General features: G+C 45.4%; 4 protein-coding genes across 6 annotated transcripts in view; 1 reads left to right on the forward strand and 3 right to left on the reverse strand.

The window, feature by feature from the left end:
- Positions 1-6,432: 6,432 nt before the first annotated feature.
- LOC109744326 (uncharacterized) lies at positions 6,433-7,680 on the reverse strand. Its single transcript, XM_020303434.1, has one exon. It carries the CDS (start codon positions 7,678-7,680, stop codon positions 6,433-6,435), a length of 1,248 nt encoding a protein of 415 aa, XP_020159023.1.
- A 6,558-nt stretch (positions 7,681-14,238) lies between these two features.
- Positions 14,239-19,655, forward strand: LOC109744323 (dihydrolipoyllysine-residue succinyltransferase component of 2-oxoglutarate dehydrogenase complex 1, mitochondrial). The gene is made up of 13 exons (XM_020303431.4): positions 14,239-14,487; positions 16,551-16,611; positions 16,706-16,733; positions 16,895-16,962; positions 17,050-17,124; positions 17,194-17,249; positions 17,359-17,403; positions 17,519-17,770; positions 17,854-17,948; positions 18,494-18,584; positions 18,664-18,774; positions 18,880-19,074; positions 19,166-19,655. The coding sequence occupies exons 1-13, from the start codon at positions 14,440-14,442 to the stop codon at positions 19,355-19,357; spliced, it is 1,317 nt and encodes a 438-aa protein (XP_020159020.1). The 5' UTR covers positions 14,239-14,439; the 3' UTR covers positions 19,358-19,655.
- A 15,255-nt stretch (positions 19,656-34,910) lies between these two features.
- On the reverse strand, positions 34,911-38,643 carry LOC109744331 (uncharacterized). Of its 2 annotated transcripts, none has more exons than XR_006662171.2 (11): positions 38,459-38,633; positions 37,695-37,780; positions 37,538-37,599; positions 37,354-37,423; positions 37,234-37,276; positions 36,504-36,584; positions 36,319-36,416; positions 36,157-36,229; positions 35,902-36,043; positions 35,442-35,708; positions 34,911-35,343 (listed from the first exon to the last, which is right to left on the reverse strand). XR_006662171.2 is itself a non-coding variant. In XM_020303439.4 (11 exons), exons 2-11 carry the CDS (start codon positions 37,761-37,763, stop codon positions 35,191-35,193), a joined length of 1,137 nt encoding a protein of 378 aa, XP_020159028.1. In that variant the 5' UTR covers positions 37,764-37,780; positions 38,459-38,643; the 3' UTR covers positions 34,911-35,190. The 2 variants fall into 2 exon arrangements, 1 of the variants encoding a protein (XP_020159028.1); XM_020303439.4 differs by having other exon boundaries at positions 35,823-36,043; positions 38,459-38,643.
- Positions 38,644-69,786: 31,143 nt separating this feature from the next.
- Positions 69,787-71,856, reverse strand: part of LOC109744328 (probable E3 ubiquitin-protein ligase ARI1) — a 5,843-nt gene continuing 3,773 nt past the window's right edge. For both annotated transcript variants that reach the window (XM_020303435.4, XM_073496206.1), the window contains 2 exons: positions 70,815-71,295; positions 69,787-70,742 (listed from right to left, as the gene is read on the reverse strand). In XM_020303435.4, coding sequence (XP_020159024.1) covers positions 70,070-70,742; positions 70,815-71,295 — 1,154 coding nt within the window. In that variant the 3' untranslated portion in view covers positions 69,787-70,069. The remainder of the gene's footprint in view (positions 70,743-70,814; positions 71,296-71,856) is intronic.

Raw genomic sequence — 71,856 nt, forward strand, 5'->3', positions numbered from 1 at the left:
TTTGACCACAAATTGCATATAAATGAAATACTAGCACATATATTTTCTACCAAATTACTAAACTCATAAATTAATCACTATACAAAGCATTGCAAGAGCTAATCTAGCAATGAGAGATGAAAGGACAAAGTTGCTAACCTTTGTGATCATTTGAATGGATGGGGGCCTTCAAATCTTGACAAATTTTGGGCAAAATGTGTGATGAGCTCGAGAGGAAGAGGGGAAGAACAGAGAGGAGAGGGGAAAGGGAAGAACAGAGCGAGCTCGGGTGGACGAAGGGTTTATGTAGGACGACCTTTAGCACCGGTTCGTGCCATGAACCGGTACTAAAGGTGCTGGAGGGGCCCCGGACTGACAACATCCTGCCACCACTCACTTTAGTACCGGTCCGTGGCACGAACCGGTGCTAAAGGTCGGCCACGAATCGGTACTAATGAAAGCGGCTGGCTAGCCGTTGGAACCGGCACTAATGCACACATTAGTGCCGGCTCAAAAGCAAACCAGCACTAATGTGCTTGACATTTTACCCTTTTTCTACTAGTGACACCATCCGCGTCGTCCTCGGCGACCAGGGCCTCCCCTTCGACACCGTCCTCTCTCGCGTTGTCCTTGTGGAGGAGTCGCAGGCACAGCGCACTGCGGAGGAAGGCGCCTCCGCGTTCGCCATGGCGGGCGGCAGCTCTTCAGGCGGTGGTTCCTCGGCCGTCTCCTTTGGCGGTCGCGGCCAAGGCGATCGCGCGGCCGACCGCTCCTATGATCGCGCCCCCGACGCCCCTCATCCGCCGTCCAACTCGTCTCGTCGCGGGCGTGGTGACCGCTCTGGCAACGGTGGTGACTGTGGCCGTGGGCGTGGGCGCGGGCGTGGCCGTGGTCACGGCGACCACTCTGGGCGCGGTCCGCAGGCACCTCAGTTCTCTCCCTTCACGAGGTATTTCGCCCCGTACGGGATGGCTCTCCCGACGCCCCGCCCTGGCTGGATCCCGCCCAACGCCGCCGGCGTTCTTGGGCCCCGACCCGGTGCCCACGCCCAGGCATACCCTGCCTTCACGCCCTCGCCGGTGCCGTCCACTCCGTACTACCAGCCGCCACCACACAGCCCTCATGGGACCACCTCGCCATGCTCAACGCCGCCTTCAGCAACGGCGGCTACGCCACGCCACCGGCTCCCGAGTGGTATCTCGACAATGGCGCGTCCTCGCACGTGACACGCACCCAAGGTAACCTGACCTCGTTGAGTTCTTCATTTTCGCATTTACCTTCTAGCATTGTTATCGGTAATGGGCATCATCTTCCTGTCACTGCCACGGGCTCTACCACACTCTCCCCTCATGATTTTCGTCTCACTGACATTCTTGTCTCCCCAAACGTAGTCACCAGCCTCATCTCTGTTCGTAAATTTACTAAAGATAATTCTTGCTCTATTGAATTTTACCCGTATGGTTTTCTTGTGAAGGATCTTCGCACTCGACGAGTTCTCATGATCTCCGTTAGCAATGGAGATCTCTACCCCTTTGTTGGCAATAAACCGGCGCCGGCGTCCGCTCTCCTCGCCGCCACACCCTCGGACTTGTGGCATCGTCGCCTTGGGCATCCCGGCGTCCACACCTTTTCTTCCCTGTCTAAGCATTTTTCGTTAGATTGTAATAAGGCTCCTCACTCTCCATGTAGCGCTTGCCAACTTGGCCGCCAGCCTCGTTTACCTTTTCCCTCTTCCTTTAGCAAAACTTATGCCCCTTTTGATTTAATACACTGTGATTTATGGACATCACCTGTTGTTAGCTTCTCTGGTTTCCAATACTATCTTGTGGTGCTTGATGATTTTACACATTACTCGTGGACCTTCCCCCTTCACAACAAATCCGAAACTTCCACAGTTCTCCAACGCTTTTTTACATTTATTTACACCCAATTCCACGTAATCATCAAAAGCATGCAGTGTGACAACGGTGGTGAATTTATCAACACATCTCTTCGCGCCTTCTTCTCCTCCAACGACATTGCCTATCACTTCTCTTGCCCCCATACTTCCCCCCAAAATGGCAAAGCGGAACGAATGATTCGCACAACTAATGATGTCATGCGCACCCTTCTTCTTCAAGCCACCCTCACACCACCCTTTTGGGTTGAAGCCCTACACACCGCCACATACCTCCTCAACCGGCGTCCCTCGCGTGTCATTGTGCCCCACACCCCTCATTATCTCCTCTATGGTGTTGCACCCACATATGACCACCTTCATGTCTTCGGATGCTTATGCTTCCCGAACCAATACGCCACCATGGATAACAAGCTCGCCCCCCGTTCGTCCCGCTGCGTTTTCCTTGGCTATGCCCTTGAACACAAGGGTTATCGGTGTTTCGACCTCGCCACCCGCCGCGTCATCGTCTCTCGCCACGTTATATTCGATGAAACAATTTTTTCCATACACTTGCAGCATGCCGGACCACACCACCGTCACGTCCACAAAGGATCCCCATGCAACCCGCCTGCCCAGCCCCGCCTTCCCTCCTGGATCCATCCCACCTACCCCGCCTGGGCCCCACCACCCACCAGCTTCCGCTCCCGGCCAACCGTTTCCTCCCACGCCGCCCGCTGTGCCCACTCCCTCGTCCCCCGCGTCCGGATCGTCCTCGGATCACGAGTCCACCAGCGAATCTTCCCAGCCCGGTCCTGCCGCATCCCCATCGGATCACGCGCCAACCACCCCACCTACCTCGCCTGGTCCCGCCGCATCCCTCTCGGATCACACGCCCACTCCCGCCCCTGGCTCGCTCGTTCCCAACGCCTCGCCACTGGCTACTGCTTCTGGTCCAACTCCTGTAGCCTCGCCCGGTCCCACCGGATCCTCCTCGAACCGCTCGCCACCCAGTACGCCTTCGCCACCTCTTCCACCCCGTGCCATTCCGATACAGCCACCCAACAATGCACACCGCATGACCACACGTGCCAAAACCGGTTACATAATGCCTAAATGGCTCTTTCTTGCCGACGCCTCCTCCACCATCTCCTCCATTCCTCCCACGTATAAATCCGCCCTCAAGGATCCCCATTGGCGTCAAGCAATGTTAGATGAGTTTAATGCATTAATGAACAACTTCACTTGGTCTTTGGTGCCTAAGCCTGCAGGTGCGAATGTGGTCACGGGCAAGTGGATTTTTCGGCACAAATTCAACACGGATGGGTCTTTGGCACGGTACAAGGCACGGTGGGTCATTCGTGGCTTCACACAACAAGAGGGTGTGGACTATGATGAAACTTTCAGTCCGGTGGTCAAGCCAGCAACTATTCGGGTGGTCTTGAGTCTTGCCACCTCTCATTCATGGCCCATCCATCAACTTGACGTCAAGAATGCATTTCTCCATGGTGAGCTCAATGAGACTGTGTATTGCTCGCAACTGGCTGGTTTTGTGGACTCCTCCAAGCCGGACCATGTGTGTCTTCTCCACAAGTCACTCTATGGTCTTAAGCAAGCTCCTCGGACGTGGTTCTTGCGCTTCCAAGCCTTTCTCTTATCTCTTGGGTTTCGGGCATCCAAGAGTGACACCTCCCTCTTCATCCTACACCATGGTAACTCCCTTGCATACCTCCTTGTATATGTGGATGACATCATCCTCACCGCGAGCTCTCCTCACACCCTCACCCACATTATCAACTCTCTCAAGCGGGAGTTTGCCATGACTGATCTTGGCACTTTGCACCATTTCCTCGGCATCAATGTTACTACCAACCAGTCCGGCCTCTTCCTATGCCAACAACAGTACACACTAGAGCTTCTTCAACGCGCCAACATGCTCAACTGTAAGCCCGTTTCCACACCGGTTGACACAAGCTCTAAACTTTCCTCCCATGAGGGCCATCTCCTCTCTAATCGGACCCACTATCGTAGCATCACCGGCGCCCTACAATATCTTACCCTCACACGCCCGGACATCACATATGCTGTCCAACAAGCTTGCTTATTCATGCATGCTCCTCGCGACATACACATGCAGCTTGTGAAGCGCATTCTACGATACTTACAGGGCACCTCCCATTATGTCCTTCAGCTTTTTCGGTCTCCTTCCAAGGACCACATTGCCTACACCGATGCTGATTGGGCCGGGTGTCCAGACACGCGCAAGTCCACCTCCGGTTTTTGTGTGTTCCTTGGAGCAAACCTCATCTCATGGTCATCCAAGAGACAGCCCACCATCTCACGATCCAGTGCCGAGGCTGAATATCGTGGTGTTGCAAATTGTGTGGCTGAATCTTGTTGGCTCCGGCACCTTCTTCATGAGCTCAAGGTTCCTCCCACACGTGCCACCGTGGTGTATTGTGACAACATCAGTGCTTCCTACCTCGCGAGCAATCCGGTTCAGCATCAACGGACCAAGCACATTGAGATTGATCTACACTTCGTTCGGGATCGAGTGGCTCTTGGCGAAGTGCGCGTCTTGCATGTGCCTTCCAGCTCCCAATATGCCGACATCTTCACCAAGGGCTTGCCCTCGCCATTGTTCACCGACTTTCGATCCAGCCTGAACATCCTTCCAAATGGAGTTCCGGCTTGGGGGGGGGGGGGTGTTAACTTGTGTATTTTTGTACCACTTGTAACGTTATATTGGCATGTTGTAACGATCCTAGATTGTAGGATCTGAGGGCCCGCGTGCCACATCTCTCGGGACTCTCTCTCCCTCTCTATGTATACCCTGATGTGTAACAGAATCAATCAAGGGAATTTTGCATAATCACTTTCCAACTTCTAGCTTCCTATGCATAACGATCTTTCATCCTTTCATCGAAAACACCACCATATAGAGAGATTTCAATTTGTAAGGCTAGGGTTTGTAAACTCTATTCGTACTAGATCCAGAGATTGAGATCGGTTTAATCTTTCATTTTATTGTGGCAAAAGACGATATTATTGAGACGGTTTCCTTTTGCATAATCTCTGTGTCTGGTTGTTACTCTTCTCGTATGCGCGAGCGTCTTGTTACTGGTATGCATCCACCACAGGATCCTTAATCTGAATTTGAGAAGAAATTAATGTCACATCTGCTCTTATGTTCTTCGCAACTCCCGAACTGAATCCTGATGGCAAGTATTTTTCGAATGAACGAATAGGGCAACTATGCCTTAGCATTTCTCATTAATCTTATTTTTAAACTACATCCTATTTAGTGCAACCTTTGCTATATCCAATTTGTCCACTTTTTTTTAAATGAGGGATTTGTCAACTTTTAGTGCATTTGTTTATGTGATATGTAAAGACGAGGGCATCCGGAGAACTTCTTCACATGTACTACCTTTTTCATGTTCGTTTTTGCCATCAGGTTCATATGTTTCCCCTCTATTTTTCTTATCTGTTTAATTGCTTACAATACATAATTAAATGACTAGGGATGGTACAAACAAAGGGGGATAAGAACGAATATTCGATTTTGCAACCAGGCTCAGATGCTCCCTAAATCAACACCATTCAAACACATGTGGATCTGTGCCAGCGACTGTATTTCACCAGCGTATATCACAAGTATTTAGGCAAGCGACAATGCGCAATAACTGCAACGGAGCGTTGACTAGTTTTCCCTCGCGGGAACGCCCTGCGCGCGACAAGTGTCACGCGCGGAGCGCTCGCGAACCGTTCGTTCATAACGCTCCGAAGGAGCGCTCGCCAACTAGTTGCTCTCGATGTCCCTCGGTCGCCGCATGCAAAAGCCATGACATGTTCTTTCAACTATGGTCCACTGGGGTATCCGGCCAGGCCTACCACGGTGCATTGTTTGACCTCTCCTGCAAAAGCCTACTCTGTGTCACACAGCCTATGACTGATCCTGTCGAATACTCTGAATTATCTGCTTAATTAAACCTGCCACCGCTAATGGCTTGCTGCTCCTGCGCCACTGCATGAACCTTAAAAAAGACGGACGCGCCAGATAAGAGGGTGCCGGGGCTCCCGGGTGCCATCGCACCATTTTGATGATTCATGTATCATGATGATGCAGAGATCGGGGTTACCCTTTTTCCAAAAAATAAATACCTACGATTAATGCAAATGTATATGATAAATCATGATCTACATGTTGAATTGATAGTATACATATAATTCATGCCAGGGCCATTTCCGCAACCCCTTAACAATCGCCACCTATTGTAACTAGGAAACATTCTCATCTTCTAGGTGTTTTGAGGGACACAAAAGGATATATCACCATGTGAGACTACAATTATCCACATCAACTCTGTTGATATCATCCGGACATTTTCTACAAACCTCCACACTATGATGCAGAATGTGCAATTCAGTAGTTTATGGCACGTCAGTTTGGATGCTAATCTTTCCCACAAAATTCATGAAAAAAATCACGCAGCAACGCGTGGGGAATCATCTAGTTTTCTCAAAATTACCAGCATGTGACGCTAGTTACGGTTACTGCTAAATACGGAATAGAACTAAACTTCAACCGGGAAAAACCATGCCGGAAACCTCAGGTTATCCCATGACCATCTCTTTGGCTTTACCCTCCGCGACGGTGGCATGAACGGCACGATCGTCCTGTGCACCACGCTGTACACGCCGGCGTGGCCAAGGGGATTGCCATGATCGAGCAGGAAGTAGACACAATCTCCTCGAGCTCCATCAACATCACTAGCACGGAAAGACTTGGAGCACGTGGCGCCCACAAAGAGCGCCCAGCCGTCGAGGCTGCGGGCCTTCTTCCACAGGCCAAGGCCGGGACCGTCCGTGAGGTCCGCCTCGAGCACCTCGAACCGGCAACTTAAATGTTGTTTGCGGCCAATTTGCGGGGGTGGGGCCCGGAAATATCTCCTCACCAGCAGCAGCTTGCTGTTGGATTCCACTAGATATTGCTGTACTTGCTCGTTCGGGCTATTGTCGTGGGAGAATTGTTTCAGATACATGTCCGGTTGGAGGTCAGGGGGCCATATCCATGATGTGAACGCTTTCACTTGAGGTTGGACGCCGGGCGGCGTCGGCGGCTTGTCGAGCCAGCCGTCGCTGAGTTCGACGGCGAGGAGCTCCTGGAATATCTTGACCTGCGCGTACATCTTCCCTTGGAAGAAGGCGACGTCGAGGATGGTGGATGTCTCCTGCGTCACAATGCACGAGTTGATCTCGCCGGCCGGTCGGCACGTGGAGATAAAGACTCTGGATTTGGAGCAGTTACTGGCTAGAACGGCCACGAGGCGTTGATGGTTCGGCGAGGCTGCCACGGATGACATCGCCACCTTCTTGATCCTCATATTCTCAGACCGCTTGGACTCGAACTTTTTCTCGTCGCATGGATTTACCATGTGAGACCGTAGGAGTTCGGCCAGCTCGGGGAGAGGCGTCGCGGCGCCGGAGAACCCGTTGACCACGGAGCACCGCCCGTCGTTGCCGTGGTGGAAGAACATGCTCTCGCCGGCGCTGTAGCAGGGGCCGTCGTCGTTTGGGATACGCAGACGGTACGCGCTGTTGTGGGCGAAGTCCAAGGCGGTGCCGTCCGGGAGGGCGAGCCAGGGGAGATGCGGAGGGGCCCGGCACGGCTGGAGCTTGACGCCCGTGCGCCATGGGCGGCAGATGGCGCGGAGGCGGACGCGGTCGGCGAGGGACGGGAGCCGGGAGCGGACGTCGCGCAGGACGTCTGGCGCTAGGCCCGGCCATGCGCGCTGGCGTGGACGTTTCGTCGACGCCGTCATTACGCAGCTTGATATGAGATTATATTAGGGTTTCGGCCCGTACAGGTACTACCGTATCATATCATGAACATCTGTCGCTGTACATGTACCAGATAATTAGGGTTTCTGCCTTTCTTTTACATCAACTTAGGGTTTCTGCCTTAAATCAAGGGTGCCGCTGTACCAGCCAGCACGTATATACTTTAAGAAAAAATCTTAAGGAACATCATGAAGATATGTCGCTGTACCAGATAATTAGGGTTTCTGCCTTAAATCAAGGGGTGCGCCGGACACATGTTGGGCCAGCCTAATAAGCACATCTGTCGCTGTACCAGCCAGCACATAAAAATATCTAGTTAAATAAAATGTTCACTTGCCTAAAAAAATGTTCACACCATTAAAAATTAGGAGTAATAAGTATACTTTAAGAGAATATTCATTCTGTTAAAAATATTCATGCACTTTTGTAAAGATGCTCCTGTATTTTTATTAAAAAAATGTTCACTTGTCTAAAAAATTGTTCATGTGGCTCTAGAAAAATTGTGTACTTTATTTTCCCATACAAAATAAATATAAAGGAAGAAGTAAAAAATTAAAAACGAATAAATTAATAAATATACAAATATAGAAAAGAAAAAAGAAAAAAATAGTAAAAGGAATGCAGAAAATTAAAAACAAAACTTAAATAAAAAGAATCGAGGAATAAATATAAAACAGGACCAAAAAACTCCTCATAAAACAAAAAAAAACAACCCTAGTGCCAAGATTTGTCTCCGTCGGTGCCGGCGGTGGCGTCGCTCTCGTTGTTGTTCCTCTCCGCCTTCGCTTTTGACCCCATCTCGACCCCTTCTCCTGTCGTTGTCTGATGCCGCCCTAGGTCTCATGTGGCATGAGGAGACGTACGTCCACGCAGTCGGCCGTTGTCCTTCAAATGAACCCTTTATATCGTCGATACTCCATGTCACTTTGCTGGGAAATGCCATCCTCATCTTCTCTGCCTCTAGCATGGAAACATCGGTGAGGGCATAATCAAGGGGGAGGGGGCAAGCCTTAGTGCTATTAGCCTCATACCCGTTCGGCTGTGCTCTTGTGAGTCTGAGGGCGGCTATGGTTTCTCGCCTCCTGCCGGCGGCGCCGCAGGTCTAGCTTGTCTCCTATGGCCTACGCCATGGAGGCGCAATAGATCTCGGCCCTTGTCGACGGGAGGGCTCCTACTTTATTTTAGACGTCCTTTGTGTCCGTTTAGGGTTTGTATCATGCTAAGGGAGACGAGGTGGCTGACGCCTCCCTAAAGATGGTATAAGGTTCTCCTCGCCTAGTCCCTGTCCTGGTGGTGTGAATAGCCTCGTCGAAGAGCGTGTGGAGGTGTGTCTTCGGCCGATCTCGCATGATCCAGTCAATGGTTGTCTTTTGGTGGATCCTGTAGGAGCGAAAGTATGTCTAGCGAGGGTTGATTAAACTACTTGCCAAAATTAATGGACTCTTTTCCCAATTTTAGTTCTTGGCAGATTTTAGCAATTTCTAGCAAGTTAAATAACATCTGACACATGCAAGTCTAGAGCATAGACAGCAAAAAGCAAAGACATTGCAATTCATAATAATGTAAAGAGATGGGTTTAGAGAATCACAAACGCAACGGTGACACGGAAGATTTTTGATCCATGGTTCCGATAGGTGTTCCTATTGTACGTCCACGTTGATGGAGGCTTCGATCTCAAAAGATCACAGTAGCGAGATTCCACGGAGGGCTCGCACCCATGAAGGGTCCACAAAGAAGCAATCTTGCCCTCCATAGGTTACGCCCACATAGGGCTGGCCTCACTCGAGTAGATCTTCACGACATAGGCGATCTCCTTTCCCTCACAAACATCTTGGTTTCTCCCACGATTTGGAGACTCCCAAGCACACCTAGCCAATCTAGGAGGCACCACCCTCCAAATGGTAATAAATGGTGTTTGTTGATGATGAACTCCTTGCTCTTGTACTTCAAAATATAATGTCCTCAACACCCGACACTCTCTCACAAATTTTTTGGGGGTGGAAAGCAGGTGACTAGAAATCAAAGGATTGATGGTTGGAGTGGAATCCCTTTGAAATCAGCATAAGGAGTGGGAGTTCTCTCTCAGAAATATGGATGTGTAATGTGTCTGCTTCGAGAGGTACTGGTGAAGTGAGTGGGGGCATATATAGCCTTCAACAAAAATCAGGTTGTTAGAGCATCTCTAGCAGACCCCGCATAAGTGGTCAAACCCGTAATTTTTTTGCGTTTTACAGTTTTGGGTGAAAAAAGTGTCCAGAACAGAAACTATAAAAGTGGTCCAACCCGTAAATTTTTTAAGGGCCACCACAAATGCACACACGAAACCCTTATCTTTGGAGGTTGGAAGGCGGAATCTAGGGGGCCCCGTATACCGGTCAAACCTCGTTGGAGCAAACACGCCGCCGCGGAGTTTGCCGGAATCCGCCCTAAACTCGCCGGAATTCATCACCGCTCACCGGAAAAGGCCGCTAGGCGCCGCAATCGATCGCCGCCGGTTCGAATTGGACGAGCTCGGCATAGCCGTGGCCTCCCATGACCTCAGCCTGACCGCCGGAATCCTCCCGGCGCGGCAGGCAAAGGGGCACGACTCGGCTGGCAATAGAGCAAGGCACGGACGTCGGAGGCGGCGGGGCGTGGCCGGCGCGGTGATGGGGCGCGGCCGACAGGGGCGGGGCGCGGCTGACGGGCCACGAGGCGCGGCTGACGGGCGACGCGGCATGGCCTGCGGGCGATGGGGCGCGACCGACGGGGTTGGACGCGACCGACGTGGCCGGCGCGGCCGGCTGGGGGAAGGGGCGGCAGCGGCCGGACTGGAGGAAGGAGCTCTTTGTTCCAGTTTTACAGTTTGTTTTACAGTATCTGTTCGGCCGCAGTTAAAACGAACCCTTAAAATGCACTTTTTCCAAACCGTATCCCAGTTTTGCAGTTTGTGATTTTAGGGGTCTGCTAGAGATGCTCTTACTCACTTTTAGCACATCTCAGTGAGAATGACTGAAAATACTCGATCAAACTGTTATATACAAAAGGTTTGAACTTCAGATATTTCGGTGACTTCGGGTGAAACTGTTTGGTGCCTGTGATCAAGTGCCCCACGTCAGATGCGTGGCACTCCGGCCCTGAAGTTTTTCGATGGCAATTCCACTCACACAAGGATGATAAATTCTAGTGGCAGACGACAAGTTCCTGTCAAAAATAAACCGAATCACGAAAGTTGCCATGGTTGGCAAATAAAGTTGCCATTCTCACGTCATTTAACTTGTCATAAAAAACGTTCGGAGTTGTCATGTGGTCACACCTGACGTTCGACACCAATCAAGGTCCAAAATCTACTAATGAGGTTGTTGAAATATGAGATGGGCCTAGAGCCCATATGACAATTTCAGATTTAATCTCTAAGGGCCCATGTAGGTGGCATGACAACGTGGTGGGAAGTTTAGTCCCACCCCCGAAGTGGAAGGAGAGTTGGAGTGGTTTATAAGGGATTCTCTCCCTCATGCTATTGGAGCTTGAGAAGAAAAGAAGCCCTCGCGCACTCCTCCTCCGCTTGCCGCACCGCCGGCGCCGCGGCCGCGCCGCGGGATTGAGCCGAGCCGAGCTCACTCCTATGCGCTTCTTTTTGCCGGTCAGGGTAGGGCCACGATCTGAGACGTCGGATCATGGGCTATCGACTTGGACGTGGGTTCAGCCCACGTCTCTCCACGCGCGGGCGCTGCCAACCCTAGCCGCCGCGAAAACAGAACGCATCTCCATCTCCGCCTCCACGCCCACGTTGTTCCTCTGCTGCCGCCGGCGACTCCATCCCATTCACCGCGTACACCGCCTCTCCGGATCCTGTACGGGAGAGGGGCGATTAGGTTTTTGGGTAGCGACTACGCGACTGCTCGCTTCTGTTCATCTACGTCCGCATCACCTTCGTCATCACCATGTCGACCGACGCCGACCGTGCCGCCGCTGAGAAGGCCGAGGCCGACAAGAAGGCCGCTGAGGATGCCGCGGCTGCTGCCACCGCCACCGCCGACGCGTGGCCGATTGGAGGGTATACATCGTTTATTCCTCTCGTGTTTCTTTCTGTTGTAGCAATACTAGCAGTAGATGTTTCTACTATGTGCGTAGTACATGCTCTGTTAGATCGTAATCAGTGTGTTATCAATGCTGTCCATGTCATGCTCATGATTCATTCATGAATTAATTTAATCGAAAAACTGCCTATTTACTCATCAGAGGTCATGACACAAACATGAATTAGGAGTACAAAATGAAATTTACTCTTAGGAATCTAGGATATTGATGAAACATGCATGTCCTGATTACTAGATGACCTGAAATCCCCATAAGAGACGAAATATGTGTTGTTGTTGTTTCTTGCGACTGAAAATACGTGTTGGGTTAAACTCGTGAGGTCATGGTCGTACTCGTACGGTGCATGCTCCTCATGGCAGAGAGCCGTCGTGCAAGGGAGAGGAAAGAGAAGTTACAGTGGAAGGAAACAAGGAAGTTTCCCAAGGACGACCATGAATTGTTTCTTGTTGGCCCGTCTAGATTGGCAGCCGCCAGACGTTGAACAATTATCGGAAATCGTCGACCCGCAACAAGTTCCTGCCGGCGGACAAACTCCATACCGCTACCAACTGACATACGTTGTGCTATGCTGGCCATTATCTCTACTTATTATTACTTAAAAAGAATATAAGGTGTCATTTCACCTCTCCTTCGTCTAACCTTATATATGTCCCCCCCCCCCCCCCCCCCCCTTCCTTCTCTTTGATATTTTTCTCCCATCTCTGAATTTTCTCCCATCAATTTCCCTGAAAATATAATCAATTATCCCACATTTTATTAACTTACCAAAATACAAATATTTTCTTTGGTAAGTCAATAAATTCTTATAAAAAATGCTTACAAATAAGATATTAGGTAAATCTTGGCGATTACATACAAAAGTTTGCTAAGATTTTAGACTCCGTGCACATATCGATCTTACGTCTTGGAAGTACTATACGGTAAAAGGTATGATTGCAATAGCAAGCATTGAGTATAAACGTGTTTATCCGTCTAACTAAGAAAACAAGTAGGTTGTGAAATGATATGAAATGTAATAATAGGCATATAGTCATGGGCTAACCTATTAGAATATTTATACTCCTATTATTACAACGCGCGGGCAATTACCTAGTTACGTAAAAAAAAGTATACTTCTTGGATTTGGGGAAATAAATTGACGCACCCAGCCCAGTGGGTCCTTCACCAAGCAAAGTCACGGCTACAGTAGCCTGACTTGGTCTTTGTGAGGCTCCGATCAACAACAAGCGGTCAAGATGGAAGCACTGTGCATAAGTGCAGTATCAACTCTGTGCATACATACAATGTCAAGATGGAAGGTCTTGTCCCTGCTCCTGCCGAGGTGATTAGGTTTCCCTCCCTCCCATCGACATTGCCGCCGGGCTGTCTTTAGGGCCATGAAGGTGCGGTGGATCTTGGTCCTTGCCCCCGGGAGGGTTCATGCTCTGTTTTTCTTTTTTACTATGTTTGTGTCATCCTCAAGAAGGCGAGGTGGTGGCGGTTCTATGAAGATGGAATATGTTCCTCCCCACCTAGATCCCGTCTCAGTGATGCGTCTATCGTCGTCGGAGGGCATGTGGAGGTGTGCATTTCGTGGATCTCGTGGGATTTGGTCGATTTTGGTCTTTGCTGGATCTCTATGGAATCCTTCGTCGGTTGCTGTTTTGGTGCGATGACCATGTGAGGCCTTCGCATGATAACTTCCTGACTGTCTATTAAAACAAGTTTTGCTCGACCGGAGGGAGAGGGGGATGAGGCAACGCACCTTCGGCTCGCTCCAATGTTTGTAGTCGTCGTTAGGTGATCTACGGACATGAATGTAATTTTTGTTAACTTCAGTGTTCCTTGTACTGTCGTGATGGATGATGAATACATCGGAAATTTGTCCCGCAAAATATACGGGTAATGTTATTCAGTGAACGTTCGCTGGAAGAGGATGACAGTACAAACGTTTTCCATGGAAATTACATTGCAAAGAAAATGGCAATTTCTTCAATCGAACATGACAATTTTGGCGATGAATCCGGATATTCCCTTTTGCTCCTACGTGCATATGCACCCATTGTTGGAATACACATTACGAAAAGTTGAAAAATTCGGAACAAAAATCCCGCGTGTATATCCGGACATTTTATGTCCGTTCACAAGGTTTCGGTGAAAAACGACGTTTTTTATGGCTTGCGTAAAAAAGACAATTTCCGATGCTTCATTCTAACTATTCACGAGGCATTTCTTTATCTTTTTTACACAAGCCACAAAAAACGTCGTTTTTCACCGAAACCTTGTGAACGGACATAAAATTGTCCGGATATACACGCGGGATTTTTGTTCCGAATTTTTCAACTTTCAAAATGTGTGTTTTTGACAATGGGTGCATATGCACCTAGAGAAAAAGCCGCGTCCTGTACCGAGTTAGTTTTAGGTTAACAATGGGTACAGGAAGAAGGGGTTACTTTAGGCAGAGGCGTGCATCCACTCCTGGACGCGGCGACAAATTGCCCCGAGTTAGTTTTAGGTTAACAACAATATCTTTTTGCTTCCTGTACCAAGACCATTTACAAAAGCGAAGGGGCGAAACAGAATAGAATCCCATCCATCCTAGGAGAGGCCGCATTCCCTTCCTCCCCCACCTTGTTGCCCTCGCAGATCGACGACCCCTCCCCCTCCCCCATCCCCGGCGAATGGCGTCCCGTCTGGCGTCCCGCCTCCTCCTCCGCCGCCCCGCCGCCGTAACCCCTCCCTCCCTCTTCTCCTTTTCCTCTCATACATGTATCTATGTTCCGGGTGATCTGATGCGGTGATTCGGCCGGATTGGGGATCATCCGCCGGGCGGTTTCCGCGGACGGGCTTGGTTGCCATGGGGGCGATTTACCGTCGCTTTCCTCGTATTTTTTGTGCGAACAGGATTTCTGTATCTTCTACGTCGCCTGCGCAGAATTGATTTTCTTCGGATCGTTTTACGGCGAGTGTGGCACGCGTGGGCGTGTCTGATTTTGACGTCGTGTAGGGGCGTACAGGTTTTACCCTTTTTTCGCGTCAGATAGTCTTGATTTTGTTTTGATCCGTAGAGGATTGTTGAACCGTGATGAAGGAATACCCCTGCGGCGATCGGAGATCGTACTACCAGATTGTTGCTTGCTTCCACGCTTGGACTTGGCCTTTTTCGGCACAGTTCAGGTTGATGGTTTCTAGATATCGACCGAGACATGTATTATGCTGCAAAGTGAATGCGAGTTGTTGGTATGGTTGAGAAATTCGAGGTGTTTCAGGGATGCGTGTAGGACAACTTGATCACCTGTAGTTCAACTAGGTGAGGGAACTCGTCATGTCTGAAACTAAGTAATGTAGCCTTGCAGTTCATTGACCTGACCTGGTTGAGTAGACTAGCGCTCTGCACAAACTAACCTGTCAAATGTAGATGGGTTTTTTTTGTAACCATTTCTGTGATCTGTTCACCGGTTTAGTTTGATTTTGCCATTGTTTGATGATTTACTCAACTATGTGATGCAATAAGAATAAGGTGCACTTATGATCCTTGAACTTGCATCAGGTCCATCTACATCCATTCACTTTTAAATGTACGCTTAGGTCCCTTAAAAAGTTGAGTGGGTCAACTAAACTGGTTGTGGAGGATATGTGTAGGAGTTCTTGCAGGATATGACCTGGGTGAGCACAATAGAGCTCAGGGCTCAGATCAGACTAGTTAAGTTTTATTTTGCCATCGTTTGATGGTTTAACCACTAGGATTTGGTTGCTGTAGAGGCGATTTTCTGTCTCTTCTATGTCTTCTGTGCAGAATAGGGGTTGTAGAGATTTTGTCGTTTTTGTGTCAGATAATCTTGAATTTTTTTTTGGACAAAGTTAATCTTGGTTTGATCTGTAGAGGATTGTTAAGCCTCGTTGAAGGAATAACCTGTGACGATCAGAGTACATACCGAATTATTGCTTGCTTCCACAATTGATTTTGTCCTTATTCGGCAGAGTCAGGCTATGATAATTTCTAGATATCGAACGAAACCTGTATGCTGCAAAGTGAATGTGAGTTATTGATATGGTTTAGGAATTTGGGGTGCTGTGAGAATGTGTGTCGGTGAGCTTGCATACTATGGCTCAACTAGATGAGCCGATTCATCATTAATGAAACTTAATCTTGTAGCCTGGGAGTTCTGAGACCTGGCTGAGCAGACTAGAGCTCAGAGTTTCACACTTAAGCTGAGTACATAAATGCAGATGTGTTCTGTTGTACGCATGTTCTTTGATCTGTTAACTATTTTAGTTGGATTTTGCCATCAGTTGATGGTTGAATCAACTGTAAGATGCAGTAAGAATGAAGTGGACTTATGGTCCTTGAACTTGCAATGGGTCCATCTACATCCATTTACTTTCAAAATGCACGTGTAGTTCCCTTTAACACATTAAGTGGGTCCCTAAGGTAATCCAACTGTGCCACACGGTCATGTTTCTATATTTTTTTTCATTGGTTACTCTATTTTTGGACGACCGAGTTCTTCACATACTAGTGATAACATAATAGTACATCACACAACCTCTGTTTTTCTTTTCTGTTGCGAAATTTTGTTTTTGCCACTGTTCTGTTGCTGACATGCACGACCAGACCACATTGTCTGTGGCACAGCCAGTAGAAAAATGAGTAAATGGCACTGCTTAGTGTCAACAACTAATTTCTTTCTCATTCATTTGTTTCTACAGAGTTATATAGTTTCCCTTTGTTCATTTACTTTTGTATGCTTTAAGTTGGTAGATTGTTCTAATGGTTCTAGTGCGCTTGCAGGTATTAAGTTTGCTCCAGAGTTCTAGACATGCCAGACATTTCAGCACTCAGTTACTTGAAGGTTAGTAGCTCTACAGATGTTACGTTCGAAGTTGGTTACTGACTTACTGTTAGTTTCCTTAGGAACTAATGCTTTCCTGCAATCTTCATTGCAGGTGTTCCGAGACTTCCAAAGCCAACATGGTAGGGAGTAACCTTTGCGCTTCATTTTGTCTTTGTACTATATAATTTATTTACTCATAAAACTTTATTGTATTTAGTTGGTGGTTGTTACCACTTATTACACTGTTATAAAGCCCACTGTTCCCATTGAATAAAGCATGACCTTTAATGATTTGTTGTAGTGAACGCTATTTCCTTCGAAATGCTTCTCCTTACCAAATTTGGAGTAGATCATTTGCTTCAGAGAATGGTAAGGTATATCAGCCCTGTAGAGGATATTAATAATTGTGAATTGTTGCCTGACAAATTCTTTATCATCTCTTGTCTTTGTTTTAAGGTGACTTGGTTGAAGCTGTTGTGCCCTTCATGGGTGAATCTGTAACTGATGGAACCCTTGCCAATTTCTTAAAGAGTATGCACCTGCCTCTCTCTGTGATTCAAGTTATCAACGTTTATGCCCCTGACATGTTATTTGCTGCAGAACCTGGTGATAGAGTTGAAGCTGATGAGGCGATAGCTCAGATTGAAACTGATAAGGTGATGCTTTGGCTCATTCATTCCCATTCTAATACCTGTTTTTAGTTTGTTCTGCTGTTCTTGGTGATAGAACGATCCTTAAAATGGAAGTGCTCCATTCTATTTTCAGGTTACAATAGATGTTTCCAGTCCAGAAGCTGGGGTAATTGAAAAGGTGACTGCCATCCATGCATTTTGTGATTTCAAATTTGCTTTGCACGCCCTACAAGTTACCTCAATTGTGTATTTAGCAGTATGGTTACTCTCCTGATCACATCAGTGCTTTGCAGTTCATTGCCAGTGAAGGTGACACTGTTACTCCAGGTACCAAAGTTGCCGTGATATCTAAGTCTGCTGCTCCAAGTGAGGCCCATGTTGCACCATCTGAAGAGACCTCCCAGAAGGAGACCCCTCCACCACCTCCTGCAGAGAAACCTAAGGTCGAGGCAAAATCACCAAAAGTAGAATCTGTCAAACCACAGGCGTCAAAACTAGCCTCCCCCTCAGAACCTCAGCTCCCTCCAAAGGAAAGAGAGAGACGGGTAAGGTCATTCATTGCATTTGGTTATATATGGTTGATCAGACATGCTATGGATACATCATTTTTGGACTGTGATAAGTGCAGGTGTCAATGCCAAGGCTCAGGAAGCGTATAGCAAATCGTTTGAAGGATTCTCAGAACACTTTTGCACTACTGACTACATTCAACGAAGTTGACATGTAAGTGCATCAGTTGTTTGTTTTCTAATATCTGTACCTTTGTAGTGTCAGTGTGGTTGGTGTACCCATGAATGCATCACTGGCTTTTGGCACCTGCGTGAGCCTAAGTTACACCAAACTTGCCCAAATTTCTCCACTAAAATTATTCCAAAAACAATGTCCCTCTCCATTATGTCCTTGGGTTGACATGATGAGTCTGTGAAGTGTAAACGAAGCACCATTAAACTGTATCAAGTATAAATAGTGTGTAAGTATGCTTCAAACATGTTATGCTCCAAAATAATTAGTCGGAAGAGTATGAAAAAATTATTTATGTTCCATAATAGTTGTCCTATTGAGTTTACATCTTTGTGCTTATCTTCTACTCCCTCCGTTCCAAAATAGATGACTCGACTTTGTACTAGCTTTAGTATAAAGTTGAGTCATCTATTTTAGAACGGAGGGAGTAATGCTTTCTTGGTATGTCTTTATTTTATTATACGCTGCTGATATGTCCCTGAATAAGTTGTTCCATTTTTATTACAACTGTTTCTTCATTGCATTAGGACCAATTTGATGAAGCTGCGGACTGACTACAAAGATGAGTTTGTTAAGAAGCATGGTGTCAAATTGGGTCTGATGTCCTGCTTTGTTAAGGTAGTAGCAATCTGATGAGCAGCTTAAGCGATTGTTTGGTAATTTCCTGGGTCGTCCTAAATCCACTTGTTTTTTGAAGGCTGCTGTTTCTGCGCTTCAAAATCAGCCAATTGTCAATGCTGTTATTGATGGTGATGACATCATCTACAGAGACTACATTGACGTTAGTGTTGCTGTTGGCACTTCCAAGGTACTGGCACCTTTTTCTTCTCTAGGTTGAATTACCGATCGACCAGCGTTGTTTTTACCATGCATCCTGCTGTCATAATGTGATATGAATGTCATTTTGCTTTAGGGTCTTGTGGTGCCTGTTATCCGTGATACAGAAGGAATGAACTTTGCTGACATTGAGAAGGGGATAAACAGCCTTGCAAAGAAGGCAACTGAGGGGGCATTGTCAATTGATGAGATGGCAGGGGGAACCTTTACGATCTCAAACGGCGGTGTCTATGGAAGTCTCATCAGCACACCTATCATCAACCCTCCACAGGTTCTCGTTTTGTTTGCTGCCTTCTATGTCTCTTTGTTAAAATTCTACAATTCACCTCCTAACTCAACCCTTAATTCCTTGCCTAATGCAGTCAGCAATTCTTGGAATGCATTCTATTGTCCAACGCCCTGTGGTTGTGGATGGCTCCATCCTTGCGAGGCCAATGATGTACCTTGCACTGACATATGACCATAGGCTGATAGATGGCAGAGAAGCTGTTCTGTTTCTGCGCCGCATCAAGGACGTGGTTGAAGATCCACGGAGGTTGCTCCTTGACATATAGTTCCATTTGTTACTTCTGGGGTAAAGATTGCTTCTCATCGATTTCAGAATAATTGTACACAAAATTTTGACTCATGCCGTAGTCGCTTCTCCAACAATTGAGAATTCGGTTGCTGGCCTCTGAATTGTAGAAGAAACATCAACGAAATTCGTTTCCCTTTTCTGAGGTGATACTTGCTGGGATGTAGTAGTTCCCTAAACATATTATGATTTACAATAGCAAATGGACACCCTCTTCAACTTTGTTGTGCCATTTAACGTGATAATAATTATAACATGTGACGCCTGGTTGGTATTGACGTTTCCAGTGTATTTTCCACATTTGCAATTTCAAAATTTCTAGTATGGTGCAATTGCCGTGTCTAAATATCCAGTAGAATTCAAGCAAATTATATGAGCTTTTGAAGTTTCTCAGGTCATCCTTTCCGCATTCTAGTTCTAGTGACACAAGGTTCCAGTGAAGTTTTCCCATGATTCTGCACGACAAACACTCTAGGACTCTGCAAGTGAAACGAAATCTGTGCATAATGCGGTCAGTGATTCTTGAAATGCATTCCAACGTCCAACACCCTGTGGTTGTGGATGGCAACATTCTTGCAAGATTCTTTGATGTACCTACAACCGTTTCTGTTTCTGCGCCGCATCAAGGACATGGTCGAAGATCCACGGACGTTTCTTCTTGACCATGCATTAGTTTCTCCAGCCTACAACCGTTTGTGGTTGATTTTTCTGCTTCTTATGTCCATAGTAGAATATCTACAAAGACTTATATTTAGGAACGGAGGGAGTAGAACAGAGCTCAGTGAAACTCATTTTGTTTTTCCTTTTAAAGCGTAAGTCTGTAAGCATATTCTTGCTTTACAATGGCAAGTGGCCACCCTCCCAACTTTGTAGCGTCATTTCTACTCCATCATCTGATTGCTATCTGGTGCTCGATCTCGACAATCTTCAGATTATTTATCACCTTTGAAGTTTTGAAATTTCTAGCCTGGTATAATTGACTGTTGGGGATTTTGTTCTGAAGTTTCTTAGGTCATACTTTTTGCATTCTAGCTGAATTTTGTTAAGCGGCACTGAAACAAAGTTACAATTGAAAAATCTGAGTCACTCGGTTTTTCCATGATTTTGTATATGACGAACGACCCTCAAGCTCTTTCTCATGATTACCTAGGACGAACGACCCTCAAGCTCTTTCTCATGATTACCTAGGACGAACGACCCTCAAGCTCACATCTCCAAGGCATGCATCATGCATGTGAGATGAGTCCAGTAGTTCCCTGCGTATTTAATACCATGTCTTGGCATGGCATCCAGCTGAGATAAGAACACATGTTAGGGCTCAGAGTCTCGCACAACTTGCATATTAGAAGCAAATTATCAATGAGATATTAGAAGATAACTGAGCCAGTAAGGCTAATGTTCTCTTGCTCCACTGGCAGATGAGTTTTGTATTGATTTGAGATGGTTACAGGTATTATGGCTAAGATCAAACAAAGCCCTAGTCTTGTTCTGTACACAAGTGAACTATCTATGCATGCTCAGGTGAGCACCTCTGCTTGCCAACGATTCGGTGTCCTAGGGGAGGGGGCCTTCTCCGGAAGCGGAGACGGATGGCGTCACGACGGTCTACTAGATAGAGGAGCAACATTGCTATTGGAGAAGGAACCCAATAGCTGTCAACGTTTATACATTTAGACCCATATTATTACTCCTGTTTTCAAGTCACTCTCTGTAACCCTCGGGCTATATAAGGAGCAGATGGATTTGTATCGATAAAATATTCTGCCAATTATTGGCTTTACATCAATATACACTTATACATACACTATATACTCAAATTCCTGCCTGTTCTTCCTGATCCATACACCCCCCACCCCCCCCCCCCCCCCCCCCCCCCCTAATTTTGTTCGTGGTTTCTACTCAAATCCATGTCTGATCCATCTGGGATCTGACACTTTGTCCTTTTGGAAGCCGACGAAGCATGGCTTTCCTCCGGCGACGGGCTCTTTCTTGACAATATCCTCTGATCGTGGGTTCGACGAGGGCATCGATGCTCAAGCCGGTGCTTAGTGTGCTCGGAGTTAAGTGATTTTCAGCATCTCGTATCTTTCGTCGTTTCTTTGTGTGGACGTTAGTTTACATTAATGTGTGGCGGTGGGTTGTGTTGTTGGTTGTGAGCGTATCATTAATTTAACATCAGTCATTATCTATATAAAAAAATCTGAATTACATATGATCTTTTGCTGGTAGCTGACATGCAACAGTTGATGTATTTAGATCGAAAAGGTTTGCAAGCATGTGGTTGTAAACTTGTGACACAAAATCAGAGCATTCCCGGATCAGTGCCCATGAATTTCAGTAGAAAAAGTCAAATGGAAGTGTTTGCAGTTGTTACATCATCTAGACACATTAACAATCACATCACTGAGTTACTGATACGAAACATTTTCCTTGAATCACACATCCAGATTGGTTCTACATTGCATGGTAATTTGCTTGTCCTTGCAAAATGAAATTGCTTTCTCTTATAAAAAATTACAATCCCATAATCCTTCCTCGAACCATTTTCTAATCTGTAAATGGCAGTTCTGATGAACAATGCTCAAACAAACCGAGCCTCCGCTTTGTTAATAGAAATGATTGCCTCACCCTAGCCCTCTTTGTTTCCACCCGACAAATTCATTCATAGTTTTTTTTTCGAATAAAATTCATTCATAGTTTAGGGCCATTCATGCATGGCCGGTCAGTATATCAGGCAGCTATAGCTTGTGCACCGGGCGATCATGTATGGTAGGGCGTGTAGCACCGTACCCGATTCACATTGTCTGTATACCATATGTACTCTCAAGCTAGTGCATCACTCTCCAACTCTGTCGTGCCATTTGATCATATGCATAGCGGTATTTGAGACACAATCACTCCCAGTTTCATGTTCTCTTCTAATTAACTTCGCGTCACATATTTAACATGCAGTGTTAAGAAATGGTTCTCTCTCATGCTAGGTGTCCATTGTATACATGCATTGTCGCTTCTCTTCAACTTTTCCATGATAATGTAGTGTTTACAATGAATGACCCTCAAGCTCTTCCCATGGTTCTGTACAACGAACCATTTTCTTTATTTTCTTTCCCGTTTTGAGAGATTATGCCCATCTCCTAAGCATGCATCATACATTTGAGATGAGCCCAGCCATTACCATTAGTATTTAATAGCATGGCTTGGCGCCTTGGTGTCTAAGTTGAGACAAGAATATTAGTGCATATGAGCAAGCTGCAAATTTAAATAGTGACTCAGTCTCTCCCTAGCACTGCTTACTAGAAAGCAAATACCAATGGGATATTTCAAGACAATTGAATTAGTGGTTGTACGTCAGTGTTATCTAGCTTTACACACGAAGGATTTGGAGAAGATATTTATTTCCACGATCAAGGGAGGCACCATTAGGCCAACAACACGTAGAGGTAAACCTGGCCCCTCCTAGAAGGCTCATAAGCTTGCTTCTTTGGAACATAAGTCAACAGAGAGCTAGGGATTGATACTCGTGGAGGATCATGTTAGGAATAAGCAACTTATATTCCCATGAGGCCATAGGCCGATATATATACATGTACAGGTGTGGAACATATGCAGGAAACCCCTTATACAACGGGATAAATACAAAGGGGTACATGACTTATATTATAACTCTAACACCCCCCCTCAAACTTATGGTGGATGAACAACACTGAGTTTGGAGAGATAAAAGCCATGTTGTGCTCTAGTCTGGGCCTTCGTCAGGAAATCCGCCAACTGTAACTCGGAAAGCACATACTGAAGAGCAATAACCTGATCCTGCACACCAGCACGCACATAGAAAGCATCAACACCAATATGCTTGGTGAGCTCATGCTTCACAGGATCACGCGCAATGCTAATAGCACCTGTACTGTCAGACAAGAGCAGAGTCGGTGTAGTGACAGAAACACCAAAATCCTGAAGTAACCACCGTAACCAAGTCACCTCTGCCGTCAAAAGAGCCATGGCTCGCAACTCAGCCTCAGCACTCGAACGGGAAACTGCAATATGTTTCTTCGTCTTCCAGGCAATGAGAGAACCGCCAAGAAAAACACAGTAAGCAGAAAGGGAACGGCGATCAGAAGGATCACTAGCCCATGTAGCATCCGAATAGGCCTGAAGCTGTAAAGAACTGGAGCTAGAAAAGAATAGACGGTGAGAGATCGTGCCCCGAAGATATCGGAGAACACGAAGGAGATGACTATAGTGAACCGATGTGGGAGCAGAGACAAACTGACTCAGAATATGAACCGGATAAGAGATGTCCGGACGAGTGACAGCTAGATAGACAAGACTGCCAACGAGATGACGATAACGCGTCGGGTCAGGGAGAGGATCACCATCAGTAGCACGGAGGTGAACATTGAGCTTCATGGGAGTCTCAACAATGCGCTCGTCAGTAAGAGCAGCACGAGCAAGAAGATCCTGGATATACTTTTCCTGGGATATAAAAAAGCCATCAGAGTTAGAAGAGACTTCAATCCCAAGAAAGTAGCGAAGAGGTCCAAGATCAGACATAAGAAACTGCTCACTAAGACGGGCCTTTACAAAGGCAATATACTCGGGGTCATCCCCAGTGATGATCATGTCATCAACATAGAGAATAAGAAGAGTCCAACCACGAGGAGAAAGGTGAATAAACAATGCTGGATCATGAGCACTTGCTGAAAAACCAGAAGTAGTGACCACAGAGGCAAAACGCTCAAACCAGGCGCGAGGGGCTTGCTTAAGGCCATAGAGAGAGCGACGAAGACGACATACCATGCCATCAGGAACAGAATACCCAGGTGGTGGCTGCATGTACACCTCCTCACGCAGCTCACCATTAAGAAAGGCATTCTTAACATCAAGCTGAGATATAGACCAGTGGCGTGCAGAGGCAACGGCAAGAAGTGTACAAATAGTGGTCATATGGGCCATAGGAGCAAAAGTCTCGTCATAATCACGACCATGCTCCTGCTGAAAACCACGAGCCACAAGACGAGCTTTGTGACGCTCAAGAGAACCATCGGAGCGAGTCTTAACCTTGTAGACCCACTTACAAGTGATGGGACGGACTCCGGGAGGAAGAGAAACAAGATCCCAGGTACCAGTGCGTTCAAGAGCAGCAATCTCCTCTGCCATCGCAAACTGCCATTCAGGATGAACAACAGCCTGACGGTAAGAAGTCGGCTCAAGAACAGCAGCACCAACGGTGGGAAATCCAAAGCGATCAACGGGCGGACGAGGACGAGAACGCAAGCCATAGGTAGGCTGAGAAGAAGAGGACGACTCATCCAATGAGGCATCCACAGGTCGTGAACGACGAGTGTAATGCTGAGGAAAAGAGGGTACAATAGAAGGAGGAATCGCCAAGGGAGAATCGGGGGGTGGCGACGAAGAAGTCACCGGAGATGAAGGTGTAGAATCCGGTGACATGCTAGGCGGGGAGACCGGAGAAGAGGGTGGCTGCAAATCGACTAGAGGTGGAGAAGCAGATGGAGTGGAACGAATAGGCACAGTCGCGACGGGGGTGAGAGGTGAGTCAGGAAAAGTGAGCAAAGAGATATCCTCCATTGAAAAAATCGAGGAAGATGGCCGTGGATAGAAGGGACGAGACTCATCAAAAGTCACGTCTCGAGGGATACGCATCCGATGACCGATAGGATCCCAACAACGATAGCCCTTATGCTCATCACTGTAGCCTAAGAAGACACACTCAACAGACTGAGCGGTCAGTTTGGTGCGTTCGCGAGGGGCAAGAAGAACATAGCAAACACAACCAAACAAGCGAAGCATCGAATAATCGGGAGAACGATCAAAAAGACGCTCGAAAGGAACACCACCCTGTAGAGCAGCGGAAGGCTGTATATTGATAAGATAGGTGGAGGTGGAGACGGCCTCAGCCCAAAAATGAGGCGGGAGAGAGGCAACAATCATCAATGCACGAGCCGTCTCAAGAAGATGTCGATGCTTTCGCTCAGCCACACCATTCTGAGCATGAGCACCAGGACAAGAGAATTGAGAGAGAGTTCCTTGCTCAGCAAGAACACCACGCAACATCTTAGATATATACTCGCCAGCGGAGTCAGCACCAAAAACACGAATGGGTGAAGAGAACTGAGTATGAACCATGGCAGCAAAACGCTTATAAATAGACAACACCTCACTACGAGAAGTCATGAAATAAAGCCATGTGTAACGAGAGAAATCATCTATGAAAATAATATAGTATTTATGACCACCTTTCGAAGCGAAAAGAGCCGGACCCCATACATCAGAATGAACTAAATCGAAAGGACGCTTAGACACTGACTCACCATGTGAATATGGTAACTGAATCTGCTTGCCAAGATGACAACCCTGACATTCTAAAGAGAAATCTCCTGAGACAGACCCCAGAAGACCTCGACGAACTAAAGACGACAACCGAGAACCACACAGATGACCAAGTCGATGATGCCACTGCTTGAAGGAACCAGTAACGGAGGCGACAGAAGCGGAGGAACTGGCGATGGTGGTGGCAGCGGAAGGAACACGAAGCCAGTCCAACTCCCAAAGACCCTGAGAATCACGGCGGCGAGGGCCAGCCCCAACCAGAGTGTGCGTGCGACGGTCCTGGACAGAACAAGAGTCGACGTCAAGGATGACACGACAACCAGAATCAGTAAGTTGACCAGCAGAAAACAGATTCATGGTAAGGCGAGGAACATGAGCAACATCAGGAACAGAATAAGAAGGAGTGGAAAGATTGCCTCTACTAGCAACAGAAAGTGGAGTACCATCAGTAGTGAAGACATGAACAGGAGAATCCAGCGATCGAAGAGAGGACAAAGTGGAAGAATGAGAAGACATATGAAAAGAAGCTCCAGAGTCCAGAACCCATGGGGATGTACCTGACTGTGTAGAGGGCGGTTGCTCAGTGCGGGAAGCATCAGTCACAAAACCAGCAGTACCCGTCGAGGAAGAACCTGAAGCCGCGAGCAGACGCTTAAGTCTCAGAATATCCTGCTCAGTCAAAGCAATGGCTGGAGCTGTCGAGGGAGATGACGAAGTCCCTGAGGATGATGATCGCGCCTTGCGCAGGTGTTTCCGCTTTGTGTAGCATTGGGACTCAATGTGACCATCATTGTTGCAGTAGTTACAATGTGGACGGGGGCGACCTGAGCCTCCAGAAGGAGTGGGCAAGAGCGGCGGCGCACTCGAGCGAGAATGGGTCGGTGCAGCAGGTGGAGTGGAAGAAGCCCGAGTAGCGAGCACAGAGGAAACCTCCAGCAAACCAGCACCACGTAAGCGAGTCTCCTCAGCACGAATCTCTGAAAGCGCCTCCATGAGAGAAATACGGCCACGAGCAAACAACTGAGCACGCCGGGGCTCAAACTCCTTACGGAGCCGAGACAGGAACTCGTAGACGCGATGAAACTCCAAATTGGCCTGGACAGCCTGGCAACAGGGGCAAGTACTGAAGGAAATATGCCCTAGAGGCAATAACAAAGTTATTATTTATTTCCTTGTATCATGATAAATGTTTATCATTCATGCTAGAATTGTATTAACCGGAAACATAATACATGTGTGAATATATAGACAAACAGAGTGTCACTAGTATGCCTCTACTTGACTAGCTCGTTAATCAAAGATGGTTATGTTTCCTAGCCATAGACATAAGTTGTCATTTGATTAACGAGATCACCTCATTAGGAGAATGACGTGATTGACTTGACCCATTCCGTTAGCTTAGCACTCGATCGTTTAGTATGTTGCTATTGCTTTCTTCATGACTTATACATCTTCCTATGACTATGAGATTATGCAACTCCCGTTTACCGGAGGAACACTTTGTGTGCTACCAAACGTCACAACGTAAATGGGTGATTATAAAGGTGCTCTACAGGTGTCTCCAAAGGTACTTGTTGGGTTGGCGTATTTCGAGATTAGGATTTGTCACTCTGATTGTCGGAGAGGTATCTCTGGGCCCACTCGGTAATGCACATCACTATAAGCCTTGCAAGCATTGTGACTAATGAGTTAGTTGCGGGATGATGTGTTACGGAACGAGTAAAGAGACTTGCCAGTAACGAGATTGAACTAGGTATCGAGATACCGACGATCAAATCTCGGGCAAGTAACATACCGGTGACAAAGGGAACAACGTATGTTGTTATGCGGTCTGACCGATAAAGATCTTCGTAGAATATGTGGGAGCCAATATGGGCATCCAGGTCCCGCTATTGGTTATTGACCGGAGACATGTCTCGGTCATGTCTACATAGTTCTCGAACCCGTAGGGTCCGCACGCTTAACGTTACGATGACAGTTTTATTGAGTTTTGATGTACCGAAGTAGTTCGGAGTCCCGGATGAGATCGGGGATATGACGAGGAGTCTCGAAATGGTCGAGACGTAAAGATCGATATATTGGACGACTATATTCGGACTTCGGAAAGGTTCCGAGTGATTCGGGTATTTTTCGGAGTACCGGAGAGTTACGGGAATACGTATTGGGCCTTATTGGGCCATACGGGAAAGAAGAAAAAGGGCCTCAAGGGTGGCCGCACCCCTCCCCTTGGTCTGGTCCGAATTGGACTAGGGAAGGGGGGGCGCCCCCTTCCTTCCTTCTCTTTTTCCCTTCCTCTTTTCCTATTCCATATGGGAGGTGGAATCCTACTAGGACTAGGGAGTCCTAGTAGGACTCCACACTTGGTGCGCCCCCTCCTAGGGCCGGCCTCCTCCTCCCTTGCTCCTTTATATACGGGGGCGGGGGGCACCCCAGAGACACAACAATTGATCCTTGAGATCTCTTAGCCGTGTGCGGTGCCCCCCTCCACCATATTACACCTCGATAATACCGTCGCGGAGCTTAGGCGAAGCCCTGCGTCGGTGGAACATCATCATCGTCACCACGCCGTCGTGCTGACGAAACTCTCCCTCAACACTCGGCTGGATCGGAGTTCGAGGGACGTCATCGAGCTGAACGTGTGTAGAACTCGGAGGTGCCGTGCGTTCGGTACTTGATCGGTCTGATCGTGAAGACGTACGACTACATCAACCATGTTGTGATAACGCTTCCGCTGTCGGTCTACGAGGGTACGTGGACAACACTCTCCCCTCTCGTTGCTATGCATCACCATGATCTTGCGTGTGCGTAGGAATTTTTTTGAAATTACTACGTTCCCCAACAAGTACGACAACCAGCACTGCGGAGAGAATCAAGCTGACGCCAGATAGCAGAACTCTGTGCATAGAAGTCATCAACAGTAGAGTCACCCTGCTGAAGAGCATGCTCCTGACGAACCACAGAAAGGTATAAGGCATCACCAGAGGGCTCATAGCGCTGACGAAGACAGGTCCACATCTGAAAGACAGTAGGAAGACCCAGAAACTCAGAAGCAAACTGAGGCAGAACACTAGCAGTGAGAACAGCTGCAGCACGAGCATCATCATCAAGCCACTGGGTGTAAACAGACAAAGCACCATGATACATCTGAAGAGCCTCCTCATAAGCCAAAACCCTCTCATCATAAGCACGATCAGCAGCCTCATCAGCAAGCTTAGCCGCATCCTTGGCGGCCTGATTAGCGTCCGTAGGAAGAACCGGTGGAGTCGGCGGAGTAGGGGCCACCGGAGGAACCGGACGTGGCGGACAGCAGACCTCGCCAGAAAGAACACCCCAGAGACGGATGCCACGCATGTGAATGCGCATGAAGCCAGCGAACTCGGTGTAGTTAGTACCATCGAAGATCACCGGACAGCGAGGGACAGCAACATAGCCCGATGCAGCAGACTTTTTTTAACAGAATCTGACGAGAGAGCTTCCAATCGGGACGGGATCCGGAAGCGGCAGGCAACCGATCGGAACCCTAGTAGCACTGACAATCGGCGGCTGAGGCACCACGCAGCACCAAGGAGCAGTAGTAGCACCGCGTAGGAGCACGTAAACCACCAGATCGAGAGGAACTGAGGAGACAACACGTAGCAGCAAGTAGCACGTAGCAGCACCAGGTAGGAGCAGTACGCTCCTTTGTTTTTTACGAAGAAAAGAGCTGGGGCTGGAGGCCAGGAACGGCAGCAGTGGACGAACACCTCAGACTGCACGTCTTGGGCTGCGGCGGGTGACCCAGCAGGCGGGGAGTGGATCAAGGCGACCCGATCTGGAGGGCGCGACCCGATCCGGACAGGCAGATGGATCGGGGCAGCAGCGGCTAGCGGAGAATCGGGTGCGGACGAACACAACAGCGATCAAGAGAGTTGTGGTTGTGCATACACAGATGAGCAGCAGCAGTCGGCCAGAGAGAGGAGCAGCGGCAATCGACGCCGGAAATTGGATCGAAGAGCACGAGTTGCGCGTGCGAAAAAAAACCCTAGGGCTCTAATACCATGTTAGGAATAAGCAACTTATATTCCCATGAGGCCATAGGCCGATATATATACATGTACAGGTGTGGAACATATGCAGGAAACCCCTTATACAACGGAATAAATACAAAGAGGTACATGACTTATATTATAACTCTAACAGATCAGAGCTTCCATCATGAAGTTGACCTCGATGCTCCTCTTCGCATTAACAACTTCCATGCAACCGGAACAACTAAGGTTGATGGTCTATTCTTCTTTTCCTCGTAGGTCTGTCGATAAATTACCAGGGTTGCAACATTGTGTCAAATTCTGGATCGATGTTGTTGGTTATTGTACAGTAACTTGCTTGTCCTCCATAAAGTGCAGTTATGCTAACGGATGATCAAACCTAACCTTGCTTGTAGTTCTCATATCAGACCGTACATTTCACCTTTACAGTTTCAAAATTTATTGTATAGTACAGTTGCCACCTCTACGGTCAAGTAGAATTCTAGTGAATTGTGTGAGCTTTCTTTTGAAGTTACTCAGGTCATCCTTTTCGCACTCTAGTGACAACACAAAGTTTCCATTGAAGTTTTCCCATGGTTCTGTACAACAAAGACTCTAAAACTCTTGACGGACACTCTAAAACTCTTCATATTATGTATGATGAACTGCCCCCTCTTTTTTCCTTTTTTTGAGGGAGGTTACGCTTACATGAGATGAGTCCAACAACAATGCTTATATGATACAGTGGCTTGCCATGGTTGGCTGGTTGCAAGAGTCACACACAAGTTGCATTTTAGAAGCAAACTTCCAATGAAGTTTTATAAGATAATTGAATTTGGTAAGGTCGGTGATTGGTGTTATCTAGGTCTACAAGTGGATATGCTGAGTTGGCATGGTTGTCTCTTGGCACTGGTTGTCGAGTGTGGTCATGAAACCAAATGTTGGCAGATTGGATAACAACCCATGCCAAACTCACATTGTCTGTATGCCAAACTCACAACCATAACTTGTTGGGGAACGTAGTATTTAAAAAAAATTGCCTACGATCACGCAAGATCTATCTAGGAGAAGCATAGCAACGAGCGGGAAGAGTGTGTCCACGTACCCTCGTAGACCGAAAGCGGAAGCGTTTAGTAACGCGGTTGATGTAGTCGAACGTCTTCGCGATCCAACCGATCAAGTACCGAACGCACGGCACCTCCGCGATCTGCACACGTTCAGCTCGGTCGTCCCTCGAACTCTTGATCTAGTTGAGGCCGAGGGAGAGTTTCGTCAGCACAACGGCGTGGTGACGGTGATGATGAAGTTACCGGCGCAGGGCTTCGCCTAAGCACTACGACGATATGACCGAGGTGTAAAACTGTGGAGGGGGGCACCGCACACGGCTAAGAGATTGTCTGTTGTGCCTTTGGGGTGCCCCCTGCCCCTGTATATAAAGGAGGGGAGGAGGAGGCCGGCCAACAAGGGGCGCGCCAGGGAGAGGGGAGTCCTACTAGGACTCCAGTCCTAGTAGGATTCGGCCCCACCCTTTTTTCCTTCTACCGGAGGGGGAAAAGGGGAAGGAGAGGGAGTAGGAGAAGGAAAGGGGGGTGGCGCCCCCTTCCCAAGTCCAATTCGGCCTCCTCCCTTGTGGGGGGCACACCAGCCCCTTGTGGGCTGGTTAGCCTCCCTCCTGTGGCCCATAAGGCCCATATCTTCCCCCGGGGGGTTCCGGTAACCTCCCGGTACTCCGGAAAAATGCCCGAATCACTCGGAACCATTCCGATGTCCGAATGCAACCTTCCAATATATGAATATTTACCTGTCGACCATTTCGAGACTCCTCGTCATGTCCGTGATCTCATCCGGGACTCTGAACAAACTTCGGTACATCAAATCACATAACTCATAATACAAATCGTCATCGAACGTTAAGCGTGCGGACCCTACGGGTTCGAGAACTATGTAGACATGATCAAGACACATCTCCGGTCAATAACCAATAGCGGAACCTGGATGCTCATATTGGCTCCTACATATTCTACGAAGATTTTTATCGGTCAAACCGCATAACAACATACGTTGTTCCCTTTGTCATCGGTATGTTACTTGCCCGAGATTCGATCGTCGGTATCATCATACCTAGTTCAATCTCGTTACCGGCAAGTCTCTTTACTCGTTCCGTAATACTTCATCCCGCAACTAACTCATTAGTCACATTGCTTGCAAGGCTTATAGTGATGAGCATTACCGAGAGGGCTCAGAGATACCTCTCCGATACACGGAGTGACAAATCCTAATCTCAATCTATGCCAACCCAACAAACACCTTCGTAGACACCTGTAGAGCATCTTTATAATCACCCAGTTACGTTGTGACGTTTGATAGCACAAAAAGTTTTCCTTCGGTATTCGGGAGTTGCATAATCTCATAGTTAGATGAACATGTATAAGTCATGAAGAAAGCAATAGCAATAAAACTAAACAATCATAATGCTAAGCTAACGGATGGGTTTTGTCCATCACATCATTCTCTAATGATGTGATCCCGTTCATCAAATGACAACACATGTCTATGGTCAGGAAACATAACCATCTTTGATTAACGAGCTAGTCAAGTAGAGACATACTAGGGACACTCTGTTTTGTCTATGTATTCACACATGTACTAAGTTTCCGGTTAATACAATTCTAACATGAATAATAAACATTTATTATGATATAAGAAAATATAAATAACAACTTTATTATTGCCTCTAGGGCTATTTCCTTCATAACTTTGTCAGGGGAAATCACAACCAGACGCCTAAGGAGTCTCCTGGTGACTTTGGCGAGCAGCAAGGCACGACATCATCTACCATATTGACTGATTTCCACAGCTGCATCACTAGCCGTGCGTTGTGAGGCTCACATACGTTTGGGCGAATCTCTTTGGGCACCGGGGAAACTCAGCGTCGCATAATGTTGCGTAATTTTAACATGAAGCGTGTCCCTTCTCTTCAACTTTCCCATGCATGATCATGTACGACGAATGGATGAAGACCCTCAAGCTGCTTCCCATGATTTTGTACGACGAACAATTTTCTCTCTTTTCTTTCGCATTTTAGAGATTAATTATGCTCATCCCCTAAGCATGCATCATGCATTCGAGATGAGCCCAGCTGTTACCATGCATATTTAATAGCATGGCTTGGCGTCATGGTGTCTGAGCTGATACAAGATGAAACATATGACCACAAGCTGCAAATGTAGATAGCAACTTAAAAGTCCCTTCTTAGCTGCTTAATTACTAGAAGCAAACTACCGATGTGATACTAGAAGATAACTAAATTATTGGTTGTGCGTTAGTATGAACTCCGGTGGCTTATCCAGCCAACAACCCGTCATAGTAAACCTGTCTCTCCGAACCAGTTCATGAGACAGGTAGTTAGCATCTCTGGAGTGAAACTGAACTGAGCAATTAACACTCGCCCTAGCTAAGGGTTTACACCCAAGGATGATATGTGGATCGGAATGCTGTGTTGAAGTTGATCCCCATGCCCTTCATCGCATTAATGACGCCCACGCAATCGGAACAACTAAGCTTCATGTAAAGCTGGATGCTTTTCTTCAGCCGTAAGCGTCTACATAAAGGACCAAATTCTCGACCAGTCAGTAGTTGCTGGATGTACAACAACTTTTGTCCTGAACCATTTTTTTTAGCAAAGTGCAGCAGTTCTGTTAAAGAATGATCAAGCCTAACCATGTGTTGTAATTCTGTAATTCAGCCTGGCATTGCGTTGGCAAAGAATCATACTAACTGCTCAGTACTTGAACCACCGATCACATATTTCGATACTCCATAGTGGGAACTAGGCAAAGCATACTTCACAAAAATGGGAACCTGCATTGCAATAGGACTGCATAATCATTAGGCAAAGCACACTTCACAAGAGGGAACGTCGTGCATGTTTTACACGTGATCCTTAGTTGGCTCTTCCGGGAGCCTATGATTGTATAAAGCGCTAAATAAAACGGTATAGAATGACAAAACAACAACAAAATAGAGTTTTACCACTCATAACTCTATAACAACCGTCCTGTTGCCCAAATTTAACATGAAGGGCTTCTTTCCCATGATTTTGTATGTTTGAGAGCTTATGCTCATCTTGTAAGCATGAATCACGCATTTGAGATGAGCCCAGCCGTTACCATGCCTATTTAATGACATGGCTTGCGCCGTGGTGTCTAAGCTCATACAAGAAAGCACATATATGAGCACAAGCTGCAAATGGTAGATAGCGACTCGCTCACCAGCTGCTTATACTTACTAGAAGGCAAATGACTGATGTGATAGGCCGGGGGTGATCCTCCTTTTCCCAAAAAAACATGGATGTGATATTAGAAGAGAACTGAATTAGTGGCAGTACGTCAGCGCTATCTTCTGTACAAACGACCCTATCCAACACCCTTTTTCCAGGGTTCCACTCTATCGTAAACCCTATTTACTGGTTTTGGATGGGCAAACCTTTATTTACTGGCTTGGGACAGGCATATATAGCTTTCTTTCGTTAACAGTAGCAACAATTGTTCTATTCATCAATCACCAGTGCATCCAGTGGGTAGGGATTTACACATGCCCAGTTAGGATCAAAGTTATTGTCGTATAAGTTCAACCTCATGCTATTGGTCCCAACGACATCCATGCAACGTCATAACTACACTTCTACATTGCGTGGAAACATTTTGTTGTCGTTTCTGGCAGTTCTACATTTTACAGGAACTTGCTTGTCCTTGGGGTTTTACAACTCCACAATCATGCCATGAACCATGTTTAAATGTGCAAGTGCAGCATCTATGATCAAACCTAACCTTGCTTGACCAAACGAAGCCCCGATTGTTTTAAAGTTGTATACCTCTAGCTCAGTTTGCATTACTTTGGCAACGAACCATACCAACTGCTTGGTAAACCACCAAAAGTGAACCTGCTGATGGCTCCGGCAACCTCTGATCGGTGTGAGCACGATACTGTCCGATCACATATGTTGATACTCAATGGTGGTAAACCTGAATTGCAACAGGACTGCATAATCATGAGGGAACAACATGTGTGTTTTGTTGTTCCTGTGGCCTCTGATTGTATAAAGCGCTAACAAACAACAAAGGAATGACTGAACAACAAGCAAAATGAGCTCTACACAGGCTGCATCAATAGAAATGACAGTAGGATAACCACCGTTGAACTCTTGACTAAAGTGATAAATCTCAGCAATTGAGACAAACCAGCCATGGTACCGTGAAAATTAAAGGACCGGCAAAACATTTCCACTAGCTGTTACCACATATCAACACCATGATATCAACTTTCACGATTCTCCTAATGCAAATTTACATCTCCACAGTTCTCAGTGTGAAACAGGAGCAGCAGTAGTAAGTAGTGACACACTTCGTGTCACTTTCAGAGCTAATATCAGAAGTTACTTGCAGTTCCCCACAGGCTAACCGATCCTCTTGATGGAATCTACCAAGTAGTCGATATCAGGAGTTACGATCGCACGCTTGTTCACCTCCCCCAGGCTGCAGCAGTGCTTCTTGTATGTGTTGATCGCTACAGCCTCTTGAGCAAATGTGCAGTCCAAACCAGCAGAAACCTGCACGTTTAATATTCATCTCAAGTACCGCATCATCGAAAGACTAGACGTAAGCAGAAAATGCAGCATAAAGAAGTGCAGAAGTTTTAAACACCTACATCAAAGAGTGCATCTCCAAGCAGCATCTTCACTTTACCACTCTTGTACACGAGCAGCTTCCCCATGAGACCACCTGGTAAATCTTTTAGCTTACAGCCGTTGACCGACTCAAGTCTCCTCCTCTTATTGGTTTCTTCTGTTTCAACACCCTCACTGTCACTGGTGTCCATATCTGCCCCAGCAACGGATAGAACCTGCGGTAAAGGAAGAGATGCAGGGAACTGGAAGAAGAGCAACTGTGGTGTATTCATCTTGTCCTCAGTGCCCTGTCAAACAATTAATATAATATACATCAGTTTTTAGGCTACTAATACTGTGCAGCTGGTACAATCAGTTCGATCAATATAAGATACAAAACCAAAAGAAAACGAGTAACCGACAGTTCCATCGACATCCCACCACAAAAAAGAAGACAGCTCCATCAACATGTGGCATGGTTTTCTGCATTGATATGAATACCTGAGCAAGAACGGTGTTCCTCGACATGATATCATGCAACATGATATACATACCATTAGTCCAAGTTCCTTAGCTGCAGTTAATTCACCATCTTGTGTTCTGCTGGAAGAAAACTCTCCGAACTCATCTTCGTCGAAATCTTCTGTACCGAAGAGGCGAAGATAAAAGAATGTCAATGAAAGTGTTTTTGAAAGGCAAACTATGAGCATGATGCGGCAAAAAGCCAAAAACTGCAAAAATGAAGAACACCAGAACCTGGATCTGCAGAGTGGGGCCTCCTTAGAGGGAGAGTAATAGGAGGATAGTTGTAGCTGGGATGGGTAAAGTCCTGCAACAGTTAGGAGATAAGTCAGGTAATTAACAAAACAACCCCCCACCACCCCACCCCTTATGTTATTATTGTCTGGGTTTACTAACCTGAGGTCCAGTGAACTGTTTGGGTAACTTTGCAGCAGAAGTCGTAACGCCAGACATCATATACTTGCTGAAAAGGTTTACCTCCTGCTCTTGTTTAACTGGCAGAAGAAATGATACATTGTTCTGTAAATGTTCAGATCAAGGTAAATATGGAACAAATGGGAGTGGCAACCTTAAGCTACTACCTGATGAAGAACTTCTACGGGTGGGGAAGGATCTTGCAGTTGAAGAGTTCACTTGTCCAAATGCAACCTGAACACAGTCATCTGCCGTCGTAATGGAGCAGTATGTTATTACTAAATTATAAACTGAAAATAACATAATGCCGTTACACCAGCGGTATTGAGATCGTTATAAATATTCATAAACCCATATTTTATGGACGAATCAGTGCTGACTTCTAAATAGAATTTTGATTATCTAACTTGCAACAATCATCTAAGCCTCTAAAGTGCATCATGCTGCATGTCATTAGTTTGGACAAAACCTCCAGTCGAATTATATCTTAGGCTACTGCCGAGTTCATGAGACAACTCCAGAGTCCAGATTTTTCCTGACCAAACATGTCTGCTTAGGCAATGCAAATTGAATAGATAACATATTTGAACTAGATGCCTTTGTGCTCCTTGCAATTGGACTGCTCAACATTACCATTTACCCAATAGCTATTCTATATGAACATGGTCAGTATGAACTGTTCAAAAATACAGAGATACTGGTGTCTTATTTATCACAAATCGTTCAGCAGCTCCCAGAGATACAAAGGAGGTTGTGATTCTAGAATCTTAGGAAGTTTGTGTGACAGCAACTGCAGTTAACTGAACAGTTATTTTCCACTGAAGATAGGCTAGTGAATGCAGGATCGAACACGAAATACAGTAGATATTGTGAGGCAAAAAACATCAAAATACTGACCACTTTTCTCAGCCTTGAATCTTCTTTCGAGGGCACCTTTACTCTGCATATGAAACTGGAGAATAAAACACCACCGACCTAAATCAGGCACGTAGAAATCAGACTGAGACATACAAGTACCTGTGGCATTCTAAGTTTCCTCAACAGATCCTTATCAATTGGGTCAAGTTCGCTCTCCTCTTCTGGTTCCCTGTAGAATCCCACCATTAATTACTTTCATTGCACAAGCACTGCGCCTACTTTAAATAGAAAATACTGAATTGAACAAGCATGCATAAACAGAGCATTGGTTAATGAACATTACATCTTAGGGACACGTTTTGGAGTTTTCTTAGTAGGCACCTTGGGTGAAAATTTAAGTCCGGCCTGCACGCGCAAAGTAGAAGAAAAGAAATGGTAAGCAGCAAACACACTGAGCTTGCCTTATATGCATATCAGATTACGCTGGAGAAAACACTCACCTTGCGGCGATTGGGTGGAGTGGAAGCAGAGCCATCCTTCTCTTTCCCCTTTCCACTCTTGTCGTCCATGAGAACAAATGGAAGATCTACAAGAATGACATGATGTGGTAAAAAGAACTGAAAACTTGGGTAAAAGGAATGACATGATGAGGTAAAAAAACAAGAAACATTGGTAAAAGGAATGACATGATGAGGTAAAACTTGGGTACAAGGGCGTCTCCCATACAAGTTTTGCCAAGTAACTAGTGCACACTTTGTCCATAGTCAACTCCCATAAAATTCTGAAGTCCTGACTAGTGATACAATTAAGCAATAGCTCGAACTTGCTAAGCGAGCTCTAGGGGCAGCACGTCCACTCGCTCATCCGCACGCATGGGCACTGGCTTGTGAGCTATGAATGTGCAGCAAAAGAATCCCTAGCGCTCACAGAAATAACGCCGAACAGCTTCATGGCGTCGCCTAAGCCCTCCCGCACCTCACCAGTCACCACTGAGCGGAAACCCCACACCACCACGAAAAGGTCAGAATTCCAAAACCCGCACAGAGCACGACTGGACAACAAAATTGACGGCGGCACAACGATCGCCGGCATTGCAGCAAGACGGGACAAACTACGAATCCCGGGCCTCCGACCGGTCTGCTACCCTCCCGTCCGGCTCGACTGCCGACCAGGGCACCGCCAGCAAGAGGCGCAGCGAAGATAGCCAAGAGCGCGCGCGGCAGAGCAACACGACGGATCCAGTTCCGGTTGAGGGCTGCCTTACCTCGGCCGCGGAGAAGGCAGGGCCGAAGAGCGGTGGCGTAGAGAGGCGCGCGGGGGTTCCGGCCGGCCGCGCAGCCTAGGGTGGAGCGATGGAGGTAGGGGAAAGTGGAGAAAACAGAGGGCAGGAGGATGCCGATGCCTGCAGCGAACAGCTTTGCAGCCGCAGCGGGTGAAGACACGTGTCCCGCCCGCAGAGGGTCCGCTGGAAAAGTCCTGGACGGCGACCCTAAATTAGAATTCCGTTGGTTCCGTTGCTGTCCTGCAGCCAAGTGGCACATGCGCATCGTGTTTGCTCAAATAAAAAGGTTGACCCAACGCCGGCAGCTACACATATTCGAATCTTATTTGAATGACGAATTTGACAACAACAAAATGGGTCAGAGCATCCTGATGGTTTCTGTGACTGATTCAGAGAGAAAATCTCCTTCTTTATCACCAACAAATAATAAAGTGTGTAAGTCACCTTACGAAACCAAATAATCTCAAAACACTCTTCGTAACTTGATTAGTCTCACTCAAGAGAACTCATCTACACGGAAGGTCTTTTAAATGCCAATTGTACCCGGTGCCTGAGCAGTTGCCATTGAGAATGTAGTGGGTGACTTAGCACAAGCAGCGCGTAACAGGTCCTTTGCAGATGTAAGTATGCAAAGGTTCGAATCCTTTTACTCCAGATTATGAAGACCCGATTGAATTTGTCAAGAACGAGCTAACAACTACAGGGGAAGCGGCTCAGTAGTACATTAACTCCCTTCTCGTTTCTTGTTTCGTGACATATCAACCAATAAGAGATGTGGGTCGTGCATGCTTTCAATGACTTGAGACTAGCAAACATGACATGCAGTGGTTAATTCATTGCATATAATGCTATTAACTAGTAAAAAAACATTAAATTCTCTCGTTTTCAATTCGCCTTGGTCGCAATGCACAACCTAAGATGACTTACACACCTAGACGGAGGGAGTAAGTTTGTGACACGTGGTGACATGGCACACTTATTGCATATATCGAATATCGATAAAGTAGGTAGATTAGTGATAAATATATGTGTGCCCTCTTCGCAATCAATTTGGCACTAAATGTTGCAGGGTAAATTAATGTGTTCACAAGACATGAGAAGGTAGCAAGCCTAAAATACCAAGACACCATGGATTCTACCAATTTTTGGAATCAACCTACGTGAGTTGAAAACATGGCTTTGACCGATTCCTAGGAGTCAATGCAGCCCTGCAAAATCAAGCCTGAGAAGAAGAACGAACTAAGCATTGCATGAGTGACATGAGCTACTCCGAATAGCCAAGGAGGACATGCCTATATATACCCCGAATAACTCTGTTTTTTTTCCTACAAAAGAAAAGAAAAACAGAGCTATAACAAAGTGTACACATATATGCATGTAGTGTAGGCAAGTCATCCTTGGCTACCGAATCAGCTCTATCCCTCATACAAGGCCCCTCTTCTAAGTTGTGATCTCTTTCATACGTTGTTGCGTTGCATTGCATTGTTATATGTGCCCGAGTACTTATAGCACAAGGGTCCTGCATATGCATGGGAATAATCAGTCTGACCATCTTTGACACTTATTAATTGTGTACAGACTCAGAATATATTCAGTTAGGTTTGGTTTTGGTGGATTCTTATGCTTATTGACCGTGCAGCTTAATAAGGTTGACACGTGCCCACAAGGGTCAAAAGGTTGACTATTTGAGGAATTTCACCTATTGTTTACAGTGAGAGAAGCTAATGAATTAGCGCATCTTTGTGCTAAGCATAGTAATTCCTCTAGGAGACGTGGTTTGCGGATAAATTATATCCCATCCTTCCTTACTGCTTGTGTAATGAAGGATTCTAATCCTGTGTTTTGACTAATAATGCTCTTGATTTCAAACAAAAAGGTTGACTATTTGAGTTTGGATATAGGGGTTAGATTAGATCATAAGCTCCAAATTAGGTGATTTCACATATGTAACTACAATTCTACATGTGTTGGCGAACCAATCTATTCCTTCCCCTTCTGCGGCGGCGGGAAGAGAAGACCCGGTGCCTCGGTCCAGCTAGTACTTTAGGTTAGGGTTTTTCTCTCGTGGGGATGGCGTTGTGGCGGATGGCAAGCCTCATGTTCCAGCTGGTCTTCCGGGCTCCGATCCTCCTAAGTTCGTTTGTTGGGACGATGTCGATGGAATTTCGGCGTAGATTCATGTCGTCTCCCTGGATGGCAACGTTAGGATTTCGCGTTGTACCTACACGATAGTGAATTTTGGTGTCACGCACTTCAGATCAATTCAATGGTTCAACAGAAACAACTGTAGCTCTGAGACGTTGGTCCTTAGTGGAACATGCACAAAAACTTCCAGTCATCCTCGACAATGTTAGGACAGCTCCAGTAAGCGAGCAGCGACTGTGGCACGTCAGCAGCTTGTTCTAGTGGTAACAATGGTTGTTCAGTGGTCCAAGAACCTTGATTTAATTTTTATTATGTTTGTGATGTTTTGTATTTCTGGTGAACTTTTATACTCCCTTTGTTTCTTTTGACTTCGCGTATTTGATTCGTCTATAGTCAAACTTTTAAGTTTGACCAAATTTATATTTAAAACATGAATATGTACAACGGCAAATAAATATAATATGAAAATATTTTCCACGATGAGTCTAAAGATATTGATTTTGTATTGTCAATGTTAATAATTTTGTATCCCGCAAAAAAAATGTTAATAATTTTCTGTGTAAACTTGGTCAAGCTTCAAAAAGTTTGACTTCAGACAAACCTAATACGCGGAATAAAAATAAATGGAGGGAGTAATAGATTTGGATCTTTTCGCAAAAGAAAACACTTAGCACAAAAAATGATCAAACCTCTTGTTTGAGATCTTGCCTGGCCACGGTGGATTTTTTTAGTAATATAGTTGAAGTACTAAAACTAGCAATGTGTCACTGGTGCAAAGAATAGAGGTTTGAACTCTTTGTCAGGAAAAATTGAGAGATGCCAGAGAAGACTGAATTTCAAAACTATGTGACTCTAGTCCTCAATTGACATTCACAAATATAGTGATGTGTGTTTTGGTCCTTCTTGGTATTTCTAAAATAAATAAAAAACTGTCAGCTCATGATAAATGATGATATTAATTGATTTTTTTGCGGGAAATAAATAGATAAAGTTGACTTTAAAATTCAAGACAAACTTATGGACCTTGATGGAATTGTTACTTCGAGCGTTTATCTTTGCCTTGAGAAATTCTTCTAAATTTCATGAGGAGTTTCGACCGTCTTTCTTTTTATATTCTCTTCGATCCATATTACTTGCTGCTCACTTAGTACAACTTTGTTTTTTTTTAAGTGAACGACAGTGGGAGAGGCTCCCACTGACTTTTGTATTACTCACAAAGGAACAGTTACATAGTTGTTACAAAGGGGTTTAATCGACCCCCCGGCCGTGTGGGCTAGTGTAACTACAGCATTAATGTCCCAAATTTATAATGTAACTAGACAGGAAAGGACGAAGCTCCTCTCTGCAATTATGGGTCAGTAACTCTAGGAGATGTTTGAATCTAGCCAACCATGACCCGATTGAGTGTTGTATCCCTCTGAGACTGCAATTATGGGTCAGTAACTTTAGTACAACTTTGTTGCGGTGGACGTAATGCGCGAGAGCTGTGAGAGTAGCATGACAATTTCGAGTGATGGGCCGGCAAGAATCACATGATAGTGTTTTCCAATGGAAATGTGTAGGGCCAATCAATCGATGGGAAATCACATCCTTATGGCATAATGCACGTCCTACTTCGGCCATGGTTTCTGATCGTCCACCTGTTGGGCAACTTTCTGAAGTCAATATTCCTTTTGACATCCTGCCTCCGCTGGCCTTCTTGTTTTTGTTCTAACACAATGCACAGACATTACATGATCTAGTCATTCGCAACACTATCAAACGTTTCTAGACTTGATTTTTGAGAAAGAAAGAGCCGAAGTTTGTCTTTTGACATCTACTTTCTTCCATCATAGATAGATTAGGATGGACTAGTGCAGAAACTTTCCGTCTGTATGTGCATGTGCCAGTGGAATCGTATCATGTTTTATTCGGGACGGCGGGCAGCTGCACGATGCACAAATCAGGAGCTGCTAGATTGGGAATCTGAGCTCTACCGATAGGCTTGTTTAATTAGCTATTGTGATTACTCCACTTGTCCTCACGCAAACAAAAGTAGGCCGGGCTCTGACTTGGCTTTTTTGGTAGCTCGGATGCAGCTAAGCAGCTACCAAGGTGACACGTGAATTGTTCACTATTTTTGGATTTTAAATAACTCTCTCTGTCCTATAATGTAGTGTAAAAAACGTCTTACATTATGAAACGGAGAAAGTAGCATGTAATTAGGGGAAGGCTCGACTTTAGAGCATTGTCGACGTGCTCGGTTAATTGAGGGCGCACATGGGCTTCATGGCTAGCAAGGGCGACGATACGCATAGTGGACATCATATGAGAGCATCTATATCAAGACCTGACAAACATTAATAGAAAGGCATGCAATAAAGCTATGACAATAGATAGACAAAATATAGAGAGTGCTAGTTCTTCGCAATACAGACTACAAACATAACGAAAGTTGAGTGCGAGAAAATGGTTTGTTCCGCAGGGCTTGGTGAAGACAATGGTTTGTTCACTTAATTTAAGTTACTGACACAACTCTATGGTTGAAGGGGGTGAGATTGAACTCGGAACTCAGAAGACAAAGTTTTCACTCTATTCTTCTTGAGCTATACCCAATACTCACCGCGTGCAATCACTCAACCTAGGTTTCTAGGACCTTCGTAGACTTGTTTTTCATGTAGTCCTTGGACGCTCAGTACAAATTCCTAAGGATCTAGTGGATGAACAATCCGCAAGAGTAATAGGTTAAGATCGGCTTCGATCAAGTTCTACAATGATGCTCAATCACTTAGCAGTTTTAGGTTCTGAGTTTTTTCTCACAAGGATTCTCTCAGATCTATGGGAGACATGGGTTGCTCAGATAATCTCTGCCTAAATTTTATGCGCAGCAGCCACCGGTTTAAGGTTGAGTTAAGAGGCTCTTTATAGTCTGTGGAGCAAACCTGTGGGCCAGTATGAACATTGGAGGCTCACTCCACTAGTGCAGAACCGGGTTTTAGCGTCGGTTCGTAAGGGCCTTTAGTGCCGGTTCTACAACCGGCACTAAAGAGTGGGGACTAAAGCCCCCCCTACTACCGGTTCGTCACGAACCGGCGCTAAAGTGCCACCACGTGGCACGAGCCAGGCCCGGGTGCGGGTAGACCATTAGTACCGGTTGGTAACACCAACCGATACTAAATGTTTGGGGGGTTTTGATTTTATTTTTTATTTTTCCTTTAATTTTGTGTTTTCCATTTAATTCTTTTCCGTTTGCTGGTATATTACGATACTACATATTGTACATATATATATACATATCATCGAATGTCTCGCACCACCATATTCACACATACACATGCATGCATGTACGTATATATATACAATTTGGTATATACAATTTCTCCTACATGGAGGCATTAGTGCGGTAGCGGGTAATGGAATTCTCCTCGAGGATCTATGACTTGGTCGAGCAAAAATCCCGCTATTTCCTCTGCAATTGCTCGTACGCGATCCATTGGTAGGAGCTTCTGCCGCACCTCATTGAACTGTTAAGAAGGAGATCAATATGCATGTATGAGTTGTGTGACTAGATATCAATAATGATGTAAAAATTGTGTATAGTGTGTTCTGGCAAACATACCCATATCTGTCTATCAGATGTGCTCCTTTCGGACGTCATCATGCAAATGTTCTCGCAAACGTAGTATGCACATAAATCATTCCCCGGCTCCTGCTTCATGGCCTGTACGAGAATAGAGTTCAATCAAATAATAATTAATCAAGCCTGATAATTAATGTTATTGAAACTATAGAATTAAAGAGATTGCATGGTAGCTAGCTGGCTAGCTATAGTACTACTTAATTACTTACCGTGGGTCGATACCAATACAGTTTATCTCTGAACGGGCTTGGAACGTCTTCGATGAACTTTTGCCATGCCGTGCCGGCCCGCCGGCAAAGAAAATGAATAAAGGAGTTGTTAATTAGTTGATATTAGGACATATATATATAATGAGATTGAAATTACCTGTTGACTATATCCTTCACGATTGAGTACTCTTTAGGTTCTTTAAGCAGTGAGTCCAGTACTTCAACTTTTCCTTCTTTAACATTAATGTCTACCAAGATCCAGTGGAACCTGCATGCGCACTTTAATGTCTACCAAGATCCAGTGGTATCTAGCTAGTAACAAAAACAGAATTTGTAGTACAAGACAGTGTGGACTCACTGAAAGTTGTAAGGAAGTAGTATATCTGCATTGGTATTGAGGCGCTTCAAGAACTCTAGCATGTTATTCTCTACTTCTTGTTTATAATGTTCATATGACCATGTCTCTTCATTAATGGTATTTGGGTCAATGAACCCAATGCCATGGCGTCCAGCTTTTCTCATTTCGGACATCTTCATCCTGCATAATACCACAGAAAAGAATATAGTGAGGATAATTACAGGTAATGATCAACGAGAGCACTACAGCTAGCTTGAGACTTAAATTGCAGAAAGAAATCACTTACAGGCAATAGCAAGTGACGATAGATTTATCGAGTGCGTCATAATTGAATAACTGAAATAGTTCTGTATACTCAATAGACAGAGCTAGCTTATGGAAGTAATTGATACATCTCCAACGTATCTATAATTTTTTATTGTTCCATGCTATATTATATTCTGTTTTGGACATTATTGGGCTTTATTATACACTTTTATATTATTTTTGGGACTAATCTATTAACCGGAGGCCCAGCCCAGAATTGTTGTTTTTTGCCTATTTCAGAGTTTCGCAGAAAAAGAATATCAAACGGAGTCCAAACGGAATGAAACCTTCGGGAACGTGATTTTCGGAACGAACGTGATCCAGAGGACTTGGACCCTACGTCAATACATCAACTAGGAGGGCACGAGGTAGGGGGGCGCGCCTACCCCCCTGGGCGCGCCCTCCACCCTCGTGGGCCCCCTGTTGCTCCATCGACGTACCCCTTCCTCCTATATATACATACGTACCCCCAAACTACCAAATACGGAGCCAAAAACCTAATTCCACCGCCGCAACCTTCTATACCCGTGAGATCCCATCTTGGGGCCTGTTCCGGAGCTCCGCCGGAGGGGGCATCGATCACGGAGGGCTTCTACATCAACACCATAGCCTCTCCGATGATGTGTGAGTAGTTTACCTCAGACCTTCGGGTCCATAGTTATTAGCTAGATGGCTTCTTCTCTCTTTTTGGATCTCAATACAATGTTCTCCCCCTCTCTTGTGGAGATCTATTCGATGTAATCTTCTTTTGCGGTGTGTTTGTTGAGACCGATGAATTGTGGATTTATGATCAAGTTTATCTATGAACAATATTTGAATCTTCTCTGAATTCTTTTATGTATGATTGGTTATCTTTGCAAGTCTCTTCGAATTATCAGTTTGGTTTGGCCTACTAGATTGATCTTTCTTGCAATGGGAGAAGTGCTTACCTTGGGTTCAATCTTGCGGTGTCCTTTCCCAGTGATAGTAGGGGCAGCAAGGCACGTATTGTATTGTTGCCATCAAGGATAACAAGATGGGGTTTATATCATATTGCATGAGTTTATCCCTCTACATCATGTCATCTTGCTTAAAGCATTACTCTATTCTTATGAACTTAATACTCTAGATGCATGCTGGATAGCGGTCGATGTGTGGAGTAATAGTAGTAGATGCAGGCAGGAGTCGGTCTACTTGTCTCGGACGTGATGCCTATATACATGATCATACCTAGATATTCTCATAACTATGCTCAATTCTGTCAATTGCTCAACAGTAATTTGTTCACCCATCGTAAATACTTATGCTCTCGAGAGAAGCCACTAGTGAAACCTATGGCCCCCGGGTCTATTTTCCATCATATTAATCTTCCAACACTTAGTTATTTTTATTACCTTTTATTTTACTTTGCATCTTTATCATAAAAAATACCAAAAATATTATCTTATCATATCTATCAGATCTCACTCTCGTAAGTGACCGTGTAGGGATTGACAACCCCTTATCGCGTTGGTTGCGAGGATTTATTTGTTTGTGTAGGTGCGAGGGACTCGTGCGTGGCCTCCTACTGGATTGATACCTTGGTTCTCAAAAACTGAGGGAAATACTTACGCTACTTTGCTGCATCACCCTTTCCTCTTCAAGGGAAAACCAACGCAGTGCTCAAGAGGTAGCAAGAAGGATTTCTGGCACCGTTGCCGGGGAGGTCTACGCAAAAGTCAACATACCAAGTACCCATCACAAACCCTTATCTCCCGCATTACATTATTTGCCATTTGCCTCTCGTTTTCCTCTCCCCCACTTCACCCTTGCCGTTTTATTCGCCCTCTCTTTTCCGTTTGCCTCCTTTTGCCCATCTCTTGTTTGCTCGTGTGTTGGATTGCTTGTTTGTCTCGATGGCTCTACCAAGATTTGGTGATCCTCACCTTAAAAGGCTAGAAGAGATCGAAAGCAACGTTAGGAGTTTCATGGTCTTACAATTTGAACATAACAATTTCTTTAGAAACGAGCTTAAGGAACAAAAAAGCTTTATGAGTTATATGAATAAAGAGCTCGATGATATGTCTAAAGAATTTGATGGTTTAAGATCCCAAATTGCTCATCTTGAGAAGTTAATAGCTGAAATTTTGGATAAGCAGGCCACCTTAGTTAATAAGATGGCCGCTAAGCCGGAAAACTTTGAAAATAAAGATGAAGATCTAAAGGTTATTGATGTGTCCCCTATTAAATTTTTGTTTTGCAATATGAATCTTGATAATGATGGGACTGAATATGATCCACCTTTACCTAGAAGGCGTTCCAAAAATTCAGAGTTTTTAGATCTTGATGCTAAAATTGATAAAAGTGGGATTGAAGAGATCAAAACTCTAGATATTAATGAACCCACTATTTTGGATTTCAAGGAATTTAATTGTGATAATTGCTCTTTGATAGATTGTATTTCCTTGTTGCAATCCGTGCTAAATTCTCCTCATGCTTATAGTCAAAATGAAGCCTTTACCAAACATATCGTTGATGCTTTGATGCAATCTTATGAAGAAAAACTTTAGTTGGAAGTTTCTATCCCTAGAAAACTTTATGATGAATGGGAATCTACTATTAAAATTAAAATTAAAGATCATGAATACTATGCTTTGTGTGATTTGGGTGCTAGTGTTTCCACGATTCCAAAGACTTTGTGCGATTTGCTAGGTTTCCGTGCTTTTGATGATTGCTCTCTAAATTTACACCTTGCGGATTCCACTATTAAAAAACCTATGGGAAGAATTAATGATGTTCTTATTGTTGCAAATAGGAACTATGTGCCCGTAGACTTTATTGTTCTTGATATAGATTGCAATCCTTCATGTCCTATTATTCTTGGTAGACCTTTCCTTAGAACGATTGGTGCAATTATTGATATGAAGGAAGGGAATATTAGATTCCAATTTCCGTTAAGGAAAGGCATGGAACACTTCCCTAGAAAGAAAATAAAATTACCATATGAATCTATCATGAGAGCCACTTATGGACTGCCTACCAAAGATGGCAATACCTAGATCTATCCTTGCTTTTTATGCCTAGCTAGGGGCGTTAAACGATAGCGCTTGTTGGGAGGCAACCCAATTTTATTTTTAGTTTTTTTGCTTTTTGCTTCTGTTTAGGAATAAATATTTGATCTAGCCTCTGGTTAGATGTCTTTTTATGTTTTAATTAGTGTTTGTGCCAAGTTAAACCTATAGGATCTTCTTGGATGATAGTTATTTGATCTTGCTGAAAATTCCAGAAACTTTCTGTTCACGAAAATAATTGTTAAAAATCACCAGAACGTGATAAAATATTGATTCCAATTGCTACTGATCAATAAACAAATTTTCTAGATCGTCCTATTTTGGCTGATTTTTTGGAGTTCCATAAGTTTGCGTTAGTTACAGATTACTACAGACTGTTCTGTTTTTGACAGATTCTGTTTTTCGTGTGTTGTTTGCTTATTTTGATGAATCTATGGCTAGTAAAATAGTTTATAAACCATAGAGAAGTTGGAATAGAGTAGGTTTAACACCAATATAAATAAAAAATGAGTTCATTACAGTACCTTAAAGTGGTGTTTTGTTTTCTTTCGCAAACGGAGCTCACGAGATTTTCTGTTAAGTTTTGTGTTGTGAAGTTTTCAAGTTTTGGGTGAAAGATTTGATGGATTATGGAACAAGGAGTGGCAAGAGCCTAATCTTGGGGATGCCCATGGCACCCCAATATAATCTAAGGACACCTAAAAGCCAAAGCTTGGGGATGCCCCGGAAGGCATCCCCTCTTTCGTCTACTTCCATCGGTAACTTTACTTGGAGCTATATTTTTATTCACCACATGATATGTGTCTTGCTTGGAGCGTCTTGTATGATTTGAGTCTTTGCTTTTTAGTTTACCACAATCATCCTTGCTGTACACACCTTTTGAGAGATACACACATGATTCGGAAATTATTAGAATACTCTATGTGCTTCACTTATATCTTTTGAGTTATATAGTTTTTGCTCTAGTACTTCACTTATATCTTTTAGAGCACGGTGGTGGTTTTGTTTTATAGAAACTATTATTCTCTCATGCTTCACTTATATTATTTTGAGAGTCTTAAATAGCATGGTAATTTACTTAAATAATCCTAATATGCTAGGTATTCAATACTAATAAAAAATTTCTTATGAGTGTGTTGAATACTAAGAGAAGTTTGATGCTTGATGATTGTTTTGAGACATGGAGGTACTGATATCAAAGTTGTGCTAGTTGAGTAGTTGTGAATTTGAGAAATACTTGTGTTGAAGTTTGCAAGTCCCGTAGCATGCACGTATGGTAAACGTTATGTAATAAATTTGAAACATGAGGTGTTCTTTGATTGTCCTCCTTATGAGTGGCGGTCGGGGACGAGCGATGGTCTTTTCCTACCAATCTAAACCCCTAGGAGCATGCGGGTAGTGCTTGGTTTTTGATGACTTGTAGATTTTTGCAATGAGTATGTGAGTTCTTTATGACTAATGTTGAGTCCATGGATTATACGCACTCTCACCTTTCCATCATTGCTAGCCTCTTCGGTACCGTGCATTGCCCTTTCTCACATTGAGAGTTGGTGCAAACTTCGCCGGTATATCCAAACCCCGTGATATGATACGCTCTTTCACACATAAACCTCCTTATATCTTCCTCAAAACAGCCACCATACCTACCTATTATGGCATTCCCATAGCCATTCCGAGATATATTGCCATGCAACTTTCCACTGTTCCGTTTATCATGACACGTTCATCATTGTCATATTGCTTTGCATGATCATGTAGTTGACATAGTATTTGTGGCAAAGCCACCATTCACAATTCTTTCATACATGTCACTCTTGGTTCATTGCATATCCCGGTACACCGCCGGAGGCATTCATATAGAGTCATACTTTGTTCTAGTATCGAGTTGTAATCATTGAGTTGTAAATAAATATAAGTGTGATGATCATCATTTTCGAGAGCATTGTCCCAAGTGAGGAAAAAATAAAAAAAGAGAGAAAGGCCATAAAAAAAGAGAAGGCCCAAAAAAATGAGAGAAAAAGAGAGAAGGGACAATGTTACTATCCTTTTACCACACTTGTGCTTCAAAGTAGCACCATAATCTTCATGATAGAGAGTCTTTTGTTTTGTCACTTTCATATACTAGTGGGAACTTTTCATTATAGAACTTGGCTTGTATATTCCAACAATGGGCTTCCTCAAATGCCCTAGGTCTTCGTGAGCAAGCAAGTTGGATGCACACCCACTTAGTTTCTTTTGTTGAGCTTTCATATATTTATAGCTCTAGTGCATCCGTTGCATGGCAATCCCTACTCCTTGCATTAACATCAATTGATGGGCATATCCATAGCTCATTGATTAGCCTCGTTGATGTGAGACTTTCTCCTTTTTTGTCTTCTCCACATAACCCCCATCATTATATTCTATTCCACCCATAGTGCTATATCCATGGCTCACGCTCGTGTATTGCGTGAAGGTTGAAAAAGTTTGAGATTACTAAAGTATGAAACAATTGCTTGGCTTGTCATCGGGGTTGTGCATGATGAGAGCATTCTTGTGTGACGAAAATGGAGCATGACTAAACTATATGATTTTGTAGGGATGAACTTTCTTTGGCCATGTTATTTTGAGAGGACATAATTGCTTAGTTAGTGTTCTTGAAGTATTATTATTTTTATGTCAATATTGAACTTTTATCTTGAATCTTTCGGATCTGAATATTCATACCACAATTAAGAAGAATTACATTGAAATTATGCCAAGTAGCATTCCACATCAAAAATTCTGTTTTTATCATTTACCTACTCGAGGACGAGCAGGAATTAAGCTTGGGGATGCTTGATACGTCTCCAACGTATCTATAATTTTTTATTGTTCCATGCTATATTATATTCTGTTTTGGACATTACTGGGCTTTATTATACACTTTTATATTATTTTTGGGACTAACCTATTAACCGGTGGCCTAGCCCAGAATTGCTGTTTTTTGCCTATTTCAGAGTTTCGCAGAAAAAGAATATCAAACGGAGTCCAAACTGGATGAAACCTTCGGGAACGTGATTTTCGGAATGAACGTGATCCAGAGGACTTGGACCCTACGTCAATACATCAACTAGGAGGGCACGAGGTAGGGGGGCGCGCCTACCCCCCTAGGCGCGCCCTCCACCCTCGTGGGGCCCCTGTTGCTCCACCGACGTACTCCTTCCTCCTATATATACCTACGTACCCCCAAACTACCAGATACGGAGCCAAAAACCTAATTCCACCGCTGCAACCTTCTGTACCCGTGAGATCCCATCTTGGGGCCTATTCCGGAGCCCCGCTAGAGGGGGCATCGATCACGGAGGGCTTCTACATCAACACCATAGCCTCTCCGATGATGTGTGAGTAGTTTACCTCAGACCTTCGGGTCCATAGTTATTAGCTAGATGGCTTCTTCTCTCTTTTTGGATCTCAATACAATATTCTCCCCCTCTCTTGTGGAGATCTATTCGATGTAATCTTCTTTTGCGGTGTGTTTGTTGAGACCGATGAATTGTGGGTTTATGATCAAGTTTATCTATGAACAATATTTGAATCTTCTCTGAATTCTTTTATGTATGATTGGTTATCTTTGCAAGTCTCTTCGAATTATCAGTTTGGTTTGGCCTACTAGATTGATCTTTCTTGCAATGGGAGAAGTGCTTAGCTTCGGGTTCAATCTTGCGGTGTCCTTTCCCAGTGACAGTAGGGGCAGCAAGGCACGTATTGTATTGTTGCCATCGAGGATAACAAGATGGGGTTTATATCATATTGCATGAGTTTATCCCTCTACATCATGTCATCTTGCTTAAAGCGTTACTCTGTTCTTATGAACTTAATACTCTAGATGCATGCTAGATAGCGGTCGATGTGTGGAGTAATAGTAGTAGATGCAGGCAGGAGTCGGTCTACTTGTCTCGGACGTGATGCCTATATACATGATCATACCTAGATATTCTCATAACTATGCTCAATTCTGTCAATTGCTCAACAGTAATTTGTTCACCCATCGTAAATACTTATGCTCTCGAGAGAAGCCACTAGTGAAACCTATGGCCCCCGGGTCTATTTTCCATCATATTAATCTTCCAACACTTAGTTATTTTTATTACCTTTTATTTTACTTTGCATCTTTATCATAAAAAATACCAAAAATATTATCTTATCATATCTATCAGATCTCACTCTCGTAAGTGACCGTGTAGGGATTGACAACCCCTTATCGCGTTGGTTGCGAGGATTTATTTGTTTGTGTAGGTGCGAGGGACTCGTGCGTGGCCTCCTACTGGATTAATACCTTGGTTCTCAAAAACTGAGGGAAATACTTACGCTACTTTGCTGCATCACCCTTTCCTCTTCAAGGGAAAACCAACGCAGTGCTCAAGAGGTAGCAGTAATCCTCTTCCTTGACTTTCACCATGAGGGACTGTAGATTGTGGGTCTTGCAAATTTCGATGTACCATTGATGCAATTCATACATTCTCGTTGGGAGGTTCTTGACCTCCTCGGGCTTGACCAAAGGTTCGCCGCGGACATATTTCCGTTTTATTTCCTCCTCTCTAAGCGGAGACATGGGCTCGATCTCGAGGAATTGTCCAACAGTCATATCGAGCATTTCAGCCTGCATTATATGCTCCTCGGTTACTACCAGATTGCCCAGCTGGGGAACGTTAACGGTTTGCCCACATATATATAGGGCGCCGGTACTCTTATGTGTTGTTGGCACAACAAGCGGGGGGGGGGGTCGATTGCGTCGCCTGTTCTCCCAGCTGGGGAACGGTTTTCCCGCATTTTTTGCCAGCTGCTTGGCTCGAGCTCGAGCTCGACTCCTTCTGTACTCGTGCTCGATGTGCCTTCCTAAATTTGGCGCTCATAGTCTGAGTCAACAGGCTTGGGAGCTGGTGGTCTAGCCATACGAATAAAGTGGTCAATCGTTTCCTCAGGCACTTTCTCCCTCGGCGGTTGTGCCGGTTTCAGTCCAAAATGGGCGTCCACTTGGGCCTTCACTATGGCTCTGTTTTGCTCCTCGGTCATGTCGTAAGGCCTCTGAGGAAGAGGAGTGAGGCTTGGACCATGTTTATATCGCTTGCCTCCGCTTGTACCTCCTGTACTACCTCGACTCGTAGTGTTACGTACCATAGCTGCGGCGGCTCTCTTCCCCGATTGCTGAGGCGGCAGAGACGGCTGACGTGTGGCTAAGTTGGAGCAGGAGGAGTGGCCTGACGCTGTACCGGACTTGAAGCAGGAGGAGTGACCTCACGCGGTGTCGGACTTGAAGCAGGAGGAGTGGCCTCACGCTGTGCCGGACTTGAAGCAGGAGGAGTGGCCTGCTGCTATGCCGGACTTGGAGGAGGAGGAGTGGCCTCACATCGAGGAGGAGTCGGATGACGACGCGGTGTCGATGGCCTTCGAAAGATGATGCAATGCTTTCTCCATAGGATGATACGATATATGGCCTCTCCCAGTGTGTGCTCCTCGTGCTGTCCAGGAATGTCAAGCTCTAGCCCCGAACACCACCTCATCAACCACGACACGAGCATAGCCGGCTGGAATCGAGTTGCAATGGAAGGTTGCTTCGGGGGGATTTGTATAAGCAACGACGTCCGACACCTTCATGGATATGTTCTTCATTTTGTAGTGTAGCTCACAGTTGGTGTTCTCCATGATGTCATCCACAGGGTATCTATCCAGCAGTGCGTCCCCCGGGGCGGAACCAACGCTGCTTCTCGGCATAGATGGGACGGTGCTATCCAATGTTGGATCATCCGCAAGCTGTTGTCGCTGTTGAGACCCCCTTTCCTGGCTAAGTGAGTCGATCTGCTGCTGCTACCGCTGGAATTTGAGTGCCAAGTCCGCGTGCGCTGATTCTAGGCCTTGAAGGCGTTCATAGTCCTGCTTCCTCTGCTCCTCCTCCATCTTCCTCTTCTTCTCCTCCTCCATCTTCCTCTTCTTCTCCTCCTCCATCTTCCTTCTTGCACGGGTCCTGTAGTCGATGTTCCATTCCGAAAAGCCCTCATACCAGGGAATAACGCCCTTGCCTCGTGTTCTTCCCGGGTGTTCAGGATTTCCCAGAGCGCGCGTAAGCTCGTCGTTCTCTCTGTTGGGCGTGAACACCCCCGTTCGAGCATCTTCTATTGCTTGAAGTAACTTCTCTTCGACTCCTTTTAGACTTGCCTTCTTGGAAACCAGGCCTTGTCTTCGGGTCCAACGCCCCCCATGCGCATAGAACCAAGTTCTGCACCTGGGGGGCCAGCTCCTAGTAACTGGAGTGACCCCTGCATCCAGCATCTCTTCCTCAGACTTATCCCACTTAGGCATTGCCACCGCGTAGCCACCTGACCACAGACTATGGAACTACGTCTTTTTTGCCGCATTGGCCTTGTTTTTTCTCGACCGTTCCTTAGCTAATTCGTATTCCTTGAATTTCACGAAAGTAGGCCAGTGTTCTCTTTGCTTCTCCAGTGTTCCCCTGAATTCTGGAGTCTTCTTTTCTCCTTCGACGTAGTCGGCCCATACAGTTTTCTTGTGGGTGTTGAATACAATAGCCATCTTCCTAAGAGCAGCGTCCTTGACTTTCTGCACATCTGCATGAGTGAAATGATCTGGTAGGGTGAAATGTTCCATGAGAGATTCCCAAAGCGTTTGTTTTGCTCTGTCGTCGACCCAAGTAACATCTGGACGTTTATTTTTTGGCTCTTTCCATTCTTGAATGGAGATCGGGAGTTGGTCCTTCACAAGAACTCCGCACTGACGAACGAACTTGTTCGCAATGTTCTTAGGCATGAGGGGTTCGCCATTAGCTTTGATGGAATCGATGTTGTACTTTACACCCTCCTTCAACTTTTTGCCCGGGCCTCGCTTTGTCCTGCGGTCTGTAGAAGCAGATTTGCTCGATCCGGAGGGCTGAAAGAAGAAAGATCGATTCGTTAATATATCTTCAAATAAAAAAACATGTGATGATCACCAGATGCCCGCTTATATAAATATACTTCGCCGGTATTTGTTATTTCGAGATCAACATTGTCTGCGTCATCATAATCATAATCATAGTTCATGACTTCATCCATTCGGTCGTCGAGATCGAATATCTTATCATCACCCTCCCCGGTATTGTTCAGATATTGGGAGCCATCATCTGCTTCATTCAGATCATCTGGCTTGCGAGGGCTGCGTATGATCTCGAACAGGGCATCTTCTCCCTCTCTGCCGGTATTGTCCACCATAGTTTTTATTTAACTAATCTAGAAGAAATATAAAACAATTTGGTATTCAAATTACAATGCATGGATGCAATCAATAAGGAAAAACTGAATCATAGTACATAATATGCATCGTCTCGAATAATATATAATCTCAAATACATCGTCTCGAATAATATATAATCTCGAATACATTGTCTCTAATAATATATATAATCTCGAATACATTGTCTCGAATATAATATATCGAATACATCACTAGCTAGGTAGCTAATAAAGATCGAATACTACAAAAGAATCTAGGCCGCTCGCGGTTCCTAAGGCGCGGGCGGTGGACACCCAAAGAGAAGGAACCATCACAGGATCATATCTCCCATCATCTGCCCAAACAACCCGCCAGGTATTGAAGAACCTGACGTCCATAGCAGCCATGTAGCGACGGACGTGCTCGTCCTCCTCCCTGACACGGCGACGCACCACCTCCGGCGGGGCCGGCTCCCTCTGCACCGAATGTGGCCCACGCGAACGCCACCAAAGGAGATCAGGGTCGACGACGGGACCCGGGGCCGGGTTCCTCACCAAGCGGCGCGCCCCTGAAGGTAGCACCTCCCAGTGCCAGCCCGGCGGAGCCCAGTCCCGGACATGGGTCCTCTGAAGCAGGACGTCGTCGCGAACGGGTCGACGGCGAGGATGCGGGCCGGGCATCGTCGAGAAAAAATACTATACGCCGCAAAAGTAATATTTTTTAAATGATTGGATTGTGACTTATATGCAAATTCTAAATTTCTAACTAAAATTATAAGAAACTAAAAACTAACATTTCTATAATATTTCTAACATTTCTATAACAATTTGAAATTAATCTAATTCATCTGCTAAAACTAACATTTCTAAAATTTCTAACATTTCTAACATTTCTATATACTATTTGACATTAATCTAATCTAATTAATTAATTCATCTAAAACATTTGTATAAAAACAGAAAAAACTAAAAACAGAATCGTGTGTGTGTGTGTGTGCGCGCGCGTGTGTGTGTGCATGCATGTGTGTGTGTGCGCGCGCGTGCGCGTGTGCACCTACGGCGCCGGCGGCGCGGCGACTTCGATTGGAGGGAGGAGAGGGGCTCACAGCGCGGGCGACGACCACGGCGACGGCGAGGCGACGGGACGGCGAGGCAGAGGGGACGGCGACGGACGGCAACGGGGACGACGACGGGGACGGCGACGGGGGCGGCAGCAATGGTGACGGGGGCAACGACGAGGGGCGGCGGCGACAGGGCAGAGGAGAAGAAGCAGAGGGAGAACGAACTGACGAATTTTTTTGAAGTGTTTTCTTATATAGAACCCACCTTTAGTACCGGTTGGAGCCAACAACCGGTACTAAAGGTCTGTTTTGTCCAGGCGAAGCGGCGGGAAGCGCACCCCCTTTAGTACCAGGTGGTGGTTCCAACCGGTACTAAAGACCCCCCTTTAGTACCGGTTGGAGCCACGATCTAGTACTAAAGGTGGTGCGCTGCCAGGCGAGGGGCGCAAAGTTTAGTCCCACCTCGCCGGGCGAAGGGCAGCCGCACTGGTTTATAAACCCAGCCGCGGCTGCTCCCTCGAACTCCTCTGTATAGCAGGCTTCTGGGCCTAACTATGGCGCGCTGCCCTGTGAGCCTGCTGGGACTTCTGGGCCTGAATTTGCACACCCGAGGTCTGGCAGGCCCACCAGGCAGCGCCCCAACAATTTTTTATATAGTTTTTTCTTTTCTGCATTATTTATTTTTATTTATTTATTTCTGAGTAATTTTTTATATAGTTTTTTTTCTTTTCTGCTTTATTTATTTTCTTCTATTTATTTATGAGTAGTTTTTTATATAGTTTTTTCTTTTCTGCTTTATTTATTTTCTTGTATTTATTTCTGAGTAGTTTTTTATATAGTTTTTCTTTTCTGCTTTATTTATTTTCTTCTATTTGTAGTGCTTTTCAGAGTTCATTTATAGTGCTTTTCAGAGTTCATTTATAGTGCTTTTCAATTTCAGGGTCATTTAGCTCAAAACAAATCAGTAAATGCATTAAAAATACCAAATTATGTCAGAAAGGATTGAAAGTTGATGACGTAGCTTTGAATGGCGCCTGCTGAACGCAAAAAAAGTCCGGAGTTGTAATAAGTTATTAAAATTTTGAATTGCCGGTGTAACAGACGAGTTCTCGTCCGAAACCCTGATACTTCGAAAGAGATTGTCTAGTTTGTACACGAAGTGCATCCAGTTTTTGTCGTGACCCTCTCTACTTTTTTGCGCATGCTATGTGGGTGAAATGATGATACCATGCCAAGTTTCAACATTTTCAGAGTTCATTTTGTAGTGATTTTCAATTTCACGGTCATTTAGCTCTCTAAAGAAATCGATAAATGACTGAAAAAGAGCAAATGATGTCAGAAAGGGTTGAAAATTGATGACGTCGCTTTGAATGCTGCATACTGAACGCAAAAAAAGTCTGGAGTTCAAATAAGTTTTAAAAAAATGAAATAACTGTGTAACAGATGAGTTCTCGTCCGAAACCCTGATACTCCGAAAAAGATTGTCCAGTTTGTACACGAAGTGCGTCCAGTTTTTGCCGTAACCCTCTCTACTCTTTTGCACATGCTATGTGGGTGAAATGATGATACCATGCCAAGTTTCAACATTTTCAGAGTTCATTTTATAGTGATTTTCAATTTCACGGTCATTTAGCTCTCTAAACAAAAAAGGTAAATGACTGAAAAAAGAGCAAATGATGTCAGCAAGGGTTGAAAATTGACGACATCGCTTCGAATGCTGCATACTGAACGCAAAAAAGTCTGGAGTTCAAATAAGTTCAAAAAAAATGAAGTAACCGTGTAACAGACGAGTTCTCGTCCGAAACCCTGATACTCCGAAAGAGATTGTCTAGTTTGTACACAAAGTGCGTCCAGTTTTTGCCGTAACCCTCTCTACTCTTTTGCACATGCTATGTGGGTGAAATGATTATACCATGCCAAGTTTCAACATTTCCAGAGTTCATTTTGTAGTGATTTTCAATTTCACGGTCATTTAGCTCTCTAAACAAATCGGTAAATGACTGAAAAAGAGCAAATGATGTCAGAAAGGGTTGAAAATTGACGACGTCGCTTTGAATGCTGCATACTGAACGCAAAAAAAGTCTGGAGTTCAAATAAGTTTAAAAAAATGAAGTAACCGTGTAACAGACGAGTTCTCATCCGAAACCCTGATACTCCGAAAGTGATTGTCCAGTTTGTACACGAAGTGCGTCCAGTTTTTGCCGTAACCCTCTCTACTCTTTTGCACATGCTATGTGGGTGAAATGATGATACCATGCCAAGTTTCAACATTTTCAGAGTTCATTTTGTAGTGATTTTCAATTTCACCGTCATTTAGCTCTCTAAACAAAAAAGGTAAATGACTGAAAAAGAGCAAATGATGTCAGCAAGGGTTGAAAATTGACGACATCGCTTTGAATACTGCATACTGAACGCAAAAAAAGTCTGGAGTTCAAATAAATTTTAAAAAATGAAGTAACCGTGTAACAGATGAGTTCTCGTCCGAAACCCTGATACTCCAAAAGAGATTGTCTAGTTTGTACACAAAGTGCGTTCAGTTTTTGCCGTAACCCTCTCTACTCTTTTGCACATGCTATGTGGGTGAAATGATTATACCATGCCAATTTTCAACATTTTCAGAGTTCATTTTGTAGTGATTTTCAATTTCACGGTCATTTAGCTCTCTAAACAAATCGGTAAATGACTGAAAAAGAGCAAATGATGTCAGAAAGGGTTGAAAATTGACGACGTCGCTTTGAATGCTGCATACTGAACGCAAAAAAAGTCTGGAGTTCAAATAAGTTAAAAAAATGAAGTAACTGTTGGGGAACGTAGCAATAATTCAAAATTTTCCTACGTGTCACCAAGATCAATCTAGAAGATGCTAGCAACAAGAGAGAGGGAGTGCATCTTCATACCCTTGAAGATCGCTAAGCGGAAGCGTTACAGGAACGCGGTTGATGGAGTCATACTCGCAGCGATTCAAATCGCTGAAGATCCGATCTAGCGCCGAACGGACGGCGCCTCCGCGTTCAACACACGTACAGCCCGGGGAGGTCTCCTCCTTGATCCAGCAAGGGGAGAGGAGAAGTTGAGGGAGAACTCCAGCAGCACGACGGCGTGGTGGCAATGGAGCTCGTGGTTCTCCGGCAGAGCTTCGCTAAGCACTACGGAGGAGGAGGAGGAGGAGGTGTATGAGGAGGGAGGGGCTGCGCCAGGCAAGGGGGTGCGGCTGCCCTCCCTTCCCTCCACTATATATAGGGGCAAGGGAGAGGGGGCCGGCCCCTTAGATCCCATCTGGTGGGAGGGGCGGCGGCCAGGGAGGGTGGCTTGCCCCCCAAGTCAAGGGGGGCGCCCCCTCCAGGGTTTCCTCCAACCCTAGGCGCATGGGCCCTAGGGGCAGGTTGGCGCCCAGCCCACTTAGGGGCTGGTTCCCTTCCACCTACAGCCCATGAGGCCCTCCGGGGCAGGTGGACCCTCCCGGTGGACCCCCGGAAACCCTTCGGTGGCCCCGGTACAATACCGGCATACCCCCGAACACTTCCGGTGACCGTATGATGACTTCCCATATATAAATCTTTACCTCCGGACCATTCTGGAACTCCTCGTGATGTCCGGGATCTCATCCGGGACTCCGAACAACCTTCGGTAACCACATACTATTTTCCATAACAACTCTAGCGTCACCGAACCTTAAGTGTGTAGACCCTACGGGTTCGGGAACCATGCAGACATGACCGAGACACCTCTCCGGCCAATAACCAATAGCGGGATCTGGATACCCATATTGGCTCCCACATGTTCCACGATGATCTCATCGGATGAACCATGATGTCGGGGATTCAATCAATCCCGTATACATTGCTTGCCCGAGATTCGATCGTCGGTATCCCAATACCTCGTTCAATCTTGTTACCGGCAAGTCACTTTACTCGTTCTGTAATGCATGATCCCGTGGCTAACTCATTAGTCACATTGAGCTCATTATGATGATGCATTACCGAGTGGGCCCAGAGATACCTCTCCGTCATACGGAGTGACAAATCCCAATCTCGATTCGTGCCAACCCAACGGACACTTTCGGAGATACCTGTAGTGCACCTTTATAGCCACCCAGTTACGTTGTGACGTTTGGTACACCCAAAGCATTCCTACGGTATCCGGGAGTTGCACAATCTCATGGTCTAAGGAAACGATACTTGACATTAGAAAAGCTCTTAGCAAACGAACTACACGATCTTGTGCTATGCTTAGGATTGGGCCTTGTCCATCACATCATTCTCCTAATGATGTGATCCCGTTATCAATGACATCCAATGTCCATGGTCAGGAAACCATAACCATCTATTGATCAACGAGCTAGTCATAGAGGCTTACTAGGGACATGTTGTGGTCTATGTATTCACACATGTATTACGGTTTCCAGTTAATACAATTATAGCATGAACAATAGACAATTATCATGAACAAGGAAATACAATAATAACCATTTTATTATTGCCTCTAGGGCATATTTCCAACAGTCTCCCACTTGCACTAGAGTCAATAATCTAGTTCACATCACCATATGATTAACACTCAAAGTTCACATCGCCATGTGACTAATACCCAAGAGTTTACTAGAGTCAATAATCTAGTTCACATCACCATGTGATTAACACTCAATGAGTTCTTGGGTTTGATCATGTTAAGCTTACGAGAGAGGTTTTAGTCAACGAGTCTGCAACATTCAGATCCGTGTGTGCTTTACAAATCTCTATGTCATCTTGTAGATGCAGCTACCACGCGCTACTTGGAGCTGTTCCAAATAACTGCTCTACTATACGAATCCGGTTTACTACTCAGAGTCATCCGGATTAGTGTCAAAGTTTGCATCGTCGTAACCCTTTACGATGAACTCTTTTACCACCTCCATAATCGAGAAAATTCCTTAGTCCACTAGTTACTAAGGATAAGTTTGACCGCTGTCATGTGATCCATTTCTGGATCACTATTGTACCCCTTGACTAACTCATGGCAAGGCACACTTCAGGTGCGGTACACAGCATAGCATATTGTAGAGCCTACGTCTAAAGCATAGGGGACGACCTTCGTCCTTTCTCTCTCTTCTGCCGTGGTCAGGTCTTGAGTCTTACTCAATACTCACACCTTGTAACACAGCCAAGAACTCCTTCTTTGTTGATCTTATTTTGAACTCCTTCAAAATCTTGTCACGGTATGTATTCATTTGAAAGTACTATTGAGCGTTTTTTTATCTATCCTTATAGATCTTGATGCTCAATGTTCAAGTAGCTTAATCCAGGTTTTCCATTGAAAAACACTTTTCAAATAACCCTGTATGCTTTCCAGAAATTCTACATCATTTCTGATCAACAATATGTTAACAACATATACTCATCAAAAATTCTATAGTGCCCCCACTCACTTCTTTGGAAATATAAGTTTCTCATAAACTTTGTATAAACCCAAAATCTTTGATCGTCTCATCAAAGCGTACATTCCAACTCCGAGATGCTTACTCCAGTCCTTAGAAGGATTGCTGGAGGTTTGCATACTTGTTAGCATATTTCAGGATTGACAAAACCATCTGGTTGTATCACATACAACCTTTCCTCAAGAAAATCGTCGAGGAAACAATGTTTTGACATCCTATCTGCAAGATTTCATAAATAATGCAGTAACTGCTAATATAGTTCCAACAGACTCTTAGCATCGCTACGAGTGAGAAATTCTCATCGTAGTCAACTTCTTGAACTTGTCGGAAAACATCTTAACGACAAGTCGAGCTTTCTTAATGGTGATACTTACCATCATTGTCTGTCTTCCCTTTTAAAATCCATGTGTACCCAACAGCCTTACGACCATCAAGTAGTTCTTTCAAAGTCTAAACTTTGTTTTCATACATGGATCCTCTCGGTTTTATGGCCTCAAGCCATTTGTCGGAATCCGGGCCCACCATCGCTTCTCCATAGCTCGTAGGTTCATTGTTGTCTAGCAACATGACTTCCAAGACAGGATTACGTACCACTCTGAAGTAGTACGCATCCTTGTCGTCCTACGAGGTTTGGTAGTGACTTGATCCGAAGTTTCATGATCACTATCATAATCTTCCACTTCAATTGGTGTAGGTGCCACAGGAACAACTTCCTGTGCCCTGCTACACACTAGTTGAAGTCATGGTTCAATAACCTCATCAAGTCTCCACCATCCTCCCACTCAATTCTTTCGAGAGAAACTTTTCCTCGAGAAAGGACCCGTTTCTAGAAACAATCACTTTTGCTTCCAGATCTGAAATAGGAGGTATACCCAACTGTTTTGGGTATTCTATGAAGATGCATTTATCCGCTTTGGGTTCGAGCTTATCAGCCTGAAACTTTTTCACATAAGCATCGCAGCCCCAAACTTTTAAGAAACGACAGCTTAGGTTTCTCTAAACCATAGTTCATACGGTGTCGTCTCAACGGAATTGCGTGGTGCCCTATTTAAAGTGAATGCGGTTGTCTCTAATGCCTAACCCATAAACGATAGTGTAATTCGATAAGAGACATCATGGTATGCACCATATCCAATAGGGTGCAGCTATGATGTTCGGACACACCATCACACTATGGTGTTCCAGGCGGTATTAGTCATGAAACAATTCCCACAATTTCTTAATTGTGTGCCAAACTCGTAACTCAGATATTCATCTCTATGATCATATCACAGACATTTTATCCTCTTGTCACGACGATCTTCAACTTCACTCTGAAATTACTTGAACCTTTCAATAATTCAGACTTGTGTTTCATCAAGTAAATATACTCAGTATCTACTCAAATCATCTGTGAAGCAAGAACATAACGATATCCACTGCATGCCTCAGCACTCATTGGACTGCGCACATCAAAATGTATTACTTCCAACAAGTTGCTTTCTTGTTCCATCTTACTGAAAATGAGGCCTTTCAGTCATCTTGCCCATGTGTTATGATTTGCATGTCTCAAGTGATTCAAAATCAAGTGAGTCCAAACGATCCATCTGTATGGAGTTTCTTCATGCATATCTACCAATAGACATGGTTCGCATGTCTCAATCTTTTCAAAAACGAGTGAGTCCAAAGATCCATCAACATGGAGCTTCTTCATGCGTTTTATACCAATATGACTCAAATGGCAGTGCCACAAGTATGTGGTACTATCATTACTATTTTATATCTTTTGGCATGAACATGTGTATCACTACGATCGAGATTCAATAAACCATTCATTTTAGGTGCAAGACCATGGAAGGTATTATTCAAATAGACAGAGTAACCATTATTCTCCATAAATGAATAACCGTATTGCGATAAACATGATCCAATCATGTCTATGCTCAACGCAAACACCAAATAACAATTATTTAGGTTTAACACCAATCTCGATGGTAGAGGAAGCATGCGATGCTTGATCACATCAACCTTGGAAACACTTCCAACACATATCGTCATCTCACCTTTAGCTAGTCTCCGTTTATTCCGTAGCCTTTTATTTCGAGTTACCAACACTTAGCAACCGAACCGGTATCTAATACCCTGGTGCTACTAGGAGTACTAGTAAAGTACACATTAATATAATGTATATCCAATATACTTCTATCGACCTTGCCTGCCTTCTCATCTATCAAGTATCTAGGGTAGTTCTGCTTCAGTGACCGTTCCCCTCATTACAGAAGCACTTAGTCTCGAGTTTGGGTTCAACCTTGGGTTTCTTCACTAGAGCAGCAACTGATTTGCCGTTTCATGAAGTATCCCTTCTTTCCCTTGCCCTTCTTGAAACTAGTGGTTTTACTAACCATCAACAATTGATGCTCCTACTTGATTTCTACTTTCGCGGTGTCAAACATCACGAGTTGCTCAAGGATCATCATGTATGTCCCTGATATGTTATAGTTCATCATGAAGCTCTAATAGCTTGGTGGCAGTGACTATGGAGAACCATCACTATCTCCTCTGAAAGATTAACTCCCACTCGATTCAAGCGATTGTAGTACTCAGACAATCTGAGCACATGCTCAACGATTGAGCTTTTCTCCCTTAGTTTGCAGGCTTAAGAAACTTGTCAGAGGTCTCATACCTCTTGACGTGGGCACTAGTCTGAAATCCCAATTCCAGTCTTTGGAACATCTCATATGTTCTGCGGCGTTTCAAAACGTCTTTGGCGCCTCAATTCTAAACCGTTAGCATTACGCACTGAGCTATCACGTAGTCATCAAAATGTGTACGTCAGATGTTCGCAACATCCACAGACGACGTTCGAGGTTCAGCACACCGAGCGGTGCATTAAGGACATAAGCCTTCTGCGCAGCAATGAGGATAATCCTCAGTTTACGGACCCAGTCCGCATAATTTCTACTATCAACTTTCAACTAAATTTTTCTCTAGGAACATATCTTAAACAGTAAAACCAAAGCGTAAGCTATGACATAATTTGAAAAGACCTTTTGACTATGTTCATGATAATTAAGTTCATCTGATTATTTAATGAACTCCCACTTAGATAGACATCCCTCTAGTCATCTAAGTGATACATGATCCGAATCGACTAGACCGTGTCCGATCATCACGTGAGACGGACTAGTCACCAATGGTGAACATCTCCATGTTGATCGTATCTACTATACGACTCATGTTCGACCTTTCGGTCTCTTATGTTCCGAGGCCATGTCTGTACATGCTAGGCTCGTCAAGTCAACCTAAGTGTTTCGCATGTGTAAATCTGGCTTACACCCGTTGTATGTGAACGTTAGAATCTATCACACCCGATCATCACGTGGTGCTTCCAAACAACGAACCTTCGCAATGGTGCACAGTTAGGGGGAACACATCTCTTGAAATTTTAGTGAGGGATCATCTTATTTATGCTACCGTCATTCTAAGCAAATAAGATGTAAACATGACAAACATCACATTCAAATCATAAAGTGACATGATATGGCCAATATCATCTTGCGCCTTTGATCTCCATCTTCGAGGCGCGGCATGATCACCTTCGTCACCGGCATGACACCATGATCTCCATCATCGTGTCTTCATGAAGTTGTCTCGCCAACTATTACTTCTACTACTATGGCTAACGGTTAGCAATAAAGTAAAGTAATTACATGGCGTTTTCATTGACATGCGGGTCATACAATAAATTAAGACAACTCCTATGGCTCCTGCCGGTTGTCATACTCATCGACATGCAAGTCGTGATTCCTATTACAAGAACATGATCAATCTCATACATCACATATATAATTCATCACATCCTTTTGGCCATATCACATCACATAGCATACCCTGCAAAAACAAGTTAGATGTCCTCTAATTGTTGTTGCATGTTTTACGTGGCTGCTATGGGTTTCTAGCAAGAACGTTTCTTACCTACGCAAAAGCCACAACGGTGATATGCCAATTGCTATTTACCCTTCATAAGGACCCTCTTAATCGAATCCGATCCGACTAAAGTGGGAGAGACAGACACCCGCTAGCCACCTTATGCATCAAGTGCATGTCAGTCGGTGAAACCTGTCTCACGTAAGAGTACGTGTAAGGTCGGTCCGGGCCGCTTCATCCCACAATGCCGCCGAATCAAGATAAGACTAGTAACGGCAAACAAATTGAACAAATCATCGCCCACAACTACTTTGTGTTCTACTCGTGCATAGAATCTACGCATAGACCTAGCTCATGATGCCACTGTTGGGGAACGTAGCAATAATTCAAAATTTTCCTACATGTCACCAAGATCAATCTAGGAGATGCTAGCAACGAGAGAGAGGGAGTGCATCTTCATACCCTTGAAGATCGCTAAGCGGAAGCGTTACAAGAACGCGGTTGATGGAGTCGTACTCGCAGCGATTCAAATCGCGGAAGATCCGATCTAGCGCCGAACGGACGGCGCCTCCGCGTTCAACACACGTACAGCCCGGGGACGTCTCCTCCTTCGGATCCAGCAAGGGGAGAGGAGAAGTTGAGGGAGAACTCCAGCAGCACGACGGCGTGGTGGCAATGGAGCTCGTGGTTCTCCGGCAGAGCTTCGCTAAGCACTACGGAGGAGGAGGAGGTGTATGAGGAGGGAGGGGCTGCGCCAGGCAAGGGGGTGCGGCTGCCCTCCCACCCCTCCACTATATATAGGGGCAAGGGAGAGGGGGCCGGCCCCTTAGATCCCATCTGGTGGGAGGGGCGGCGGCCAGGGAGGGTGGCTTGCCCCCCAAGTCAAGGGGGGCGCCCCCTCCAGGGTTTCCTCCAACCCTAGGCGCATGGGCCCTAGGGGCAGGTTGGCGCCCAGCCCACTTAGGGGCTGGTTCCCTTCCACCTACAGCCCATGAGGCCCTCCGGGGCAGGTGGACCCTCCCGGTGGACCCCCGGAAACCCTTCGGTGGCCCCGGTACAATACCGGCATACCCCCGAACACTTCCGGTGACCGTATGATGATTTCCCATATATAAATCTTTACCTCCGGACCATTCCGGAACTCCTCGTGATGTCCGGGATCTCATCCGGGACTCCGAACAACCTTCGGTAACCACATACTATTTTCCATAACAACTCTAGCGTCACCGAACCTTAAGTGTGTAGACCCTACGGGTTCGGGAACCATGCAGACATGACCGAGACACCTCTCCGGCCAATAACCAATAGCGGGATCTGGATACCCATATTGGCTCCCACATGTTCCACGATGATCTCATCGGATGAACCACGATGTCGGGGATTCAATCAATCCCGTATACAATTCCCTTTGTCTATCGGTATGTTGCTTGCCCGAGATTCGATCGTCGGTATCCCAATACCTCGTTCAATCTTGTTACCGGCAAGTCACTTTACTCGTTCTGTAATGCATGATCCCGTGGCTAACTCATTAGTCACATTGAGCTCATTATGATGATGCATTACCGAGTGGGCCCAGAGATACCTCTCCGTCATACGGAGTGACAAATCCCAGTCTCGATTCGTGCCAACCCAACGGACACTTTCGGAGATACCTGTAGTGCACCTTTATAGCCACCCAGTTACGTTGTGACGTTTGGTACACCCAAAGCATTCCTACGGTATCCGGGAGTTGCACAATCTCATGGTCTAAGGAAACGATACTTGACATTAGAAAAGCTCTTAGCAAACGAACTACACGATCTTGTCCTATGCTTAGGATTGGGTCTTGTCCATCACATCATTTTCCTAATGATGTGATCCCGTTATCAATGACATCCAATGTCCATGGTCAGGAAACCATAACCATCTATTGATCAACGAGCTAGTCAACTAGAGGCTTACTAGGGACATGTTGTGGTCTATGTATTCACACATGTATTACGGTTTCCAGTTAATACAATTATAGCATGAACAATAGACAATTATCATGAACAAGGAAATACAATAATAACCATTTTATTATTGCCTCTAGGGCATATTTCCAACAGTAACCGTGTAACAGATGAGTTCTCGTCCGAAACCCTGATACTCCGAAAGAGATTCTCCAGTTTGTACAAGAAGTGCGTCCAGTTTTTGGCATAACCCTCTCTACTTTTTGCACATGCTATGTGGGTGAAAGGATGATACCATGCCAAGTTTCAACATTTTCAGAGTTCATTTTGTAGTGATTTTCAATTTCACGGTCATTTAGCTCTCTGAACAAAAAAGGTAAATGAATGAAAAACAGAAAAATGATGTCAGAACGTGTTCAAAATTGATGACTTCGCTTTGAATGGTGCATACGGAACGCAAAAAAATTCTGGAGTTCAAATAAGTTTAAAAAAATGAAGCGCCCGTGTAACAGATGCTAAGTCAGCAAAGAGTGAGGGGCGGCCGGCGGGGGAGGACCGGCGCGGGGGGATTGAGGGGGAGAGCGAGTGACTGGAGAGAGTGATGGCGTGAACATGTAAAAATATATACATAAAAATACATTGATTATCAATGATCTTTTTGTGTACAATCTGAATTGTCAATATGAGTCCTCAACGGTTTAGAAACCGGTGAAGACTCATATTGCGACCACAAATTCTACACATAGAGTTCAATGAAGACCAAGTGCTTGTGATAGTTTGAGAAGTAACATATTTAAGGTGGTAAAAATCTTGCTAGGGGAGCGAGGTGGGACTAAAAACAGCCTGCCACAACCTCTTTACTACCGGTTCTTGCCACGAACCGGTACTAAAGGGGCTGGCCGGGCCCCAGCCTCTTTAGTACCGGTTCGTGGCATGAACCGGTACTAAAGATTCGCCCTGAACCGGTACTAAAGATCTCCTCCCGCCTAGCCGTTTGAACCGGCACTAATGGACACATTAGTACCGACTCAAATGCAAACCGGGACTAATGTGTCTCACATTTGACCCTTTTTCTACTAGTGCTCACATCATCAACACGACACGTGGCTAACGGTAGGATTTCAAAGCAACTCTTTCAAGTGGTCTGCCTTGCCGTGTAAGACAACTAGTTGTTTTGCAAGGCAATTGCGCCAAGGAGTCTCGAAGAATAACATCTCGGACTCTGAAGCCAAATGCACTTGTGTTTACGTTCTCAAAGTTTTCAATGAAAGATTTTGGGTTTGGATTAAGCACAGACTAGAAGAGTTCAATCTAACTTTCACTTTGACCCCCTCAATAGTACAGTTTGTCATATTGACTCAAATAGAAGCAAAATAAACTAGTAAACCAAAGTCTACACTTCTGGTTCAAATTCTACATTTGCTTCAAATGGGCATCCCATATTCTTCAATGTTTTCATAACATATTTAAGGGTCATAACTCTTTATTAAACCAAATCCTCACATACTATCGCTGCATACTAACAAAAGATATCGAGGAAGCATATTTAGGGCGCCTGTGTGTACTAGCATATTTAGGTTCATATCTCATCTAGTCCCTTACCTAACTGTTGATACTTCTGGCCCATGTGTGGCCCGTGGTGCCTATTGATCAGTTTCGGCCCATACCGTCTTTCAAACTTTTATGACCCGTGCTGCATTTCGGCCAACTTCCGGCATGTGGTTTCTCTGGGCCATTTTCAGCCCTTTGTGTTTCCTGACCCATTTACTGCCCGTCGTGCCTGTGTGGCATTTTCGGTCTATGGTGGATTTCGGTGCATTCATGACCCACGTTGGCTCTAGGCCATTTTCAACCCGTAGGGGCTTTTGGACCATTTACGGGTCGTGTTTGCTTCTGGTCTCATTTACGGCCCATGGTGTATAACAACCCATTTACGACGCGTTGTTCATCTTGGCTGGTTTTGGCCTCCAATGAAGAGCCCTCCGGATAAACAACACAAAAGAACCCTGCCAACCAATGTCAAACAATCGACCAAAAGTGTCAAGGATCAGACAGCTCCGATCTTAATAAAGAGGTTCGCATGAGAACAAGCACATCGATGGCAAGTTCATAGACAAACGACGTGTTTTACTCTTTGAATCTCGCCCAAATGATATACAGTATACAGAATACTCTTTGGGCTTCTGAATCTGGTACTACAAAATCCAATGGGAAAAAAATGCAGCTCCTATCGAGCTGCCTTCCTGAAGCCATTTCCTGTCCGGTGTGGCTGCCCAGACAGTCAGCGAGAGACTGTCCAATAGTACTACAGGCCATGAACTCCTTGGCCTTGCAGCACATTACAGCCACCTGCCGTCACGGCCAAAAAACTAGAGGAGCTAATCTCCTCCTCATCAGGCCGTGAACTCCTTGGCCTTGTCGGGGCCGCGGGGCCGGTAGGCGGCGATGATCATGGGGTCGAGGAGCAGCGGCAGCAGCTCGTCCTGGATGCACTTGTAGATCTCCCCGCATCGCGTCTGCACGATCTTGGTGAGATTCATGGCGTTCTGCTTGTCACGCCGGACGTCGTCCTCGTCCGGCACCGGCCCGTACTCGGTGGCGAGCACCTTGGAGAGGCGCTCCACGTTGCTCTCCAGCTCCTCCTGGTAGTTCTCGAAGAGGCCCTGCGCGATGGGCAGGCTGTGGCGGTTCGCGGGCCACGTCCGCACCTTGTCGTCGTCGCCGAACATGTAGTAGGCGAAGACGTAGGAGCGCGACAGCACCTGGCGTGACTGCAGGAGGCCGCGGTGCGCCTCGGTGAGCCAGCTGGCGTCCTGGATGAGGGACTGGTCCCGCAGCGCCTCTAGCACCTTCACCCGCTCATCGATGGCGGGACCGAGCATGTCGTGCTCCAGCTTGTGGGAGTCGCCGTGGATCTTGAAGCGGTCGTAGTAGTGCGTGTAGCGGTGCAGGTTGCGCTTGGCGTTGTCCACCTTCTTCTTCTCCTCCCCCACGAAGCGGTTGCAGCTGTGGCCGTCGATGCTGTCCCAGTTGTGCGCGAACCCCGTCGCGCCGCCGCACTTCCAACTGTACCATCATCCATGGATTCGATCACGCCAAGAAGCAAGCATGCATATCGTCGTGCCGATGGTTACTTACCATAGATGCTGGCCGCACTTGCAGGTGACGAGGTTGCAGCCGCCGTCCTTGACGATGGGCTTGAAGCACTTGGGGCAGCTCTTGGTGTTGGCGAGGATCCAGTTGACGGTCTCCGACTCGCCGTTGCACTTGACCTCCCACATGTCCCACATGGTGCAGGGGCACGGCGAGTGCGCGGCGGCCGCGCACGCGAAGCAGAAGCCCAGGCCGCAGGGGCACTCCACCTCGGTGTAGCGCTCGCCGGCGCCCACGCGGATCGCGCGGCCGCAGTGCGGGACGCTCGGGCACCACTTCACCGACTCGTTGTTCTCGAGGTACGACTCGAGGAGGAAGCGGTCGAAGCGCCTGGCCGCGTCGGGGTACTTGCCGGCGAGGAGCTGCTGCACCACGGCCTCGTCGCACACCACCGGGCACTTCACCCCCATGCACCGGATCTGCTTCTTGCCGCTATCCACAGACGCCTTGAAGTGCTCCGTCCAACCTGCAGAACGCACAAATTAAGAGCGAAAACTACACCAGTAAGGAACTAAGGATTGATTATCCTTGCACATCGCAGAAGTGCTCCTCACTCGGCAAAGAAAGTCGAGTTGCTCAATCAAAGGTCATGAAAACGGGATTATTTATCTAATGGAAACCAGATAGGTGCATATTTTGTAGGAAAAGTGTGCTTCTTGCGCACGCAAATGCATACAGGTTCGAATGATAAAATCAGACAAATCTAACATTCAAGTATCTATAATCACACCATTGGAATGTGGTTCTAACCATTTTAAATTTGTTTTTGAGGACGTTGCGCTTACGTGTCTACCATGTCACTTCTGTGTCATAAAAAAATAGCAGTAAAAAGCATAACATATAATGATTTTTTGGGGGAAATGTCTTTTCCAATTTCAAAAATAAAACTAGTACGTTCCATATTATATGTCGCTGCTCTAGTACAACTTTGTACTATTTTTTGGGGGAAATGTCTATTCCAATTTCAAAAATAAAACTAGTCCGTTCCATATTATATGTCGCTGCTCAAGTACAACTTTGTACTCAA

Source organism: Aegilops tauschii, chromosome 4 (genome assembly GCF_002575655.3).
Source record: "Aegilops tauschii subsp. strangulata cultivar AL8/78 chromosome 4, Aet v6.0, whole genome shotgun sequence".
NCBI lineage: Eukaryota > Viridiplantae > Streptophyta > Magnoliopsida > Poales > Poaceae > Aegilops > Aegilops tauschii.

Excerpts from the sequence above, each read along its gene's own strand:
- LOC109744326 (XM_020303434.1), bottom strand. The coding sequence starts at position 7,680 with ATGACGGCGTCGACGAAACGTCCACGCCAGCGCGCATGGCCGGGCCTA.
- LOC109744323 (XM_020303431.4), top strand. The coding sequence starts at position 14,440 with ATGGCGTCCCGTCTGGCGTCCCGCCTCCTCCTCCGCCGCCCCGCCGCC. Across the intron at positions 17,125-17,193 it reads CCTTGCCAATTTCTTAAAGA|AACCTGGTGATAGAGTTGAA; the intron begins GTATGCACCTGC and ends TATTTGCTGCAG. Across the intron at positions 18,585-18,663 it reads TGATGTCCTGCTTTGTTAAG|GCTGCTGTTTCTGCGCTTCA; the intron begins GTAGTAGCAATC and ends TGTTTTTTGAAG.
- LOC109744331 (XM_020303439.4), bottom strand. The coding sequence starts at position 37,763 with ATGGACGACAAGAGTGGAAAGGGGAAAGAGAAGGATGGCTCTGCTTCC. Across the intron at positions 37,600-37,694 it reads CTCCACCCAATCGCCGCAAG|GCCGGACTTAAATTTTCACC; the intron begins GTGAGTGTTTTC and ends TTGCGCGTGCAG. Across the intron at positions 35,344-35,441 it reads TTGGAGATGCACTCTTTGAT|GTTTCTGCTGGTTTGGACTG; the intron begins GTAGGTGTTTAA and ends TTAAACGTGCAG.